The sequence below is a fragment of the Galleria mellonella genome, unplaced genomic scaffold (assembly GCF_026898425.1).
Source record: "Galleria mellonella isolate WM207_F2 unplaced genomic scaffold, CSIRO_AGI_GalMel_v1 utg159, whole genome shotgun sequence".
In the NCBI taxonomy this organism is placed as follows: domain Eukaryota; kingdom Metazoa; phylum Arthropoda; class Insecta; order Lepidoptera; family Pyralidae; genus Galleria; species Galleria mellonella.
In genome coordinates, this window is record NW_026442004.1 from 4,049,369 (window position 1) to 4,121,457 (window position 72,089).

The following is a 72,089-nucleotide window of genomic DNA, read 5'->3' on the forward strand; positions in this document are numbered from 1 at the left end:
GTTACGACAATAGAAGTGTCCGTTTTTTGTTGTTGTTGTTGTTTTAAAATTCGTGCAAAATTGGACAGGCAAAGAGCATGGCCCATATTAATATACGAGTATATCTTCATAGAAGATGAAAGTGCCAAACGTCAAAATTCATTATTAATACATTTCTGCTCAAGTGAAATAATCTATTTTTACTTGCTCTTTATCTAATATTTATTTCTTTGTTAGAGATATTTACACAATATACATAAGTCTTCGTATAAATAAATAATAATAAACAGTCTTATAGACATCTCATTATAATTTTATTATATAAATAAAGTAGTTAAATTATAAAATTGTTAGGTAGGCATGTAGATTTTTATAAAGTGTATTGCCAACGTCCATACCACTTTGAAAACACCGGTTCTCGTCCGATCACCGAAGTTAAGCAACGTCGGGCGCGGTCAGTACTTGGATGGGTGACCGCCTGGGAACACCGCGTGACGTTGGCTTTTTTTGGAGGTCAGGTTTTTTTCCTTATAAAGTAGTAACATCAAAAAGGGAATAATTTTCAATTTAATTATATTTTTGAATATATTCATTAAGCTATATTTTAACTTATTATGCATGGGGGGAAACGGATTGTTAGTAATGAAGACTGAGAATCTCATTGCTAGCAATATACCCAACCAGGTCGACCTCCTCGCGGTTTTCCCTGGAAACTACCATGGTTAATTCCTGATGAATTCATCATGATGGGCTAACTGGCCTGTTTTCATTTTCATCTATCACCCTTCACTGGTACTCCGCCAGCGTATCCCGTTAGCGCAGGCGGGGTTACCATACCATTTTCATTCATCAAAAAAGAAAAATACTTATTAGGCATCGACTTTGACGATTACTTTACAGTTAGTAAATATAATTAATAATATTATGTCACTAAGTCATAACACAACAGTAAATTATTTATTTATGTAAAAAACAATAACTGTACGTTAGTTTTTATAAATCTCAAAATCCTGAGCCCCCTGCATCCATTGACTCACTGCAATGTATTTGAGGTCGTCACTCCATCTAGTGGGGGGTCGTCCTACACTGCGTTTGCCCATACAAGGTCGCCACTCAAGAACCATTCTTCCCCACCGATTGTCGGTTCTTCAAGCTATGTGACCAGCCCATTGCCACTTCAGTTTGCTTATCCTTCGGGCTATGTCGGTTACTTTGGTTCTTTTGCGGATATCCTCGTTTCAGATTCTATCACCAAAAGAAACTTCGAGCATAAGATGAATTCATTATGATGCACTAATTGACCTGTTTCATTCTCAACTATCACCTTTCACTGGTGTCTCGCTAGCGTATACTATCATCACAGGTGGGGTTGCCATTAAATTTTCACCATAAAAAAATCATACCCTGGCGCCACACCAGCGTACACCGATATTTACCATCTACCATCCCATTTTCATCAATTACAAAATAAATAAAAAAAACCCTTATACACTTGAGTCTGAACTTAACTTACTAAAGTGTACTAACGGAACTAACTTAGTGCTATGGTTTGTCTTGTGAATGATAAATTACCACATATACCTACCACGAGACGTAGGCACTGTAAATATTCAATTATACTAAACTAGTTAATTCGAGCTACTAACTTTAACAAAGTTTGTTTATTGATTAAAAGCTATTTGAGCTTCTAGGTCAGGGATGGCGAACTTTTATTGCACGTGCTGTTAGAATATAAAATAATTTTAAATAGTAATTTAAGCTGTTAACTGTCCACTGCTGAACATAGGCCCACCAGGGGGCCTGTAGGGGTTTTTTATACAGAAAAAAAAACCCCTTACTAACCCTTTTTATATAGAAAAGAATTCTATGCTGGGACCACACAGAGAAATTTTAATACAAGTGAATAATTTTAATTCTACTAATCAGACTCGGATGTTATTCCTCTATACTTTATACTATAATTAATAGTTGAACACTGTTGGACAACTGCTTCAACCATGCTGTGTACACCTGTCTGGGTCTTAATCTAGTTCATACTAATGTTTTTATATAAATATTTTTAATGTTATAGATTGTAACTTGTTACTTTATATCTAGTAAAATAAAAAATAAAATATGCTAGCTATTATACTAACCTTGTGTGGTTAGAGGAGAATATTATATAGGTAGAAATATTAGATCTATTCATATTGTTAATAAAAAAAAAAAAAAAACAAGGGAAGGAAGAAACAAATGAAGGAAGTGCAATACTCAAACCAAATGCGAAATGGTCCATTACTTTAATTGTGTCAGTCGGCGGTCTCATTTCTTTGAATTAGCTTGCTTTATCACTGTACAAAGACAGTCACAATTGTTCATAATTTAAGATTGTGTGGAAAAAAATCGAATTCGATTTTGGCATAACCGGTTCTTTTGATCGAAAAGCAAATTACTGACTCGATTTTGACAAAATTTCTATGGGATCGATCTATAAGTATTTACTTTTAGATAAAAAAAAATATTTTTTCAAATTGGTTTATAATTGACGGAGTTATTAGGTAACAAAAATAAAAATAATCGACTTGTAAACTTTTTTCTTTTTGAATCGGCTGAAAATGGAAATATACATATTGCGGGCTTCAAAATATAGAGTAAAATAGTTTGTAAACAACTCTGTAGTAGTGTACATGGAGATTCTTTTAACTTTAGACTGTATAGATAGAGTGTCTCCATACAAATGCTTCGACATTCACTCACATTCACACTCTATCTATATAAAAGCGGATCAACTTTTTAATATAATTTTGCGTAAGAAATAGTTATGAGTGATTCCTTCACAACTTTTATATTTATTTTGTCTTATAAATTCTACGCCTTTTTAATGTGTAAAAACTCATTTTATTTATTATATAATTTAATAAGAATACATTATGTGCATAAATATATAAAATATTGATAAAGAAGCGAGCCAGCTAATTAGCCACCAAAAAGTCGACCTGTTTTTGAGACTCGATTCTCTATCTATATATTTTTTTTTAATTTAATTAGCATGCATTAAAAAAATTAAAAAAATCTGGATTTTTTAGTACCCCTTAAACCTCTTGGTTTAAAACTTAAACCTAAACTTAAACCTAATCTAAGCTTTTATTTTTAGCAATGAGCCAAATTTAAAGCCAATTTTGCTATGTACTACGTGTAATTTTAAGGTAAATCCTTACTATTATTATAAATATGAATGTGAGTTTATTTTTACTTGTTCTTACCTCTTACCAACTACATTTAGTGTTATATACATGTACTGATCACTTTGGGATAATTTGTTTGTAAATTAAAAATGGCAAATCAAAATTGTTATTTTCTTTTATTAATATAGGTATGGCAATGCAAAAAAGATGATGCCTACTCGATCAGAAACAAGAAAAATAAATAAAGTAATTGACAAGCAAAGAAACAATGACGCGAGAGCCTTGTAAACTGTCACTCCCGTGTATTTCATTCATGTAACATACGTGTACATAGATTACAAAGTATAGTTATGTACTATATGGGATAGAGGATGACATATGGTACTTTTGGTGCTGCTCAGTGAATATATTCCGGTAAAAGAGAGACCTTGTACAAAAGTCGATTGCTTGGGTACCTCTGTCCCATTCGTGTTAAAACCGTAAAGCAGTTGTGTTTGCATGGCTGTGTTTCGGTTTGAAGGGTGGGATATGGCGTGAATTTACAGGGTACAGATGAATAACACCTGAGTCCTCAGGAATGGTAACGCATAGGGGGTATCATGGGCGAAACAGTATACTCTGTTATGTCCATTGTACTGCTTATGACTATAGGCGATGGTTACCACTTTCAATCATGTGGATCATCAGCTTGTTTGCTATTCTAAGTAGTATAAAAAATAAGTAAAAAAAAGTCCAGTTATAGGACATACATAGATTACAAAGCGTAGATATGTACTATATGGGATAGAGAAGGACATATGGTATTTTTGGTGCTGCTCAGTGAATATATCCCGGTAAAAGCAAATATGTATTATATAAACTAGTAATTGTATATACATTTATGTGTAGAATAATTTTTGCTTGTACATACGCTCCTATGGTTTGAAACCCATATTAATCACGATAGCACTTTTCCATTAAAATTGTATCCGTAAAATTTTAATCCCACCCAATGTCGAGTTTCGCACGACACAACCCCAATCGGAATGGCAAATTTCAAAGCTAACTAACTTCACAGATATCAGAAAATAGTCAATTTTATTAGAAGAGACATTTTATTTATTGTTAGTTAAATTTTATGGATTCGCTGTACTTAACCTTGTGTTTTAAGCTTTCAACAAGTTGCATAAATATTTTTCTATTTAATTAACTTAGTCGTTATTAATTTTACATACATATATTTTTTTCTGACTAAAAATTACGTAGAAAAACAATTTTTTTAATTTCGCATTCTAAATTTAAAAATCTACTATCAATCAATAAGTACATCGACAAACGATGTACTGATTCTATTGTGGTTTGTCATTGTAAATGTAGTTCTTGGTAAAATGAAAATGTTAAAATAAAAACTCCACACAAAAATAAAACTTGGTATAATACAATCTTTACAATTTTTTTTTACATCACAGGGGCAAACGAGCATGCGGCGCACCTAATGGTAAGCGACTACCACCGCCCACGATCACCCACAATACCAAAAAGGCATTGCAGGTGTACTGCTGGCCTTTTAAAAAGAAATATACTCTTTTCTTGAAGGTTATGGCGTCGTATCGGTTCGAAAATACTGCTGCTGGAAATTGATTCCAAAGAGTGGTTGTGCATGAAAGATAGTGCCTTGCACTTACATAAAAAGCAAGGCGGAAGACCGCTACTCGTCCAGATGTTTGAAATAAAAATTTAGTTCATGGCGGGTTATAATATATGTTTCTTATAATTCCGGTATAATTCTTGTATTGTACAGAAACATTACCTAAATCATGTATAACGTATTACCTTTAGAGATGGATATGACTACCCATTGCGCCATCGCCCATACCAGTTAAATATCTAAATTCATTACGAGCGTGTTCTTCTTTTGGTTAATATATATTGGATAACTGATATCTAATATATCTGTTATTGGGCCTATATATGTATAGATATTTTAACTACAATATATAGATATTGCTAGATATTACCTACACTGAACCTTTTCATGTTTGTATGATATTATCGGCAAGCGTTGAACAGGTGAAATATAGCAGGGCGTATGTGACACTTTCAAGTACTCCAGCACTTCGTGACTCCCATTTGTACTGTAAGAAAGCCAGAGATGAAAGATGGTATCCGCCCGACTTGTATTTATTGTACCCTTTTGATAAATGACGGTAATTTTAGCAATTTCGAAATAAATACATTCTATATTTGTTATTTGTAGACGAAATTATAAGAGGACGCAGAAAATACAAAAGCATTTTCAACAAGCTTGTATTTTATTTGTGTATATAATACTTTAAATTTTTCACTTATTATATATATATTTATTTTTTATTGATCACACTACAAAAAAAAAATGTCTGGTACAAAAGGCGGACTTAATACTATATACAGCATTTTCTCCCAGTCATCCTTTGGCAAAACAGAAGTTTAATTATGTGGTAAAAAAAATTAAAATTGTTGTAAATAAACAATTACACGTATTATTATTATAATTTATTATGATTTTTCAAACATTTTCTTTTATTCAAACCTTGTCTTGACAATTATGTGAAATTACTGGGTACAGAGGAATAACACCTGAGTCCTCAGGAATGGCAATGCATGGGAGGTATCATAGGCGAAACAGTATACTCTGTTATGTCCATGGTACTGCACATGTCTATAGGCGACGGTTACCACTTTCCATCAGGTGGACCGTCAGCTTGTTTGCCATTTTAAGTTGGATAAAAAAAAATACAAACACAAAAAAAATGGATTAGCCAAACAGGTGGACCGTTAAGTGATGCGAGTACGTACATTGGACAATTGTTTTTTTTTTTTATTTATGTAGAAATAATCACTTCTAGCAACTTTACTTCTAATTCACTAACGGCAATACCTCCTGAATTTGATTGGAGCGGATATTTCTCATTCCCGAGTCTTCGATAATGTTTAGATATTGTTAATTAAGTCAGCTTGTTCACTGCTTTTGTTTATTATAATTTCTCGTTATAGATAGATTACAGTAGTAAATTTATTTATTACAGATACAATCAAAAGCGTTATATTGTTATTTACATACGATATTTTAAAACTATTATTATATTTTCTAAAATCAATAAGATATTTATACTTTGTTTCATTGGCTACCCCTTTTTTTTCTGTGGGTGTCGTAAGAAGCGACTTAGAAAATTGAATAGTCGAGCGATAGGCAGTAGTATTCCTCTTAAAACATAATCAAACCCTAACTGTAGTTTTTTTTTAATGAATGATAATGGAATGGTAACCCCGCCTGCGCTTACGGTATACGCTACCAGTGCGGGATGGTAGGTGAGGATGAAAAGGCAGGTCAGTTAGCCTATTGTAATGAATACACTTAGAATTCAGCACTATGCTTTCTAGGGGGGACCACGGGGAGGTTGACCTGTGAGGGTATATTGTTAGCAATGGGACTGATAATCCGCATTACTAACAATCCCTTTCTCCCGGCCTAATTGTAGTTGCCATCCCGCCTGCCAAGCGTGGCAACAACTGGCAAGACCTTCTTTATAGGGAAGGCATATGTTCAGCAGTGGGCAGTGAACAGCTGATATGATGGTAACAGTAAGTGTAGATTTTGTCTAAAGTATGGTCGTATACGCAGTTAATCCCACTTTAAATTTGCCTCTAAATTCCAAACAAGGGCTAACTCATTACGTCTTGAAATAAAGCAATAAGCTCGCTCAAGTAGCGTAGCTACTTCTACTAAAATAAACAGTCGAGCGTCACCTCGTTTGCATGAAATGTTTTCTGAAGGTAATCTCTATAATTTACAACAATTCGTACCTTTTCGTGTATATAGATACGAATTGTAATGAATAATTTATTAATTGTACTTGAATTTAATTGAAAGTACAGCGAGTAAATTTGTCGTGTGTTCCCCGTATAGAATAGGCCACCTTTCTTTCCTGTGAGTGTCGTAAGAGGTGACTAAGGAAGGACGAGGGATGGCCAGCAGCGTCCCTCTTAAAATATCTCTAAAAGTCTAACTGCGGTTGCCAACCCGCCTGCCATGCGTGGCAACTATTGGTTAAACTCCCCGTATGGGGAAGGCTTATGTTCAGTAATGGACAGTCAACGGTTGCAATGATATATAAAAACATCATAAAAAATTAAACCAAATTTTAAAAATAATATTTGGGTGTTTTTACTGATGGCTCAACAGATTGAAATGAAATCAATTTGCATTTGCAATTCATATTGTTTATTTTTTTTCCATACAAAAACACGTCTCTGTTGACAGGTTAATTTGAAAAATTTAAGAATTTGTTTGTTTCTATATAAATTCGCCCTTCATAATCTTTATAATCTGACCCAGTGCTCGGAACAATAAAGGGAAGGTAAAGTAAACAACCATATCGTGTCACCTTCAACAAAAACAGATTTTTTAAAGCTTCACTAAGTACATATTAAAATTAAATAAATTGAATGTTGGTCTTATTCAATCTATGTTAGCTGAACTTAAACCAGAAATTTTTGAACATCTCTGTAAATTATTGATGCCCATTAATTCTTCTCTTTCCGCGTCTAGGGAAAGTAGATAAAGTTTTGTTTGAGAAATCAGTTCAGGGTACAATAGGACTGATATACCTGAAAAAGCTAAAAGCCCTTAAAATAGTAAAAAAAAAGTACATATTTGATATAGAAATTGTTTTTTTTAATGTACTTTAAAAAGAGGTACGTTCTTAATTCGGTTTTTTTTTATGTTTGATACCTCATAACTCCATCAGTTGTAAACCGATTAAGAAGTTTTTTTTTATCTAAATATACTTAGAGATTGGTCCTTTAGAAATTTTACCAAAATCAGATGAGAAGTTAATTTTTAAATTATAACAATTGATTTTGTTACATTTAAAATCGGTTTTTTGTAAACCACTATCTTAATTTTTAAACAAAAATGAAACTGGAGAACGACTGGACTATTTTCACAATTTTCTTTTCCAAATATTCGAAAAATGTAATTTGTTAATACATTCCGTGTAGTATGTAGACACATTGTAGACACCTAGTTTAATAATTAAAGTAGCTATATTGGTCATAGAAAATACGTTACAGGAATTATGTTCTAGTCTATGGGATGTTATTTGCAACCTACAGTAAGAATTCTCATTAGAAACCTGGTAAATAAAGAATTAAAGATTACAATATACAAACTATGCATAGAAACCTCAATTAGTTATTAGTAGTAGTATTTAAATTTGACTATTCCTTTTTTAAATATTTTAATAAATAAAATCTAAATAGATTTATCACTAAGAACGAAGAAATAATCAAAGTGAAAATAACTTGCCATTTTCCATTTCAGTTCCAACAAAGGGTTCTATGTCACACGAGGGTACCACTAACAGATTTGTACCCAAGATTAGGGCGCCCCGAGGTGTTGTTATCGGCTGTTTGCGAAGATTCCAAGCAAAGTAGAACCGCAAGTAACTAATGTTGGTGAAACGGTGACGGTCCCGATGACTTTATAGAGGTATTCCTAAACTTATTTATTCATAAAGAAACTCTTATGTTTATATATTGACCAAACTCGATTCAAATAAAATAACAACTTTTGATTTTAATTTTTATGTTTATTGCCTTATTTCATAGTGATTAGTTAAGCTGTCATACATAACTACATATTTATAATTTTATTTGTTATACTAATGGAAACAAAATGAAACAAAATAATTCTAATCAAATAACCAATAAGTGATATAACACAATATTTTTTATAATAATTATTATAAAATAAATAGGTATCTATTTACGTAATAAGACTTATAATAGGTACCTTACATGTTTCTATCGAGCGTAGTGCTTTAATTGTGTGTTTGACAAGTAATTTAATTTTGTTATGACAAGTACTTCACAGTACTTCACCAGAGGGAGACTTTGTACAAAAGTCGATTGCTTGGGTACCTCTGTCCCATTCGTGTTTCAACCGTGAAGCAGTTGTGTTTGCATGGCTGTGTTTCGGTTTGAAGGGTGGAATATAGCGTGAATTTACTGGGTACAGAGGAATAACACCTGAGTCCTCGGGAATGGCAACGCATGGGGGGTATCATGGGCGCAACAGTATACTCTATTATGTCCATGGTACTGCTTATGTCTATAGGCGATGGTTACCACTTTCCATCAGGTGGGCCGTCAGCTTGTTTGCCATTCTAAGTTGCACAAAAAAAAAGTAATTTATCTACTATCTATTATAAGCTATCATTTTGTTTTTTTTATTTTTTGTATTATTTTTTAATTGACATTATTGTTTATTTCTTTAATTTTTAGTTTATAAAATACTGTAATTTATTTCAAACACAATTGTATGATTGTTATTGAATAAATAAATGAAATGAAGTGTATGGTTTAGAATTACGCGTATATTAATTTAAACAACTGCCTTTGTACATTGTAATCTTTAATTCTTTATTCACCAGGTATCTAATGAGAATTCTAATTGTATATTGCAAGTAACAACATAGATTAGAACATAGTTCCTTTCACGTATTGTCTATAGTCAATATGGCTAGTTTAATTATAAACCTCGTTTATATATGACACAGAATGCATTATTGTATTGATAAATTTAATTTATGTATTATTGTATTTACAAATTTAATCATACTTGTTAATTTATAAGATGCTAGTTATTTTAGGTCGACCGGTAACCAAAGAATAATGTGACCCAAGTCCTTCCCCGTGAATGCTTTACGTATGTCAATTTCCACTATGATTGATTAAGCTATTAAGACTCCAAGAGTTGATAATAATTATATCATCATATTAGCCTTTAACTCTCCACTTCTGAATATAAGCCTCCCCTTGGGGGGGTTGCCATGCTTGGCAGACAGATTGGCAACCGCAGTTAGGTTTAAGGGATGTTTTAAGAGGGACATTGCTGCCCGTCCTTCGCTCTCTCTTAGTCGCCTTTACGACAGTCATGAGAAAATAAGGGATGGACTATTCTATGCCGGGACCACACGGTAAATTATTATTATATTAATATAAAACTCTATTTCCTATTCTGTATATATTCCTATTCTGTTATTATAAGGAGTTGCAGAAATCATATATTTTTTACGAAAATAAATTTATGCATGAAAACTTTTTCGCCAGGAACTAGGGTTGGCGAGTTGCAACAGTTACGTCACTGTGGCGATGTAGTCGCAGCTCGAGTAAATGTGTTACGCGAGACGGTTCTTAGGGTTGTCGCACACGTACGTTATCATAACTCATTTTGCCAGATGGTGACTGTACAAAAGTCGTTTGCTTGAGTATTTACGTCACTAAGCTGTCGGTGCTTGCATGGCTGTGTTTCGGTTTGAAGGGTGGGATGTGATAACAGTGAAATTTCTCAGGAATACGAGTATAATGTATGAGTATCGTTACCGTGGGTATTACAAGGTATTCTGCGACGTCTATACTGCTAAGTGAAATAAATAATAAAATAGTCAGATAATAAAATAATTAAAATAATAAAGTATGTCACAAATTAAAACTTAAAAAATAACGTAACGTAAGAAATCAACAAACAGTGAAATAAAAAGAAGTTATAGTGCCTCAACTATACAGAATTTGGCGAAAGAAATGAAAATTATCGAAAATTTGCAGTTTTAATTTTAAAATTTTATATTAATACAAAGTTATAGAATAGAAAAGAGGCATGCTTCTATTGATTTTTTTCTGTCTACCATTGTTTCTGTGTACCCTAATGGGAGACAGGCGTGACAGATATGTATAAATGTGTGTATGTAATAAAATGGCTTGTTATTTATTTTAATTTTCACAGAAGTCAATTTACAAAGAAACTATAGCTATAGGCTGGAAACTCTAGTTCGAAAGATTTTAAAACTGGCAAATTATAAATTTGAGAAAAAAAATAACGTTGAAAGAATTTTTTTGGTGATTACAAAAAATAAAGGTTACTTTCATTGAATTATAAAAAAAGTTATTTATTTATTAATTAAATTATTCTTAGATCATTTTATTATATAAAATTATTATAAATTTATAAAGTCTATTATGTACTCGGTAATATGTTGCTACAGACTGTTGCTACAGGATAAATCTCTAGGGAATTTACCCGGGATATAATTCTATTATACGTCTCAAGAAAAATGCTATTAAAATTCTAATATTACAAAGTGGTTGTATACGTTTTCTATTTTGAAATATTATACTGAATTATCTTTACTAATATTATAAATATTATACTATATCAGCCGTAAACTGTCCACTGGGTGAACAATTATCGTTCCCCTCTCACTGTACTGGTTACGCTTCAAACTCTTTTCTCCTACATTCTTCACGACTCTGGAACGCGCTTCCTGATGCCATTAAGAGACTATCGACTAAACCGTCTTTCAAGAAAAGCGTTCACGCTCACTTTTTATCTTTATCCGAGCAGTAAGTGCTTTATATTATTCCCAAATTCGTGTATAATATAGTATATATCATATATGTGTAAGTATATTTGTTATTCATATATATTTATTCGTTTATATATGTAATTTTAGTATGTATATATGGTATATCAATAATTAGTAGTACCGCATTCGAGTATTCTGACACTTCCCTATGGTTGATTGAGAGAGAATGCTTTTAGCATTGAATCCGCCATGTACACATTTTTGTACTAATGAATAAATAAATAAAAAAATAAAAAATAAGCCTCCTCTAAAACTAATTACATATATATTGTTTAATAATTACTAGTTCAATTGTTTAATCTTAATAAATATAAACAAAATAATTGTCTACTTTTCAACCGACTTCAAAAAGAAAGTTTTTTTTATACAACTTAGAATGGCAAACAAGCTGACGATCCACCTGATGGAAAGTGGTAACCGTCGCCTATAGACATGAGCAGTTCCATGGAGATAACACAGTATACTGTTTCGTCCATTATACCCCCCATGCGCTGTCATTCCTGAGGACTCAGGTGTTATTCTCCTCCTCTGTACTCTGTAAATTCACGCCATATCCCACCCTTCACACCGATTCAACACAGCCATGCAAACACAACTGCTTCACGGTAGAAACACGAATGGGACAGAGGTACCCAAGCAATCGACTTTTGTACAAAGTCTCCCTCTAGTAAAAGATGTTCTCAATTAGGTTGTATTTTTCTTTTTTTTATGTTTATCACCTCATAACTCCGTCAGTTCTAAACCGATTTGAAAAATTATTTTTTTATTTGTAAAGATATACTTACAGATTTGATAATAGAAATTTTATCAAAATCGGCTTAAGTAGTTTAATTTTTAAATAAAAATAATTAGTTTTGTCACAATTGATATCGGTTTTTTTCTTGTAAGACACTATCAGTCAGAGTTAGTGGATACAGGTGGGCCAGGAATGTTGTTTATTTTTATTAGTACTTATGTACTAGTAGTTATGTAAGTCTGTGAGGGAGACATGTTCAGCAGTGAATGGATAATGACTGAAATGATGATGACGATGACACAGAAAAAAAAATACAACCGAATTGAGAACTTCCGTTATGAAATCGTTTGAAAATATATTACGATGTATACATACTGGGTTGCCATCTATTTTATCTTTATTTGTGACCGACATAAAGGGTTTATTGGATTTTCATCAATCACACTTTACACTATTTTTGTTTATCGAGTTACATGCAATGTATTTTCAATCAACTTCAAAATTAAGAAGGTTTTGAATTCATTAGTACTTTTTGTATTTTTGTTACGTCATAACTCTGTCCGTTGTAAACCGATTTGGATTTTTTTTTTATCTGAAAGAGTATACTTACAGATTGGTTTACGTAAAAATTTTAGTAAAACCTGTTGAGTAATTTACTTTTTAAATGCAAATAACTGGTATTGCCACAATTGAAGTTTGTTTTTTTTTTAATATATCGTCACAGTCGTAGAATACTGACGGATATATATATTTAATATTTGTTAGATATACCTAATTATATAGTTCGACATATAAGGTACAAGGTACACTCAGTCATAAATTTATGAAACTGGTCGGACGCTTTCACAATGTATGACAAAAAGATTTTTGTATGTATGTTAGATGATATCTTTATCACTTTTAAACCGATTTTGATTTTGATTTTCACAATTAAATAGAGAGTTTATCTTGTATCTCTTTTTATTTGAAGTCGCCTTATAGGATCGCTTCGTTGTTCGTCCGTCCGTCCGTCTGCAAGACTCTTTTTTAGGAACGCGTGGAGGTATCGATACCAGAGGGAGACTTTGTACAAAAGTCGTTTGCTTGGGTACCTTTGTCCTATTTGTATTTCAACCGTAAAGCAGTTGTGTTTGCATGGCTGTGTTTCGGTTTGAAGGGTAGGATATAGCTCAAGAATGGCAACGCATGGGGGTTATCATGGGCGAAACAGTATATTTTGTTATGTCCATGGTACTGCTCATGTCTATAGGTGATGGTTGCCACTTTCCATCAGGTGGGCCGTCAGCTTGTTTGTCATGGCTAAGTTGTATAAAAAAATAATTCGAGTTGAAATTAATATCATATACTCAGGTCTGCAACCTCTTGAAGCAGCGAAAAAATCAAGCTTCTAAATCGATGCAATCAAAAGATACGGCTCTTTATGTTGCATTTATATCGCATGTTTGACATTTGCAAAGGAAATCAAAACCTATAAGGACGTTTCCGTTGATCTAGGATCATGAAATTTAGCAAGAAGTAATGTTATGTTGTATAAATAAAAAAAAAATCCGAAAAACGTAAATTTGTAGTTACTTTACAAAAAAATAACTTGATGTTTTTGTACGGAATCCTCGTTGCGCGAGTCCGACTCGCACTTGACCAGCTTTTTTTTCATAACCCCTAGATTTACGCATAGATTACTGTTCTGATATTTATATATTGGGTTTCTCTGGATATTTACGACGGAAAAAAGGTCATTGCCTATTTCAATATTAAAATGTGAGATATTTACATTCATATTACTGTTCGTATCCGGTATGGTAGGTCTAGAAACGCACGAGGTAAGGCGAAAGTGTAATTTGATGATGCACTATTATCGGTTGCTCAACGGCGGAATAGATAATCCTGCAACTCTCAGCCGTTGTTCTTTGTACGCACCCCGCCGCTGCATGCGATGGCGTGCTTGTCGACTACTATCGGCACCGCCGGTTCGCACCTGTACTGCTCAGTTTGCTCCCACTTATCAGGCTATTTCTCTGCTCAATTCTCTGATTGCTCAGCAGCCAGATATTGATATATTTAATGACTAATTAAATATATTTTTAAATGTTTAAAATTTTTAAGTTTGTAAAATAAACCTATGACTCACTACACGTTTTGGGACACTGTAAGTGTGATGAGTAATTTATAAATAAATAAATAAATTCGATCGGATGCTTCATTTCGATATTATATATTCACCATCATCATATCAGCCTTTGAATGCCCACTGTTGAACATAAGCCTCCCCCTTGGGGGGTTTTTACTAGAAGTTGCGACGCTTAGCAAGCGGGTTGGCAACCGCAGTTAGGCTTTAGAGATGTTTTAAGAGGGACGCTGCTGCCCATCCCTCGCCCTCCCTTAGTCGATTATTATTTATTTATTTCTTACGACACCCACGGGAAAGGAAGGGGTGACCTATTCTATGCCGAGACTACATGGCAATTTACTCCACTTAACATTTAGTGCTTGTTTTATTTCAATCGGTTCATAAATAAAAAAGTTATATCAATCTAAAGAATCACATATGCTATAAAATAACAGATCAGTTGAATTGACTGTAACTTTATGAATGTATTAGATACGTTATAATCATTTAAGTGTATAATACAATATAAGATAGGAGTGAAGAGTTCCGTTGGGAATGATATACGGAAACTACATAGTTTGAAGCGAGCAACGCCACGGGAAACGGCTAGGAATAAATAAATAAGATAAAAATAATAAAAAAAAAACAAATATATTTCACGAATTTAACATATGTAAGTAAATAACAGGATAATAATTATTGGCTTTCACTAGCGTCAGACGACGTAGTGGTAATGGTTAAACATATTGGCGGCATCGTTGATCCGTATCCACCGTCGTAACTGTACCCATATCCACCTCCGTTACAGCAATTACCACCGCACCTGCTTCCACATCCACATCCGCCGCCGCATCCACCTTTATTACCTCCAAATAAACCACCTCCTTTAGAAGCTATTAAGAGCAGATAAAGCATATCCATATTGTTATCGCCAGAGCCTTCGTCTATTATAATTACTTGTGGAGGTTGGTTTTGATAGGTAGGAAAACTAGGTGGAGGTGGTAAGGGGTAGCAAGAGGGAGGTGGATATGTACAAGGGGGAGGTGGACACGGACAAGGCGGAGATGGATACGGGAAAGGTGGTTGGAATGTTTGTACTGTGGGTTCGATCATGGCCGGCAGGATCAGCTGGCCGATTTGTGGAACCGGAGGATTAGGAAGTGGTGTTGTGGGGACTGTAGGAGGTACATATTGACAGCACGCTTTGTTGACCTGTAAAATGAAAGTTATTGAATTAAATAATGTGAAAGGTCGATTTTTAGCTGATGCAAACAGAATGGTAACCTCGCCTGTGTTATTGGTATGTATAAATTGGTGGGCTATCAAAGAATGATTAAAGTTGAATCATAGACGTAGCATAACGTATTCAAGAAAGAAGAAAAAATTTCATAAAGAAGTCAAGAATTAATTTATTACTGGTTTCTTGGGTGGACTTTACGGGGTATACTGCTAGTGCTCTAACATTTCACGTGGGGGGGGGGGGGGGGGGGGGGGGGAGGAGCAGTTGAATTGAATGTAAAAAATACTACCGGTAAATAATAATAGTCGAGAAATGAGCAGCAGCATCTTTCTTAATAATACATCACCAAAACTTAACTGTGGTTGCCATTCGGACTGCAAAGCGCGGCAACTACTGGCAAAACTACCGAGTAGGAATAAGTCTATTTAACAGTGAACAGATGATGGCTCATATGATGATGATGATGATAAATTATGACAATATAGATCTCTCTTTTCATTTAAGAGTTTACTCTTGTCGGTGCAACTAATTCATGCATCTTCTTCCAGCCAGTTCTATCCCTGGCCATATCCTTGACCTTCCTATACGACATGACACCTAGTGTTTCTTTTATCTGTCCCATGTAGTTATTCCTCGGTCTTCCTCTTACTCTTTTGCCCTCTAATTTTCCTTCTACTATGCCCTTAAAAAATCGTCATGTCGTATAAGGTGGCCCAGCATTTTGCCTCTTCTATTCTCTATTATTTTATTTAATGTTCTTTTCTCGTTCACTCTTTTCAGGACTTCCTCATTCGTTAGTTTTTCTGTCCAGCTTATCCTTTCCATTCTCTTCCATGTCCACATTTCGAATGCCTCAAGCATCTTTCTTTCCTTCTGCGTCATTGTCCATGTTTGACATGACAATATAGATACGGAAAGAATAATTATACCATATTATACCTTCAGGTCGAATACCTTTAGCGTGGTATAAAGGTTGACTTGCACCCTATTTTAATAGTTAAAAAACCAGAACCACAAGGTAAGGTTAAAGTTTTTAGCTAGTAACATATTCTGGCCTACTTTTGCAGTTAAAAGTACCTACTCTTAACCAGCGGGGACTTTTAAGAATACAGAAAGAAACTGACTGTTTGACAAATAAAGGCACAGCCGGAACATAAAAGTTTGCAAAGGGTTTTCTTTTATACGTGAGTTAACACCAAAAAAGGGTTTTGCAAATTCTTATAGGAAAACACATTTGTATCAAACGAATACGTAACGAATCAGTGAACAACTAGTGTTGAAACTTCTGTTACAATGTACGACTAGCTGTCTATCAATAAGAATAGATTTTGCAAATCATTTATATACATATATATATAAACATATATTAAAAACAGCGATTAGTTTAACAACTTGTTAGCAAAACTAAATATACACATATCAAAGGAGTACTATATTTCATATAAATACTAGCTGACTCGGTAAACCTTGTTTTACCATAAACATTATTTCTAGAACTATACATGAAAATGTATCGTACTTCGATTATTTTATTCGATTGTCATCTTGCAACCCTATTGCGGAATATAAAAATAGCGATTAAACAACAGGGGTTGATCGTAAAAACGTGAAAATTTGAATCTATATGTATTTTTCAATGCTAAATCATAATAAAATAAAATAAAAAAAAATGTCAAAAAATAAAAAATAATATTTAGGGGTGGGTCACCCTTATCATTGAGGGTTACGAAAAATAGATGTTGGCCGATTCTCAGACCTACCCGATATGCAGACAAAATTTCATAAAAATCGGTTAAGCCGTTTCGGAGGAGTTTGATAACAAACACCGCGACACGAGAATTTTATATATTAGATATAAATTATAGTATATAAATATGTAGTAAATTATATGTAATCATCATATTAGCTGTTAACCGTCAATTGCTGAATATAACCCCCCCCCCCCCCCCTAATACTCTGGCAGTTAGGGAATTGCGACACTTGGCAGACGGGTTGGCAACATTAGTTACGATTTGGTGAAACTTTAAGAGGGACGCTGCTGTCCATCCATCGACCATTAAGTTCTTAGTTCTTAGTACAACACGCACAAAAAAGGGAAGGGTGGCCCATTCTATGCCGGGACCATACGACATAAAATATATATGTATGTATATATAAAACAAAATAATTTACCTGCAAAACGACCAGTAAAGCGGCGAGTATCCTCGATTCCCGATTAACCATTGTGCTCAATCAGCAATGTTTGATATTTTAAATGACATGTTGGCTTATATATCATATGTTGCAAAATATAATTCGGTTACTGGGGAATTTGTAATGTAATATAATTTGTAATTTAAATAAAATCACGTCCTCTACTGATAAGGATTACGTATTATCAGTTATAATTATGTAGTGAAATAAAATGATTATTTATTGCAATGTTAGCCCTGATATTTAGGAAGTACGACTAGTGTGGCAATGAGAAAGATTTGCAGTACGTAATACGAAAGAGTCGTGTGGTTTCGGCATAGAAGAGACCAACTCTTCCTTTCCCGTGGATGTTGTATGTCAGTTTTTTTTTTGATGGGTAAAAATGGTATGGTAACCCCGCCTGCACTAACGGGATACGCTGGCGGAGCACCAGTGAAGAGTGATAGATGAGAATGAAATCAGGCCAGTTAGCCCATCATGATGTATTCATCAGGAATTAACCATGATAGTTTCCAGGGAGAACGGCGAGGAGGTCGACCTGGTTGGGTATATTGCTAGCAATGGGATTCTCAGTCTCCATCACTAATAATCCCTTTCCCCCCTGAATGTCAGGTTGTTTGTAAGAGATTGCCTCCAGCGATAAGGCCAACTTTTGTATATGCACCTTCTCTATAAATACTCATTGTGTACATCTTTTTTTTTGTGTATAATATTATTTTTTTTTTATTATTTTTATTTTTATTATTATTATTGCTGACGAGGTTACCATTTCATTATTATTAGTTTAAAAAATATAGTTCATAGTACTTAATTATTTCCAATGTAAAAAAAAAAAACGCATCGCGCTGGGTATATATACCAGTATACACACACACATACACATATACACATACTCATATTGTATAAATGTAGTAGATAGATCACGCTACCTTCAAATTACCAGAAATTTATTAAAACTTACTTTAAAAAAGTCCTGACACAAGCAATCATATAAAAGGAGCTGACGATCTAGAAACGCCTGAACACTAAATAAATACTTCATAAATTGTAGCTAAAAATCATCTCGATCACGTCAGCTCTTAAACTAAAAACCGCATTATAATCTATCCATTCGTTTAGAAGCTATGATACTACAGATAGATACCCAGACACACAAACACACAGACACATCAAACTTATAACATTCCTGTTTTTTCGTTAGGGGTTAAAAAGAGAGTTTTCAATTAGCAATTTTTTTTTTATTGGCCACATCGATCTCAATTCTAACGCCTGCAATACCAGAGAAATAGCAGGTGTGGTGATTGCCTTTTAGGAAGGAATACTTTTTTGCTATAGTTTTTAATGCCGTATCGTTAGTTCTATATTTTGCCAGTAGTTGCCACGCTTAGCAAGCGGCTTAGCAACCGCAGTTAGGCTTTGGTAAAGTTTAAAAAGGGACATTGCCGCCCATCACTCGACTATTAGATAGATAGATACTCTTTATTGTTTCCTCCAAAAGATTACAATAGTCAACTTATTATAAATATAAATAATTACAAGAAATAATCACAATGAGAAAACAATGGGCGGTCTTATCGCTATCCTTTAGTCGCCTCCTACGACACCCACGCTAGTATAATATTATCTGTGCTGTGTGCTATGAAGGGGTGGTTTATTCTATGCCGACACCACAGGGCATTTCATTTTACACTTCACAGTATTATTGCAACTTTTATGATAAAATGTCTATGAAATAAATTGCCTCTGTCAATCTTTTCACTATCTTATTAAGTAATTAAAAAAAAAATGTAATGTTAGAAATTGATAATCGTACAGGAGGTTGCATCAGCACTGCAACTGCTGAGTTGCGCCCGTCACTACTTTACGCTAGTGATGCGTAGTTACAGACTTCATTAAATAATTTATTATCGATGATTTTGCTCTGATTGGGCTAAGTGACAGCTGATAGGGGTCAGTGGAGTGTGCCCACAGTGTGTCAATCGTAAATAGATGGGAAATTTATCCCCCACCTCAGGGAAATGTCCGAAAATCCATTTTGTTCTAAACGAATTCTTTTTAGGAAAGAATTTCGATATAATCCCCATGTATATGAGTATCTATCTATTTATGTACCCATTTGTCAATTTATTATTGTTTAAAAATATTATTTAAAACGATGCGTTGTGTTTGTGTCGATATTATAAAATTATCGATAAATTTGTAAGCAGACTATTTGCATTGCATTACTTTTAACATAAACGTGATTATTTAATAGAATGCACGTATAGAAATCTCTAATTTGTAATTGGAATTCATGAGCATCGATGGTTCAGTGGTAGAATGCTCGCCTGCCACGCGGGCGGCCCGGGTTCGATTCCCGGTCGATGCAGTCTTTTTGAGTAAATATTGTTTTTTTTTATTTCAGTTTTCATGAAACTGAAAGAGAAAGCTTGTTATTATTGTTATAGTTTTGAAAACCGATCTCAATTAGTAGAAATATAAAGTGAGTTGAGTATAATTATTTAAATTTTTTTTTATGAGAGTTGGAATGGTAACCGTCGTCTATAAACATGACAGTATCATGGATATGATGGAGTACTCTGCCATGCTCATGATACTTCTTATACGTTGCCATTCCTGAAGATTAAGATATTATGCCTCCTGTAATTTCTACAACTTCTTCTTCTTCTTTAAACTGGATATCCTATCAGGTCAATCTCCACGCGGTACTCCTGGAAACCATCATGGTTAATTCTTGTGGAATTCATCACGACAGGCTAGCTGACCTGCTTTCATCCTCACCTATCATCCCTCACTGGTGCCCCGCTAGCGTATACCGTGAGCGCAGGCGGGGTTACCTTTCCATTATCATCAATCAAAAAACCTTTAATCTGGAGGAGGAGGTATTGCTGATAATGGGAATTAACGATCTCACTGCTAGCAATATACGGTGTCTTAGGTAGACCTCCACGCGGTCTCCTTGACAATCATCGTGGTTAATTCCTGGTGAATTAAATACTAAAGCACCATGTGGTCTTGGCATAGAATGAGTCACCACTTCCTTTTCCGTGGGTGTTGTAAGTGACGATTAAGGAAACTTAATAGTCAACATATCCCAACCCGTCTGCCAAGAGTGGCAACTACTGGTAAAATTATTATATGTAATATTATGGGGAAGGTCCATGTTGTTCAGCAATGGACAGTTGATAGCTGATATGACGATAATGATGATAATAACCACTATGGGTGTAGGGGGAGAAAGGGATTGTTAGTAATGGAGACTGAGAATCCCATTGCTAGCAATATAGCCAACCAGGTCGACCTCCTCGCGGTTCTCCCTGGAAACTATCATGGTTAATTCCTGATGAATTCATCATGATGAGCTAACTGGCCTGTTTTCATTCTCATCTATCATCCTTCACTGGTGCTCCACCAGTGTATCCCGTTAGCGCAGGCTATAACTACTATGGGTGACCTACCTTCATCTGCATCCGTCATTCGACACTGGTGCTCCGCCAAAGTATACGGATACCTCAGGCAGTCGTACCATTTCATTTTCACCCCATTACAAAAAAAAAAACTTCAAAATCCACAGCAGAAATATAAGTAAGACGGAGGTTCATATGCAGAGGACATATGTACAAAAACTCTAATTTTTTTTGTGTTTAAGAACTTTGGATGGCTGTGTGGTCCTGGCATAGAATAGGCCACCCCTTCCTTTCCTGTAGGTGTTGTAAAAGACGAATAAGGGACGGCGAGGGATGGGCACTAGCGTCCCTCTTAAATAATCTTTAAAGCCTGACTGCGGTTACTAATGCGCTTGCCAAGCGTGGCAAAACCCCCCAAGGGGGAGGCTTATGTTCAGTAGCGGGGGATTAAGGGTTGACATGATGAAGAACTTCAGAACAAAATTTCGCAGTATATTAAAACAGATACAACATTGAAACCTACAAGAAAAGAGCATATGTGTTCCTAAAAGACTGGCAACATACCTGCAATTTCTCTGATAGTGCCTACGGGCGGCGGTAATCACTGATCATCAGGTGAGCTGCAAGTCTGTTTGCCCACTGTGTTATGTTATAAAAAGAATATTTAAAGCCAAAAGAAACTAGAACGAAGATGAAGTTAAAATAACGAACGAAATGCTTTCAAAATGGTACAATTTCAATTGTTCGTTTGTTCCATCTTATTAAGAGACATCCCATACTGCGCTTCCACGTACGGGGACCCCAATCGAGAACTTTAAATTGCGTAGGATATCAACAAAAATAACGTCTGTAGCGTTTTGCTGAAATTAATTCTTGTGTCAAAATGGTCTATAAAGACAGAAATATGATAATGGGATCATTTAACCAAGGAGATTAATGCTCTTAGCAGTAATAGTGCTTCATCAAATGATATTGCTTTTGGCCGTTTATCGTTTTAATTTGTTCTGCATTTTGAGATAACTCAGTCACATTACACTTGACCTCTGTATTTTTTTTTATTTTTATTTCAGCCGTTAACTGTCCACTGTTAAACATTAGCCTTCCCCATAATACCCAAACATGAGTATTATGGACATAACAGAGTATACTGTTCCGCCCATGATACCCCCCCATGCGTTGCCATTCCTGAGGACTCAGATGTTATTCCTCTGTGCCCAGTAAATTCACGCCATATCCCACCCTTTAAACCGAAACACAGCCATGCAAACACAACTGCTTCACGGTTGAAACACGAATGGGACAGAGGTACCCAAGCAATCGACTTTTGTACAAAGTTTCACTCTGGTATGTAATTCATGTATTTGCTTCCACCCAGCTCTATTACAGGCCATATCTTTGACCTCCCTATACGAAATGACAACTAGTTTTATATATCAGTCTCATGTAGTTATTTCTCGGTCTTCCGCTTCCTCTTTAGGTTTCTATTTTTTCTTCTATTATGCTCTTTAAATAATCGTCATGTCATATAAGTTATTATGTACATATATAAACACATTAAATAAATAATTTATTAATGCAAATATAAATGTGAAAGGGAGTTTGTTGGTTACCTATTAGCGCCTTAATTAATCACTTTAACATTTGGTATACGAGTACAGGCAGTACCTGAAATGGAACAAAGGAGAATATAGGCTACTTTTTATTGCAATCAGAGAGAATCCCGATCACCCGGACGAAGTCGCGAGTAAAAGCTAGTGATATTATAAACGTGAAACTAACTTTGTTTGTTTAGAGCTTCTTGATATTTTAAAGGATCAATCAATCGTAATAACATTTTGTGTATATGTACTATTTAGTTATTCTTATGCAATGTAGAATGGCAAACAACTGACGGCCTACCTGATGGAAAGTGGTAACCGTCGCCTATAGACATGAGCAGTACCATGGACATGGTACTGCTTATGTCTATAGGCGTCACCATGCGTTGCCGTTCCTGAGGACTCAGGTGTTATTCTTTTGTAGCCGGTAAATTCATTGCAATATCTCACCTTTCAAACCGAAACACAGCCATGCAGACACAATTGCTTCACTTTAGAAACACGAATGGGACAGAGGTGCCCAATCAAACAAAGGGTAGGCATATTCCATAGAGCATATTCCTTTTTAAAAGGCCGGCAGCACATCTACAATGTCGTAGGTGTTGTGGGCGATTATAGGCGGCGGTAATCACTTACCATCAGGTAAGCCGTATGCTCGTTTTCCAACTGTTTATAAGAGAAAAGGTAGGAAAAAGAAGGGTATTCAATATCCTACTAACTACTTTTTATCCCGTTCAGTTAATAATTACTCGTATCCTGATGAATGTAAATTTATCTCTTATTTTGTTATCTCTTAAAAGTCATTAAATTTAATATACACATGGTTTTATGAATGGAAAAGGACATAATGAACCTTTTATCCCAACTAGTCATTATAAATATATCGAGTTAAAAAAGTCGATGCATCGACCGGGAATCGAACCCGGGCCGCCCGCGTGGCAGGCGAGCATTCTACCACTGAACCATCGATGCTGATGGCATAGTAAAAAATAATTCTATTCACTTAGAACGTGACCTTTTAGAAAGGTGTTTACTGTTAATGTAACAGTAAAGATGCGCGCGCGCAATTATTTTTAAATTGCTCACTACGCAACAAGAGAAACGAATATTGCTTACCGTTTTTTTTAATTGAATGATAATGGAATGGTAATTTTGTCTATGCTAACGGTATACGCTAGCGGGGTACTAGCAAGGGATGACAGGTGAGAATGAAAGTAGTTCAGTTGGTTCAGCATGACGCATTGGTAAAGAAATAACCACGATGATTCTAAGGGAAACCAAGTAGAAAGCGACCCGAAATGGTACGTTGCTAGCAATAGGGTTGTTAGATCCCATTACTAACATTCCCCTCAAGTTTGGATGTTTGTAATTGTAAAAAATAAATCTTCTATTTTTTAATGCGTAAAAATTAAATAATAAGCCCATCTACGCTATTGGTAACACTGGCGGAGCACCAGTGATGGATGATAGTTGATGAAACAAGACAATTAGTCCCTCGTGACGAATTTTATAGGAATTAAAAAAACAATTCCAGGGGGAACCGCGTGAAGTTTTACCTGGTACATTGCTAGCGATGGACTTGTTAGACCACTACCCATATTTACCCATTACTAGCAATCTTTTTCCCCATTCGTTCTTTATTTTCTGAGATATATTTTGTTCTGCAAAGTGAAGCAACTATGTTAGCACAGCTGGTTGGAAGCATAAACTCGAGTCAAAATTGACTGTCGCAATCAGAATCGAATAGAAGTATAGGTAATCTTCAAAATTATTATATTTTACAACAATAATAATTTTAAATGAGACTTGTACTTAGTTTACTGGCTGTGTTTTTTTTTATACAACTTAGTATGGCAAACAAGCTGACAGCCTACCTGATGGAAAGTAGTAACATGACATGAGCCGTACCATGGACATAACAGAGTAACTGTTTCGCCCATGATAACCCCCCTTGCGTTGTCATTCCTGAGGATTCAGATGTTATTCCTCTGTACCCAGTAAATTACGCCCTTCAAACCGAAAAACAGCTGCTTCACGGTCGAAACACGAATGGGTCAGAGGTACCCAAGCAATAGACTTTTGTATTACATATATGGATTACTTTACTAATTAACGCAGGTAAAGATCTGATCGTAAAGCAGCTGTGTTTGCATGGCTGTGTTTTGGTTTGAAGGGTGGGATATGGCGTGCATTTACTGGGTACAGAGGAATAACGTCTGAGTCCTCAGGAATGGCAACACATGGGGGTATCATGGGTGAAACAATATACTCTGTTATATTCATTGTACTGCACATGTCCATAGGCGACGATTACTACTTTCCATCAGGTGGGCCGTCAGCTTGTTTGCCATTTTAAGTTGTATAAAAAAAAATGGGATCGGTAGTCCACATTACTAACAATCTCTTCTCTCCCCTTCCCGTTTAGTTATTTAAGCATAGTTAAATAATAAAAATCTTAAAATTACCTTACTTATGTAATTTTTGGTAAAGTAAAGTAAAAGCAGAAAAGCCAGGCTATACGCTCCAGGGGCACTGAATGTTATGTTCATCTCGGCATTGAATAGGCCAACCCTGCATTTTCTGTAAGTGTTGTAAGGGACGACTAAAGGAATTTAATGGTTGTGAAAAAGCAGCAGCAACCCTCTTAAAATATTACTAAAACCCTAATTGCAATTGCGAACCCGCCTGCCAGCTGCGGCAATTACAGCCACCCCCTCCTCGTTTTTTTTTATACAACTTAGAATGGCAAACAAGCTGACGGCCCACCTGATGGAAAGTGGTAACCGTCGCCTATAGATATCAGCAGTACAATGAATATAACAGAGTATATTGTTTCGCCCATGATACCCCCATGCGTTGCCATTCCTGAGGACTCAGACGTTAATCCTCTGTACCCAGTAAATGCACGCCATATCCCACCCTTCAAACCGAAACACAGCCATGCAAACACAACTGCTTCACGGTTGAAACACGAATGGGAAAGAGGTACCCAAGCAATCGACTTTTGTTAAAAGTCTCCCTCTGGTATCGTTATAAGGAAAGCCTAGGTTCAGCAGTGAACAGTAACGGCTGATTTGCTGATGATGATTATTGGTATTAAGAGTTTATAGACCTTTCGTTACAGATAAAGGCCTTTGATGTGATTTAGTGGACAATGATTTATATGTCCAATGAAGCATAAAACAGATGATACATACTTCTAAATGGACCAAAAATGAATGTAATAAATTTAGAGGTTGAAATTGACATTCGGTTTTGGGATCTTAAGATTGTTTTTGAATTTTCTTTTTGATAATTAACAAAAAATCAATGCCAGTCAAAAATATCGATTTATTTTTATTGTAATGTATATGAATAATGTGAATACATAAATGTAGTTATTTCAAATTTTTCACAGTGAAGCTACGGAGAAATTCGAATATAATAGTCGTATGTTTTTCGACATTTTTGAACAAAAATTAAGTAAAAAGTAATTAAAAACGATTTCATAATGTATAAATAAAACTCTTTCGTATGATACCCCACTTGGAATAGTACAATGTATCTGAAAATTTATGTACCCTTTTTCGACCAAGTAGCAAAAATGAAAGTAGATATTTTTCCAATTTTTTCTTTTGCAATATGTGTGTTTGGCCCACATATATTACAAAAGAAATAATTACAAAACTATTCCAAATTAATAAGGTTTGTTGTTACAGAGATAAAACGCTGTAATAAACGGACGGTAAAAGACGCACTATGAACATTCTTGTAACCAAATTGGTATAAACCTACAAGATTAAAGATTATGTGCATTTTTACTTGCTTAAGTTATGGATTGCGCAAATACACCTTCACTTCCTTTGAATTGGTCAAGTTCAAGTGAATGTTCTACACAAGTAGATTGCGCGTGCGCATCTTCACTAATGCGATGGTAACATTTAGATGAAGGCTCTTTTTATAAATTTCAATGTGAGCATCGATGGTTCAGTGGTAGAATGCTCGCCTGCCACGCGGGCGGCCCGGGTTCGATTCCCGGTCGATGCAGTTCTTTTACTACTATTTAATAATAAATTTTTGGATCATGTAAAATTTTGTTCTAAGAGCGATCTGAATTATTGGTAATTACTTAGTATGGGACCAAAACGGACAAATCCTGTCGGTTATAAAAATAATTATCAATGTATACATCTATAAAAGCGGACGATCACACATGTTTTTTTTTGATGGGTGAAAATGGTATGGTACCCCCGCCTGCGCTAACGGGATACGCTGGCGGAGCACCAGTGAAGGGTGATAGATGAGAATGAAAACAGGCCAGTTAGCCCATCATGATGAATTCATCAGGAATTAACCATGATAGTTTCCAGGGAGAACCGCGAGGAGGTCGACCTGGTTGGATATATTGTTAACAATGGTATTCTCAGTCTCCATTACTAACAATCTCTTTCACCCCCGATCACACATGTTGGAAGGTCATTGTCATGATCTGCTTACTGCTAGATAGATATAGGACCAAATGATGATGATTAATGTAGCATTTTATTTCTATAGGTGAAGGAATTTTTAAAATTTGTTCTGTAGTTTTTTAATTTATCCATTATAAACAAACAAAATTTTTATAATAGTAGTATAGCTTATCCTATGCCGTGTGAGGACCCGGCATCGAATCAGTCACCCCTTCCTTTCCCGTGGATGTCGAAAGAGGCGACTAAGGAAGGGTGAGGGATGGGCAGCAGCGTCCCTCTTAAAACATTTCTAAAGCCTAACTGCGGTTGCCAATTCGACTGCCAAGCGTGACAACTACTGGCAAATTCCCCTCTAGGGCGAGGCTTATGTTCAGCAGTGGACAGTTAAAGGCTGATATTATTTCTATTTTTTACACAATACACTTTAAGCACACCACTGTGTAGGTCAAGTTGTTCAAACATTATTGTTATTATTAGGACCCCGCGGGTTGGCGAGGCTCGTGCTGAAAATCAGCGCTGTAGTGTCCCTGATACTACAGCATAATGCTGAGCACGGACCTCATTTTGCAGGTATTGCGACACACGCACACACACACTCATTTTTGATGAAATTGTTATAATACGAATTGTTTTATTTTTCTTTTTTCTTTTTTAATTTTATATTTCATATATATATATATATATATATATATATATATATATATATATATATATATATATATATATATATATATATATATATATATATATATATATATTGTGTTGTTTCTTTATTATAATTCTTAATATATGGATTTTTTTTTAACCCCTGTGTGGGTGTCGTCGCATATTTCTTGTAAAATAAAGTTTGGTTCTTTCTTTCTTTCTATATGAGGATGATCATGATGGCATTTAAATTGGCATGAATTTACAGGGTACAGAGGAATAACATCTGAGTCCTCAGGAATGGCAACGCATGGGGGGTATCATGGGCGAAACAGTATACTCTGTTATGTCCATGGTGCTGCTCATGTCTATAGGCGACGGTTACCATTTTCCATCAAGTGGGCCGTCAGCTTGATTGCCATTCTAAGTTGTATAAAAAAAAATATCACGTATGAAAACGCTTTACAGTTGTTTACGCTGTCAGTTAGCCCATCGTGACGAATTCCACGAGAATTAATCACGATGGTTTCCAAGGGGAATCGCGTGGAGGTCGACCTGATAAAGTATACTGCTAGCAATTGGGATATTTTTTTAATGGATGATAACGGGATGGTAACTCCACCCGCGCTATCGGTAGATATACACTGGCGGGGCACCAGTGAAGGATGATAGATGAGGATGAAGTAGGTCAGTTAGCCCATCGTGACGAATTCAACAAAAATTGTTCACGATGGGGGAACCACGTGGACGTAGATCTGACGGGATATATTGCTAATAATGGGGCTATTTGACCCCATTACTAACAATCCAAGTCCTCTCAAGTGTGGTGGAGTGTACGATGGTGGAATCCAGTAGCAGGTATCAATTGGAACAATTCCTTCCTAATGGTAGAATCATGGATTGCGCAAACATACTTTTACTGTTTTTCGATATGGTTCAAGTGAAGGTTATTCTTACAACCCATTTGAATAGGGGGAAAGGGATTGTTAGTAATGGAGGCTAAAAATCCCATTGCTAGCAATATACCCAAACAGGTCGACCTCCTCGCGGTTTCCCCTAGAAACTATCATGGTTAATTCCTGATGAATTTATCATGATGGGCTAACTGGCATGTTTTCATTCTCATCTATCACCTTTCACTGGTGCACTGCCAGCGTATCCCGTTAGCGCAGGCGGGGTTACTATACCATTTTTATCCATAAAAAAACCCAATTGATTAAATAATGTGTGTGTATATTCATTATTAATTGATATACTGATATTTAAATGAATGCTCTTTTTATATTGTATGATATGAGCATCGATGGTTCAGTGGTAGAATGCTCGCCTGCCACGCGGGCGGCCCGGGTTCGATTCCCGGTCGATGCATGTCTTTTTTAAATATAAATATCCATTAAATATATGTTCAAGTGTCCTTTCTAAAGATTTATATTATTATAAATGTAACAAATGTTTATTGAGAACTAATGTGTTTAATAAACTTAATTTCATTTGAAAGCAATACAAATAAGTTTTTTATCTCACATGCATTTGAATACATTATCCTTCGTGTTTCCCAGTCGTGTTTCTACCGTGAAGCAGTTGTGTTTACATGGCTGTGTTTCGGTTTGAAGGGTGAGATATGGCGTGAATTTACAGGGTACAGAGGAATAACATCTGAGTCCTCAGGAATGGCAACGCATGGGGGGTATCATGGGCGAAACAGTATACTCTGTTATGTCCATGGTACTGCTCATGTGTATAGGTGAATGTGAATGTGAATGTGAGAAAGACTCTGTTTTCCGCGCTTAGCCTCTCATTTGGGCCATTGTGCGTATGAGTCGTGGCTAGTACTGCCAACCTAGCTCCGCCCAGAAGCGCAGAAGCTTCCTGGGTTCTTCACAGACCTCACGGAGTGACCTCATCGTTCCGAGGATTTCTAAACGTTGATGGGCCACAGCCTCACATTCCAGGATTACGTGAGCAGCCGTTTCTTCAGCGTCGAAACAGCCTCGACATAAAGGGCTGTCTGTGGCTCCTATTGTGTATAAATGTTTGTTTAATGGACAATGGCCCGTTATTGTCCCTATCATTATTTTGAGGTTTTTTCTATCTAGATGTAATAAACGTTTTGATAGTCGTTGATTCAAGGTAGATACGGCCAATTTTGATTGTCTGTAATCAGTAGCCTGTATCCATCTTTGGTTTTGTATGTCAGCGGATCTTTGACGAATACAAATTCGAAGTTGCGAGAACGGAAGAGGAAGAAGTGGATACGGGCCTACCACCCTCGTTCCTGAGCCTCTTCTAGCCAATTTGTCAGCGGCATCGTTACCATAAGATCCACTGTGCCCTCTTATCCATTGGAGGATAACTCGGTTATTGGAAGATATCCTATCCAGTGAATGGTGGCATTCAATTATCAATTTGTTGTTTGTCTTGTTGTTTCGTAATGCTTTTAGTACTGCTGCGCTGTCAGATAAGAATCTAATGCTATAACCATTTATTCCTAGCTTTTGTACAGCTGCAGCAGCCTCGGTTATTGCAACACATTCGCATTGGAATATTGAGCTGTGTGTGCACCAAGCGGTATGTGCACGTTTATATTCAGGTCTAAGGAAAAGACTCCGGCTCCTGAACCGTTCTCAGTTTTGGAGCCATCGGTGTATATGCGTAATTCATGTACACCGGATTGGTCCTTTTCCTCTTCTTGAATTTGTATTTGGTATTTTTTGTTAAATATATAATGATTATGAGTCCTGTCACACGGAGCCGCAATCAGTCCGCATGTCTATAGGTGACGGTTACTACTTTCCATCAGGTGGGCCGTCAGCTCGCTTCCCATTCTAAGTTGTATAAAAAAAAAAGATGAAAGCTATGATATGCACATAAAAATGTTTTTTTTTTTTTACTGTAAATACGTTTATTTTATTTTTTTATTTTATTATTATTATTTTTTTGTTTTTGTCTTGTCATTTGACATTTGTTTTGTCATTTATTTATATACAAATATACATAGTGATTAAGGATAATGTATGAAAGGTGATAATTGATGTGTATGTGTGCAGGATGAAATATTATAAATGTGAAAGTGAGTAATTTGTATGTTTATTTGTTACTTTATAGTGTCGTACATTTGGTATACATATAATATCGTATATATTACGTTATTACCACCACCAATCCGTCCTAAAGGCTCCTGTCAAGTTCAGTTTTCTGGAAGTTCAGGATTCTCGACCTACCTTTGTGTAGAACACATTTTATGGGCAACTCTTTCTCGTATCGAGCTGCCCAATTATGGAACAAACTCCCTTCCCACATACAAGAGAGCCCTTCAATTATCTTTTTCAAGAAAAGGTTGAAGTTACATTTTCTTTTGTTTGAGTCATAATCTTAATTTTACATTTTTATAATTGAACTGTCAAACCTTAAAATCATTCAACTACATTTCTATTGTAAGTAGTATATTCATTTATTTTAACAATTATTGTATAAGTAGGTAGGTATTATATTTATTTATAGTAAGTATATGTATTTATGTAATATTTTATTATGTATCATAATATTTTATTTAACTGTATATTTGTTTATGTACTTTAAATATTAATAGTCGTAGCACTTCAACTACCCGCTAACAACATGCTTTCTAACTGCATTAGGTTGACTGGAAAAGATCTCTGTCAGAGATAAATCCACCCTTGCTCACAACATTTATAAATGCATTAACAATGTAATTTACAAGTGCAATATATATATATATATTGTGTTCTATAGTATACAAGATAATAGGAAAATCTAAGACAAACGCAGGCACCTAGGCGTGTGTGTACCGACAGTTTATCTTAGAACCCCGTCCGCGTTTGTATTTTATTGCTACTACCCTTGTATTTATTGAGCAAGAAACATACGGTTTTACAAATGTCCTACAGTATGTTTTTTTGTCGTAGTATTTTTATAAATAAATTATATTATTTATTTATCATTATAATGCATTCATGTACATAATATAGAGTTGTTACAATGCTCTTATGAAAAGTAAGTACATGAAACCTTGTTTGTGTGTAGCAAAATTACATTGATAGGTAGCTAATATTTAATTAATTATTATAGTAGAACGTGTTACTTCACTTTATCATGCCTTGGACACGAGGTTGCCTTTGACGTACGCGGCGCTGGATAACTCGAAAATTGAATTTGATGTATTCATTTATTAATTTTATAGCACCTTTCAGCGCCAATTTTGGTTCTTGGCATCTCTTGGCGCCGCCCCATTGTTCCCCTTACTATAGGTACAAAATTGATAGATTTTTTTTTATACAACTTAAAATGGCAAGCATGCTGACGGCCCACCTGATGGAAAGTGGTAACCGTCACCTATAGACATGAGCAGTACCATGGACATAACAGACTATACTGTTTCGCCCATGATACCCCCCATGCGTTGCCATTCCTGAGGACTCAGATGTTATTCCTCTGTACCCAGTAAATTCACGTCATATCCCACCCTTCAAACCGAAACACAGCTATGCAAACACAACTGCTTCACGGCAGAAACACGAATGGGACAGAGGTACCCAAGCAATCGACTTTTGTACAAATTTCATAAAAATATAGAAAAAATAAAAGAAAACACAATACAAAAATTTATAGAACATAAAATAACAGAAACTGCTTCCTATGCCACTGCGCTAGGTTGACTGAAAGAGATCTCTTTTAGAGATAAGTTCGCCTTTGCTAACATTGTTATTAACTTATTGTTGTTACTGTATGTTTTAGTGCAATAAAGAATATAATAAGTGACATAGATTATTTCTTATTTTTCATGTATGTGGCACAGTAATCCATCCTCTCTTAAGGTCTGTACTGCTTGGATCTTATAACGTGATCATGGAATAGATATATTCTGTAGAAAAGAGTATGGAAACAAAGAAAAACATACTGGTAGATGAGAAGAAAAATTCCCACAATAAGATTGAATTACATCAAGGCTGGCCAGAATGGTAATTGTAAGATGTTATGGGGAGTCCATGCCCAATAGTGGGATCTAAATACGTTTTTTTAATACAATTTTGTTGCTATTTTTTGTTTGGTGAAACTGTATTAATAATCCCATGGATTTCGTTGGCGTTATCTAAAAGAAGGATAGGTGAGATTATTCTCAGTTAATTGGCCCACCGTCTCGAATTTTCAAGAATTAACATTATGTTTTTTTTTTAATTAATGAATATGGAATGGTAGCCCCACCTGCGCAAACTGCGCTGTGAAGGATGATAGGTGAGTTAGCTCGTCGTGATGAATTAATTAAGTAATAAGCACGATAGTTTTTTAGGAGGACCGCTGGGAGGTCGACTCGGTAAATGAAACTTACTTAAATCCGTAATAAAATACTTTATACTATGTTATCCGGATAAAGCCACGAGATATATTTAGTGATACATTGCATCATACATCTACATACATTCTATAATACTTTAATTTGTTACATTATTGAGAAAGTTGAATCAAACACGTAAATGCGCGTGCGCATCTTCATTTACTATCACTATTTTTAATCGTAGTGATTTAAGTAAAAAATATTTTTATAACTTTCGACATGAGCATCGGTGGTTCAGTGGTAGAATGCTCGCCTGCCACGCGGGCGGCCCGGGTTCGATTCCCGGTCGATGCAGATGCTTTTTTTTTGTAATTTTTAATTTATCACCTTCACCCCTATTACCAATACAGAGTGAAGTAAAAATCCTTAAAATTGTGTTTCACATAACAAAACCGATATTTATTGCGGAAGAACCAGTTATTTTTATTTATAAACTAAACTACTATATCGATTTTGATAAAATTTCTATGTGACAATACTGAAAGTATACACATATATAGTATTAGATAAAAAAAAATCCAAATCATTTAGAACTGACGAAATTATAGGGAAACATTTAAAATCAATTTTGATTGAAATATCGACACTTACCTTGTTTTAAAAATTTCGTAAAATTCCTAAATATCCTTGTTTTCCTGCGAAGTAATGTCATTATCGTCTGATGATGATTCATATCAGCCGTTATCTGTCTGCTGCTAAAAATAGGCCTTCACCTATTTTAGGGTTTTGCCAGTAGTTGCGATGCTTGGCAGGCAGGTTGGCAACTGCAGTTAGACTTTGGTCTTGTTTTAAAAGGGATGTTGTTTTTTAATGGGTGATAATGGAATGGTAACCCTACCTGCGCTATCGGTATACGCTGGTGGGGCACCAGTGAGTGATGATAGATGATGAAAGCAGGTCAGTTAGCCCATCGTGATGAATTCCACAAGTATTAACCGCGATGATTTCCAGGGGAACCGCGTGGATTTCGACCTAATAGGGTATATTACTAGCAATGGGTTCATTAGACCCCATTACTAACAATCCTTCCCCCCTGTCTGCGAAGGGATGCTGTTGCCCATTCCTGACCCATTGACATATTCCTATGACGAAAAGCGTATTCGATACTGGTACTCTAGCGTATGTTGATATCTTAGGCGATCGTTATTATTTTATTAGGGGAATGGAATTGTTAGTAATAGGGGTTTAACAGCTCTATTGCTAGCAGTATACCCTATCAGGTCGACCTCCACGCGGTTCCCCTTGGAAACCATCGTGGCTAATTTATCTAATATATCGACGTGGGGTGAAAGGGAGCGTTACTAATGGAGACTAATGCTTCTATTTCTAGCAAGTCTGTCAGGTCCACCTGCACGCGGTTCCCCTGGAAACCATTGTGATTAAAACTTCTTGCATTTGTAACAATGAGCTAACTTGGGGGGAGAAGGGATTGTTAGTAGTGGGGATTAGTAGCCTCACTGCTAGCAATATACCCTGTCAGGTCGACCTCCTCGTGGTTCCCTCATGGAAACTATCGTGATTGATTTATTGTTAGAATCGTCACGGTGGGCTAACTGACCTGCTTCATTCTTACCTATCACCCTTCACGGGTTTCCCTCCGGTATTACCGATAATGCGGTGGGGTTACCATTCCATTATCACCCATTAAAAAAAAGTCCTGCTTTCATGCTCATCTATCATTCGTCATTGGTGCTTCGCAAGTGTATACCCAAAGCGCAGGCTGTGTTTTTTTTTTATACTTACAACTTTGAATGGCAAACAAGCTGACGGCCCACCTGATGGAAAGTGGTAACCGTTACCTATAGACATGAGCAGTACCATGGATATAACAGAGTATACTGTTTCGCCCATGATACACCCCATGCGTTGCCATTCCTGAGGACTCTGGTGTTATTCCTCTGTACCCAGTAAACTCACGCCATATCCCACCCTTCAAACCGAAACACAGCCATGCAAACACAACTGCTTCACGGTTGAAACACGAATTAGGTGTATTACCATTCCTTTATCATCCATTAAAAAAAATATACCAACGTATAAAATATTCCTATCTAACGGCATACTATATCTTCGGTCACGTATGATGTCAATTGCCCCTTAATAACATCGCGGTCGGCGCGACATTAGTATTTCTCTATTTTGGTGAATAATTGAGTTACGCCGCTTTGCTCTTGGGAGGTAATAATGCATACTTATTATTTATAAATGTGAAAGTGAGTTTGTTTATTACCTCTTAACTCCTTAAATGATTAACCAATTACTTTGATGTGCATGTCCTATATGGGATGGAGTTTATATCGTTTAGTGAACAAGTTCTAGTCACGCAAAGCCACGGGGGACAATTAGTAGTAAAATAATACGTCACTATAGTATATTTACTGGCAACAACTGTTCATTTCTATACAAAGAATAACTTCAATTATCTATAACAATACGCATTTGTTAACGCTCAATGTGTTGATTATGAGAATTCGTGTTGATATATGTAAACACATACGTTTTATTGTGTCACAGTGAATTGTTAGTTTTTCTAGGCATATTTTAATATATACTTATATATACATGCTTTGATAATCATTTAATATAAATAGGTTGGTATATATATATATATATATATATATATATATATATATATATATATATATATATATATAAGATAGATAATTTATTTTATATTAATATATACATACGTACACAAAAAGAAAAACAAGGCAACAAAACAGTAATTATTAAAATTAAAGTCTTCAACATAAATGACAAAAAATACACAAAACCAAATACAACTTTTGTTTGTGAGTGTGCCATAGCAATACAAAATGACCACAACTCAGTTTATTGCTTCGTACATATACGTGTACAGACGAACAGACAAAATTCTAAAAATCATTGTTTTTGGTTCTACTGTCTTTCTTATAGTTTTTCTTATACAGCAACCGAGTTTATTATACATATGTATTGATGATATATAGACTATCAATTCAGTTGAGTTTTTTTTATGCTAGTTACCTCATAACTCCGTCAATTATAAACCGGGTTGTAAAATTCTTTGAAATTACACACACACAGTGTAGACACGCAGCAAATCTCCTAGGTAGCCTACCAGTTGGCAGTGTCCTTAAAAAAATTTTTTATCTTTAATTAATGTTCCAATGTGTTGTTATATAATACTTAGTTAAAATTAAACTCGATTATTTGATTTCAAATGAGGATTAGAATTCAAATTCTGTCAATTTCATTCAGTTTCAAACTGAGAATTGTTAGCAAACACAGGTACAGCCCGTATCAAATTGTAAAGTCTTTTCTTTGAAACGAAATTCCTTCTGACTACGCTCGCGTAAAATTTTGGCACGAGAATTGCCATTCTATCACGTTTCATTGCAGTTGTAGGTTTTATTTGTACCTTTCTTGACGGTACGATTTAACGATTCACCCAAGATTAGATAAAGGTTTTTATTTTTATGGATGATAATGGAATCGTATCCTCGCCTGCGCTATCGGTATACGCTGGTGGGGTGGGAATGATAGGTGAAGATGAAAGCAAGTCAAGTCACGATGGGGTAACTGAGCCCATAAGGGGGAAGGGATTGTTAGTAGTGCGGATTACCAGGCCTATTGCTAGCAATACACTCTGTCAGGTCGACCTCCACGTGATTCTCCCTGGAAACCAACGTGCTGAATTCCAGATTTTTTCATCACGATGGGCTGCTTTTTAATTCTCACCACATCATCCTTCACTGATGTCCCCGCCAGCGTATACCGTTAGCGCAGACGAGGTTACCATTCCAGTAGCATTCATTAAAAAAAATCTGAGCACATAGTGACGAATTCCACAACAAAAAAACCTGTGTATGTGTAGTGGTCGACCTGATAGGATAATGAGGTTATTAGAACCTCATTACTAATACCCCCCCATTAGATAAAGTTTGTAAATGTATAACGATTACATCAAAGAATACGTAATGTATTTGTTATTATAGAGCAATACATATATTAGTGCGTGCGGTGCAATAAGAAAAGAGTTTGTCAAGTAAGATATTAATATGCTAATCTAGCATTACACGTACGGGGTAGTGATATGCCGCGTCATCTTGATTCGAATACTACCTATTCGTAAACCTAATACCAGAATCACTGAACGTATTATACAGCGCCATCTATTGTTAAATACATACCTACATATTGTTGAATTGAAATTTAAAAAAATGTAACTGGCCGCTTTACTGTAGTTTTTTAATTAGGTACTTTAGGTACACCAGTTGCTAGGTAACGTTATTGTTACATTAACATAGAAAATCTTAACATATATACTTTATATATATAATGTTATATATATATATATATATATATATATATATATATATATATATATATATATATATATATATATATATATATATATATATATATATATATATATATACACGTTCTTCTTAATTACCAAAAGAAAAATTATTAAATGATGGGCCGCTTATTATGTTCATTAAAAATGAATTCCAGAAGGTTGCAAAATTATTCGAACCTGACGAAGTACACAAATACTTGTACAAATATTCGAATACTTGCTTCAATCGTTAGACTCGAGTCAGGATTCAATACTTTTTACCTAACTACGTCGAAGCAGTGGTGGATTACGATTTGGTTTTATCGATTACTAAAATATTCGAATACCAAATAAAGACCGATGCGTCACATCCCTAACTTGTACTGGGTTAATTTGTCGCCTCACCACTTCTATTATATTTCTTTTTGTTTGTTCATATTTATTTCTTATTTATTGCCCCTATCAAGATCGTCGTATTAATATCTTTATCATCACATCAGGTATTAACTGTTTACTGTTAAACATAGCCTCCCCCAAAAAGGGGGGTTTTGTCAGTAGTTGCCACGTTTGGCAGGCAGGTAGGAAATCGCAGTTAGACTTTGGTAATGTTTTAAAAGGGACGCTGCTGCCCATCCCTCGACTATTAAGTTTCCATAGTCGCCTCTTACGTTACCCACGGGAAAGGAAGGGAATAATAGGATGCTCAGTTATAAAACTAGTTTTTTTTATACCACTGAGGTGGCAAACAAGCATACGGCCCACCTGATGGTAAGTGGTTACCGTAGCCTATGAACACCTGCAATACCAGAGGCATTACGCGTGCGTTGCCGACCCTGAAGAAACCTCTTTACCCCCTTTTGAAGAACCCTATACTGTAGTCTCTTAGGAAAACCTCGGCTAATTTTTTTAATGGATGATAACGAAATGGTAACCCCACATGCTCCATCGGTATACGCTAGCGAGGCACCAGTGAGGGATGATTAGTGACGACGAAAGCACATCAGTTAACCGTTCGTGACAAATTCCACTAGAATTAACCACGATGGCTTTCAGGGGGAACCGTGTGGAGGGCGATCTGATAGGGTACATTGCTAGCAATGGCGCATTTAGATCGCATTTTTAACAATCCCTTTCCCCCTAGTTATTAGATTAGAGTTGTACAATCCATGGCCAATTTTTTCAACAAAATAAAACATGTGTAATATCGACAAATTTGAAGGGTGGAATATGGCGTGAATTTACAGGGTACACCCCATTGGAATAACACCTGAGTCCTCAGGAAAGGCAACGCATAGCGGTTAATTCTTGTTTAATTGATCATGGACGAAACAGCCTTTTTTATCATACATTTTCAGTTACCTGTGTATCGATATGGTACAAAAGTCGCTCATTCGTGTTTCAATGAAGGCGAGTTGTGTTTGCATGACTGTGTTTCCATCAGGTGATATGCTGACGATAAGCTGACGGCCCAGCTTGTTTGCCATTCTAAGTTGTATAAAAAAAATCTATAATAAAAAGTACCTACATGCGGCCATATTTAAGTCTAAATTACATATCGACTTTTAAGAAGTATCAATAAATATTTATATATTATAATTTATAATATAAATAACGTTAGAAATTAATTCCGCCATTATCATTGCATTCCATCACTATTAAACAGATGCGACGCAGAACAAAATTTCAATGTTTATTTTAACCCGTTCGTGCACAATTTGGCTGACTGGTTGGCTGAGTCTCTTTTATTATCTGCTAGCACGTGCATCCATTGAGCGAGGTAATAATGTCGCTCATAATTTTGCAAGAATCCAATTTCATCCTATACTATCATCCTATATTATCACTAAATCTGATATATTGGTAAAATAATGCATTCACTGCTAACTTCAATGCAATATAAAAGTAAATAAATTTAGCTACATCTTATATAATATAATAATATAATTCATGAATGTATAATATAATAATAAAAAATAATACGTTATCTGGCAACTGACATGCAGTGCAATATAAGAATAAATAAATAAAAATAAACAAAATAAATATTGTTTTTGAGAACGTTTGCGTTGTTTCCCGTACTATGTACAGACTCTATGGTGCGTAAGTGTACAATGTACTTTGTAGTTTGATATAAATTGCTTTTTATGGGGAAATTTGCCGTGTGGTCCCGGCATAGAATGTGCGATCTCTTCCTTTCCCGTGAGTGTAGTAATTTGCGACTAAGGGAACTTAATGGTCGAGGAATGGGCAGCAGTGTCTTTTTTAAAATAACGCCAAAACTACGTTGCTAATCCGCCTACCAAACGTGACAACTACTGACAAATCACCTCCAGGTCTATAGGTCTATATCCAGCAGTGGACAGATAATGGCGTGCATGAAACAGATAGTCGTCTCTTACGACGCTCACGGGACAAGAAAGGATGCCCATTCTACGCCCAGAACTCATGGAGTAAATGAAATTAAATAATCATGTTTTCGAAAAATCCTCTAAATGTTGTATGTACCAAATTAACACATTTTATACATACGCACACACACACACACGCACGCAGGCACGCACGCACGCACGCACGCAAGCACGCACGCACGCACGCACGCACGCACGCACACACGCACGCACGCACGCACACACGCACGCACGCACACACGCACGCACGCATGCACGCACGCATGTACGCACGCACACACACACAAAAAGCAAAACTATTTTATTACTACACAGTAATAACTAAATCACTGTTAAAAAAATCTAAAGATACAAAATCATTTCCTGATTAAATAAAATTTTAAAGTTCCTCTAAGTCCATCGACAATCAGTATCGAAATTTATTTAATTTAAATAAATCCGGATTACCTTTGTAGATATTTTGTCGAAAAGGCGTAAATCGCTCATGAATAAGGGTCTGAATGGTACAAAAACTAGACGAGCGCTCTAAAACTCCAGACAAAACGTATATTGTGTATATAAGGGGTTCTATACGCGGAACGGATATAGTAACGATACATTAATTAAATCCAAGTACAGAGGTAATATATATACAATACATAGGTACATATCAAGTATAATGTGTTTTTCTTAATTCTTGTCTATGTATATATCAAATTTCATTCAAATCTGTTAAGTAAATTTTACATGAAAGGGTAACAAATATAGTTTTATGCAGCTTAGAATGGCAAACAAGCTGACGGCCCATCTGATGGAAAGTGGTAACCGTCGCCTACAGACATCAACAATATCATTGACATAGCAACAGACAGAGCGTACTATTTCATCCATGATACCCCATGCGTTACCATGTATGCGAACCCTGTAAATTCACTGCCAAATCGCATCCTTCAAACCGATACAGATCCATGCAAACACAACTGCAAATCCATCCAACTTCATAAACTTTTATTTTTATAATATAAAGAGGATTGCATGGACTAAAATATTATTATTAAAGTTAAGACAAAAATACCCATTACTTAAGATAAGACCTAACATTTTATGGAAGTAGCTTAGTAAATAAGACAGTTTTTGAAGAATTCCGAGTAAAAGTTTAATAAAAAAAAAATATCTATTTGGAACTGTAGTAATAGAAAAACCGAAGGCTGCTGCTACATGGTCTAATATACGAATATTTCGAAGAAAAAACCTAACGTTACAACGCGTTATGTGAAACTGAACCGGACACATAAACTTTTATGAGCATTAAGAAAGTCGGTACGGCTAAAGAGGCGATAAATTTGGTAATGTATTTGTTACATAGAATATATTTTTTAGATATTTCCGTAAGAAGCAGTTTCTCAGTACGTCTGGATTTTTGTTTGTGTTTATCTTGAAATGTGATATTTTCTCTAATTCAAAACGACATTGATAATTATTTTTTAAATTCATCTTCTCAGCCATTATCTGTCCACTGTTGTAGAGAAGCTGAATATAGGTCCTCCCCTATAGATTGCTATAAGGAAAATTCTGAGCTATTTTTTAGATGGCTTTTTGGAAGTATTAGGACGTACTTTGCTGTTAACTTTGTTAAAAAAACTATTTAGTTTTAATATTAAGGATCTTCTTTAGATATATCAGATCTGTCGTACCCTGATTTTACAATTTAAATTAAAATATTCTAAATTTAAATATTTAAAAATCTTATGTCTACAAGATTCTATTCAACATTTTTTGTCGTATTCTATTTTTAAAATTAAACAGGCGTCATTAGATACCAGTCAATATTAATTTTGATGCCATCAAAGTCGCTGTTTAAAAACTAAAATAAATTTTCTCTTTTTTATATGTGACATTCAAGCGGCATTTTTAATTATCTAATTGGAATATATTCACAGTCCGTGACAAAAAAAAAAACAAATATCCTTCGCCATCTCATTTTATATCATCACCATTATATTTTTATAGCTTTTAACTGTCCATTGTTGAACCTTTGGAGGGGGGGGGGGGGTTATGCCAGTAGTTACCACGCTTGGCAGGTGGATTGGCAACCGCAGTTAGGCTTTAGAGATGTTTTAAGAGGGACGCTGCTGCCCATCCCCCGCCATTCCCAGGAAAGAAAGGATTGGCCTATTCTATGCCGAGACGAAGCAAAAATAGATTTATGATATATGACGATTCAACCTTCTTCGTCTTTTCAAAGTCAAAATAATAAAATAAATAATAATGTATATGATTCAGACATAATACAATGATGATACAAAGTTTTAACATGTACCGCAAACAATTTTACTTAAACAAGACAAATTATACATTATAACATACCAGGAATTAATTTGCTAACCCAAACACATTAAAGAAGTTAATAATGACGATGACATTACAAAATAAAATTAATACACACATACGAGCCGCTGAAAACAACGCGGGCGTGGATTAATTAGCGTAAAGAAACCCGACGGCAGTGACTAGTATTAATTTTCGTATGCAATTTCCAGTTAAGAGGGTTTAAAGCGGAAATTCGGCAGCGTGCGTATTACTTGTCAAAATTTAAACATAATTAAACCATCTTAGTAATCTGAGGATATATTTTATGTAACTAACAATGGCTAACAAGCCGATGGCTCGCCTGATGGAAAGTGGTAACCATCACCTATAGAAGTGAACAGTACCATGGACGTAACAGAGTATACTTTCACCCATGATACTCCCCATGCGTTGTCGTTCTTAAGGACTAATGTGTTATACTTCTGTACCCTGTAAATACACATTCAGGGAGGAAAGGGATTGTTAGTAATGGAGACTGAGAATCCCATTGCTAGCAATATATCCAACCAGATCGACCTCTTCGCGGTTCTCCCTGGAAACTATTATTGTTAATTCCTGATAAATTCATCATGATGGGCGCTAACGGCGCTGTCGGGGCATCCGTGGGAGATGATAGGTGAGAATGAAAAAGCAGGTCAGTTAACTCATCGTGATGAATACACCAGGAATTCGGCATGATGGTTTTCAGGGGAACCGCGGGGAGGTTGACCTGATAGGGTATATTGCTAGCAATGGGACTGGTAGTCCGCATTACTTTGTTAATTCCCTTTCCCCCCTAGTCAGGGTATATTACAAGCACATAGAATTTGAATGAAGTTAAGTACATGATAAAAAATAAAGTAAACGAAGTCACTGGCCGTAGCTAGTATCGGGATAAAATCTCATATCAGTTTTGTTAGCATAGTAACAGGTCCATTTGATATAGAACAGTGCTGAATGATGACCTACTTTGCTAGTCTTACGTTCGATAATCTATAACCGTCTTCACTTAGAACCGAATCCCACATTTCCAATGCGAAACTCAATTTCAAACCTATTACAATTGGTACGACGTTTTAAAATTCAATTTGTAAGTAAGAATAAAATGTTAGAGATTACGTGACAATTTCTTGAGATTTTTCAGATACATATGACTTGTGTAAAATATAAGTTTGCATGTGTGCGTGTGTGCGCGCGTGAGTATTTGCATGTATGCGTGAGTGCGTGCATGCGTGCGCGCGTGCATGGGTACGTGGGTGCCTGCGTGTGTATTTGTATAATACGTATAAAATTGCCTGTCTGTGGCATGAAAGTTCTTATATGGATCTATAATCCTAGATTAACATTTAAGACATCACAATAAGACGCGATAAAATATTTTAATTATATTTTATCACATTTTTAGAAGAAACCAGGAGTTTCTTGCTGGCTCTTCTTAGCAGATAACAACTTGTCGAAACCTGCAATAGATTTAAAAAAAAAAAAACATAACGATTTAAAAGTGCTTGTAACTACATCTATTTGAATAAATATGATTTAAATTTGAATTTGAACAGTAGAATATTTATGTAACAATAGGCAAATAATTCCTATTGACAAATCGCCTCGATCACACCAATCAATAGAGTTTAAAAGCTCTCATAAAACACGCCAAACAATTTTCGATTGTAGTACCATTAAATTTATCGCTGTGTTTAGCAATATAAATCGGCCTCGTTCCACCTTCCGCAGACTGCTTTGCAAATGGCTGACAGTTACAGCCGATTGCTCGTATTAATTATTTGATAGTGATCAGAATGATGCGTTAAAAAAACCCCATTTTATGTAAGAAAGTTTGATTATAGTAAGATTTTTTAATAGATAAAAATGGTATGTAAACCGAAATACGTTGGCGTATACCGTGTGGTCCCGGTATAGAATAGACCAGCCCTTCCTTTCCCGTGGGTGTCGTAAGAGGCGACTAAGGGAGGGCGAGGGATGAGTAGCAGCGTCCCTCTTAAAACATTTCTAAAGCCTAACTGCGGTTGCCAATCTGCCTGCCAAACATGGCAATTAGTGGCACAATCCCCCCAAGGGAGAAGGTTTATGTTCAGTAGAGATAGTTAAATGATGACATGATCATGATGATACTTTGGCAGGGTGCCAGTGATTGATGATAGGTGAGGATGAAGTCAGGTTAGGGTCAGCGGTCGGTCGGTGAAGTCGGTCAGGCTCACAGTGACGAATTCACTGGGCAATAACCAAAATAGTATCAAGAGAGACCATGTCGTGGTCGACCTGGTATTGTAAGGTGTCATTCTATTATAATTTATTAAATATTATATATAAAAAAAGTATTCATAGACAAGAAAGAAAGAAATGTTTCTGTTTAGGTAAATTTAAATTAAGACATTTTGAATAGTTATTTTTTTTATTTTACCGCCCATTCAGAACGTAACTTTAGCAAGGAAGAACCGGCAAACAAACTCTATTTAGTTCAGGACTAGACATCAATATGTAAGGGTTATTTATATGTAAAAAGCTTATTTATTTAGTTAGTTGCAAAAACTGGCAGACCGCAAGTCGCGTGGCGAGATAGTACGTCGTACTTCACTGTATTATTTACGATCTAAACTAATGACGTCACAAAATTTATGCCCCATTTTAACTTCCGAAGTTCGGTGAGCGAATTACAAACTCTGTGATAGTTCAGGCTTAACAAGTTCGAACAACTTTAGGTTTTCAACTATATAGTGAAGTTGGTAATTATTTTGGTAGACCTATACGGGGACTTAAAACTTTAATACTGTGGAAGAAGAAATTCTACTATTTGTAATAGTTGTAAATTTCTTGCTTCCCGCGGATATGCCCGATTTTTTTATACCACTGACGTGGTAAAGCAATTTACGGCCCACCTGATGGTAAGCGGTTACTGTAGTCTATGAACGCCTGCAATACCAGGGGTATTACGCGCGTTTCCGACCTTGAAGAAACCTTTTTACTCCTTTTTTGAGGAACCCCACGTTGTATTCTCTTGGAAAAACTTCGACAGGGCCTCCATTCAAAACTTGAGTGTATGTGGGAGAAAACATCTCTGAAATCGCGCTGTAGGCGGTTATCTAGGCACAAAATTATGGGAGTGAACTACCTGTCGATGGCGAGCTGTACGATGATAGAGAGTGGCTGTGAGAATCCTAATGAACAATTAATTCCTCTGAGCACAGTTGTACAACCGATAGAACATGCAGACTGAGACAAAATCTCTCTTAAGAAGACTTAAGGGTTTAGTACCGCTTGTAAGCCTAGGATCATCGACCTAATATATTATAAATGTAAATGTGAATTGATTTGTTACTTCATAGTGCCTTAATAACTTAAATCAGAGCTCTCCAAACTATGGCCCGCGGGCCACATGCGGCCCGCGGCTTGAATTGATGCAGCCCGCCAAATTTTTTTAGCTAGTACCAATATAGATGTTGATGTTGACAGAATTGTAAAAGATAATGAAATAGTAATACAAATAACAAAATTATATTATAACTGCATTTTATCTTACAAATATTTTGCGGCTCCCCAACGAATTTGGTCATTTTTATTGGCCCCAGATTCTTTTTAGTTTGGAAAGTCCTGACTGGAATAATGATTATGAAATTTCGTATACATGTATTAAGGATGGAGTGGGACATAGGATACCTTTTAACATGGTCAGTAAATATATACCGGTCACGCGAACGAAATAGTCGTAAAAGCTAGTCAGTATATAAAATATCCTACGTGTTAGCATATATACCTACATTACATTTATATTTATACTACTTTTTTTTTAATTACAACTATTATAGACGATATAGTAAAATTATCTGCAATACAAACTTTATGACAAAACTGATGGATTGGATGACACCGAGCTTTGTGCATTGGAGCTCCGCACTAAACCGGTTCTCAGTCACCATGACAGGGCGACTGCGTGAGCGCATCCCTTTTACCAAGAAAATCCATTTGCAGGATGTCTGTGGCGCTCGACTTTTCATACGTCTTATAAAATTAAATATCGTGTTTGCTAAATGTTCATCTCTGCTTTCATTCTATTATTCTTTTTTCACTTCTTCTAATTATGTTTTTAACTTTTTTTTTATACAACTTAGAATGGCAAACAAGCTGACGGTCTACCTGATGGAAAGTGGTGACCGTCGCCTATAGACATGAGCAGTATCATGGACATAACAGAGCATACTGTTTCGCCTAGGATACCCCCATGCGTTGCCATTTCTGAGGACTGAGGTGTTATTCCTCTGTACCCAGTAAATTCACGCCATATCCCACCCTTCAAACCGAAACACAGTCATGCAAACACAACTGCTTAACGGTTGAAACACGAATGGGACAGAGGTACCCAAGCAATCGGCTTTTGTACAAAGTCTCCCTCTGGTATGACTGTATTGTGTGTGCTGTCTCCCTATACCTATTCTGTATATACGCAGCCATATCATCCACAAGTACTTCAAAATCCATATATTAATAATTTCCACACATAAATCAAAAAAGCAAAACACACATCCCATGTACCTGTCAGTCATCCCAATTTCCCCTTTATTAACTACGTAAAATATGAAAAGGTTTCGGTAAAAACGACCGCCATTTTGAACATACATGTGTAACACGATGATTTTAGAAAATTGAAATAATACGTTGACGGTTGCCATAAAAATACGATTTTTTCTCTTTCGTTTCATGTGTATTAAATTACCTGCTAACACCGAATAAACATTCAGTCTTATCAATATAGGGTTGTCAATGGAAATATTTAAAATTTCTCATTATTACAAATCTCTAATTTTTAATTTGTAATTTAGTTACTATTTTAATTTTAAATTAGTATTTTAAATACTTAAATTATACATAAGTTTTTATGGAGAAATTATTATATATTATATTAATATATTATCATTAATAAATAGATAAATAAAAATAATAATCAAGAATAAATAAATAAATAAAAATAAATAAATAAATAACAGGTTTTGCTATCATTAAGTGTATTATTGAGACTTGCATTTGAATTAAGTATAAGTAATATAGGACTTGTTCATATTTCTTCTGGTTCACATTAGAACCCGTAGTTACTGATTGATTTTATTTATGACTTTTTTATTTATTTTATTAACCGTTAATTATTAATTTATTTTATTATTAAAAAATAAAGAAGTTTATACTTTGAAAACACATATTATATTTCATTTCACACCGATTTTTATTTAGATTTTTTTCCAGTCTAATTGAAAGTTTTTAGAATTGTTTCATGCTAATGTTATTAAAGTCAGTGTGAGTGTAAGAGACAAAAAACTGATGACCAACTTATAAAAACAATGAAAACTAATGAAAACAATGCCTAATTGTTAAAATAAATATGAACAGTACATAAAGAATACCATTAGCATTTTATGTACATGAATGAATGTAGATAATTACTGATATAAAAAAATCATTAAAAAAAACCATTATCTGGCCACTGAATGTAAATTTGTGTACTTATAAGAAAATTAAGTAAACTTTTTTATCTTCTGTTTGTGGTTGACAACCCTATTGAAATACTTTCTATTTGCCATTTTCTAATTTAATGAAACGTAAACACGATCCACTGAATGATGGGAGGCATTTGAAATGTTTCTTACATTTCTTCTACTAGTATTTCACTTAACAATACGTACCTTGTTTTTCTTTTTCACTTCAGAATCGGTCTCAATATTTGCTTGTTTAAGCTTTGTATGTGTTTATATTCAACTATACTCAGAAATTTCCACATTTGTAATATAAGTCCTTCGTACAGTAGACATTTTTACATTTTAAAAAGTGGCCATTAAGGCTGTACACGCGACGGAAGCTTAAAAATTGAGTAACTTCTCCCGTTTTCCCAATATTTCCCTTTACTACTCTGCTCCTATTGATTGTAGCGTGATGAAAAGCATACTATAACCTGCCCAGAAAGCCATCGGGGGGAAAGGGATTGTTAGTAATGGAGACTGAGAATCCTATTGCTAGCAATATACCCAACCAGGTCGACCTCCTCGCGGTTCCCCCTGGAAACTATCATGGTTAATTCCTGATGAATTTATCATGATGGGCTAACTGGCCTGTTTTCATTCTCATCGATCACCCTTCACTGGTGCTCTGTCAGCGTATTCCGTTAGCGCAAGCGGAGTTGCCATTCCATTTTCACCCATCAAAAAAAAACCTGCCCAGAAGTATGAAGAATAATTATACCAAGTTTCGTTGAAATCCGTCGAGTAGTTTTTGTTTCTATAACGAACATACAGACAGACAGACAAAGATTTTACTGATTACATTTTTGGCATCAGTATCGATCACTAATCATCCCCTGATAGTTATTTTGGAAGTATATTTCATGTACAGAATTGACCTCTCTACAGATTTATTATAAGTATAGATAAGGATTCATTATAAAAGAAATAATTAAATCATTTAAAGCACGTTAATTCAATTATAAAGATGAGAAATTAAGCTGAGGGAGCAGTGTCACAGAGTATAAACATAGAAAATTGAATCTTGTTCACTTGTCTAGCTGCTAAATTATACTAGAACAAACGACTGACGCTAATGCGCGCTGGTACATTATTCAACTAGTTATTTTAACTGGAGTTTATAAATTTACGTAGTTACGTTTATTTCTCTAGGGTTTGTTTATGTTTATTTTTAGGTACAACGTGTTGATACTTGATAAATATACTTGAAAGACTGTTTAAAAAACTTTATATCTCGTCTGGACATTGTCAAACATGGTAAACGCCATCAGGCAGTAATGTTAATTAATAAATTACCTGTTCAGTTGAAAATTATACAAAATCTCAATTCTTTTAAAAATGAAATTAAGATCCCTTTTATTGGAAAAATGATATTACTCAGTAAAATGACTTTTGTACTGGTGATTAACGTAAATACTAGAATTAAAAACAAATTTGACATATATATAATATTATGGATGAAGTTGACATTGTAAAATTGTAAAATATATTTATTATTGTTATTCAATAGTTGTAATATTAAATTTAATTTAATGCGTTTTTGTATGATTATCCCTTATTTCAGCCATAATGTATATTGTTTTTTGAATTACTGTCTAAAGACAATATACTGAAGGAAGGTATTTGCTTGAATACGTAATTATCTATTATTGAATCATAATGAAATCACTAGATATTAATAGCACCAGAACATCTCTCTAAGTGTTGCTATTTCTGCAGAATAAAGTGTCTTTAAACTAAAGCACAGCCATACAACTATAGCTTTTTAACGGCTGAGTAGGACTGCAACACAGGTCATGCCATTTACATGAATACCTATGTTGTACCAACATTTTTGCTGTGTTTACATAATTCGAAGTGTACCTAAGATATGGCAGTGAAATTACACCTAGTAATTTAATTGCCATTTTATATTAAAAATAATGTTATTTAATTCATTATAATTGTTACTTCATTTTCTCGCACTGTATAATTATGTTAAAGTAAACGCTGTGAATACCTTTAATAGGCATGTAGGTACATTAATATTGTATTATATTTAATGTTTGATACATGTGTTATAACGCACAACGGCCCAAATGAGAGGCTAAGTGCGGAAAACAGAGTCTTTCTTACATTACATGTGTTATAATGCAATATACTGTTGGTGTTCCTTTAAAAAAAAAAAAAAAAAAAAAAAATATATATATATATATATATATATATATATATATATATACATATATATATACATATATATATATATATATATATATATACATATAAACCTTCCTCTTGAATCACTCTATCTATTAAAAAAAACCGCTTCAAAATCCATTGCGTAGTTTTATAGATTTAAGCATACATAGGGACGGACAGTCAGCGACAGCGACTTTGTATACTATGTAGTGATGAACATTGAGTAACACTATTATTTCGCAGTGTGGTCCCGGCATAGAGAAAGGGAAGATCCTTTCTATACCGTGACATTTCGGTATCTATATCCACCGTGCTTTTTTCAAGGCACTTTCTTCCACGCATACCCATTCTTTGGAATCAACTTCCAGCAGCAGTATTTCCGAACCGATACGACAACATAATCTTCAAGAAAAAAGTATATTCATTTTTAAAAGGCCGGCAGCACACCTGCAATGCCGCTGCTGTTGTGGGTGATCATGGGCGGCGGTAGTCACTTACCATCAGGTGAACCGCATGCTCGTTTGCCCCCTGTGTTGTAAAAAAAAAAATCTCCCGTACCGGTTGAATATCTATATTGGATAGCAGATATTTAACGTATTCATTATTGAGTCAATATATACGAGTAGATATCGTAACTAAAATATATAGATACTGCTATATATTAACCATCCTTATTCGTCGTGTCGGTTCCGGCATAGAATGTTCCACCCTTTCCTTACCCGTGGGTGTCGTAAGAGGCGACGAAAGGCGAGGGATAGGCAGCAGCTGCCCTCTTAAAACATCTCTAAAGCCTAACTGCGATTGCCAGGGGGGATAGGGATTGTTAGTAATGGAGACTGAGAACCCCATTGCTAGCAATATACCCAACTAGGTCGACCTCCTCGCGGTTCCCCCTGGAAACTATCATGGTTAATTCCTGATGAATTCATCATGATGGGCTAACTGGCCTGTTTTCATTCTCATCTATCATCCTTAACTGGTGCTCCGCCAGCGTATCCCGTTAGCGCAGGCGGGGTTACCATTTTCACACATTTTCACCCATCAAAAAATTAAAAAACTGAGATTGGCAATCTACCTGCCAAGTGTGGCAACTATTAGCAATATCTCCCAAGGGGGAGACCTATGGTCAGCAGTGGACAGTTCAAGGCTGATATGATAATAATGATGATTAAATCCTTTTGGTAAAATAAATAAACGGACAAAATCAAACTCCATTTGCTGAACCTCTATAATAATAATAACTTAATAATAACTTTATTGCATAACCATGATTGTAACAAACTCAGCACTGGAAATTACAGTAAAAGTAGGTACGAATTCATTTGTACATTTGGATCAGTTTTTTTTTAATGGATGATAATGGAATGGTAACCCCACCTGCGCTATCGGTGTACACCGACGGGGCACCAGTGAAGAATGATAGGTGAGGATGAAGTAGGTCAGTTAGCCCATCGTGACAAATTCAACAAGACTTGTTCACGATGGCTTCCAGGAGGAACCTAATTGTCAAACTCCATTGCTAACAATCCTTTTCCTCCCTAATTTTTGGATCAGTTTAAACATCTGTGTCTGAACTAGGTAATAAAACCTGTATCTCAGACAACAGCGCTTAACCCGCATTACATAGTATAATATTAGTTCAGCTAAATTTTTAGTGCTACATATAGAATGTTGATTTCATATAAAGTTAATTCATTAACGCAATCACTAAAACGTTTCTGAACGACTTGTAAGGAATTTGTCCGTAGTGTAAGTTTGCCCATTCAATTTGTCGACTAGACGACAAATTTTTGGTGTAGTGTACTTTAGCAATTTAGTGAGCGAACAATTTGTGTACAATGGGAGAGTAAAATAGCGAGTTAAAATGCTATTATATAAGAATGACTTGCCATTAGTGTATCAAATGTTTATAGTCATTTATATATGTATTTTGTATGATTTATGTAAGTACATTTTTTGTAAGTATATATAGTTTGTTAGTAAAACATTAAAAACCGAGTCAGGGGATGTTAGAAGTGAAATAGAACACACCTGTATATACATTTTACAGTGCAACGTTTTGAAACATTAGAATGCAAATAATTTTTGACAGAAGACTACTGTAAAAGATCATGCTAACATTTTAGTTTTAAAATGCTGTTTTTTATTGAATGCGTTTAATTAATTATTATTATATTACAAGTAACTAGTTAAGAAAATCATTTACTTTAATATTATATCTGGCAAACTAACGAAAGTGCCACTTTCGTAAATATACCAAGGTATAAATCACGTGTTTTGGAGAAAACTTCAGTTTAAATAACAACGTTATAGCAATCATTCATGTAAAATAACTAAATTAGGATTGAACAATTGATAAAATAATTATTGAAATTTTCAAATTAAAGTGTTTATTATTGAAAATACTATAAAAATATGCTAAGTAAGTTTACTTTGGGTATATCATAAAAATATGGAGATTCGAGCTACTCTATTTCTTTAACCGTTAGAGATAGAAATTTGAAAATAAGCCACAATAAGTAGTATGACGCAAAATGTAGATTTTTAAAGAAATGTCGAGATTGAAAAATTTGTAAATTCGTAAATTTGCCATAGAGGTGACGACATACATATTTATACATAGTAGACATATTACAACTTAAATAAGTTGTAATATGTCTACTATCCAATATAGATATTCGACCGGTACGAGAGACAACGAAATGGGCGATTACCTATTTACCGTTAACTCCAAAAAGCACTGAACATAAAAATATTTGTCGTATGTATTGAATAATCTTGATCGGATGGCAGCATGTAATATATTATGACTAAATTACTATAGCGTGTACAGTGCTCGGCTTTTTCAGGGTTCCGTATTACAATGTTATAATGGAACCTTTATGGTGTGACTTTGTTCGTTTGTTCGTCCGTCTGTCACGACGTCAATGAAAATACAATTATTTTCTTTGCAATATGTAATGAATATTTTATTTTTTTTTGCTAGTGATTCCAAAAGGGGTAGCCAAAATTTCAAATGAGCCTATTTGTAAGGTACACGACACAAAATACGGTATCACGTGATAGGGCTTCGTTTGCACATCACTTACCATCAGGTGAGCTGCACGCTCGTTTGCCCCCTGTGTTGTAAAACAAAAAGTATAGGATATACATATTTATTCAGATAAAAAAAATCCAAATTGGTTTACAACTGATGGAGTTATGAGATAAACAACATATAATCAAATTGAGAAGCTCCTTATTTCTTGAAGTTGGTTGAAAAGTAACAACACAACACGACAACACGTAATTAAATTAGGTTTTTTATATTTTTCATGTATATAAAATTTAACTTTAAATTTGCTTCATGAATGTTAAACCTATATACAGTTATTTCACCTACAGAACTCTCGGCGTATGAGGTCAACTCGCACTTGTCCGATTTTATTGTTTATCTACTCTTGAAATGTAAAGATGAATAATATACATACACTTGTCGTATGTACTGAATGAATTATCATGAATTATACATGGCAATAACTTGAGGTAGACTACGGTACATTTATGAGGTAAATGTACTCTAAAAATAGATGGTATATTGAATTTTCTTCAGTTTTATTAAAACTGTACTTTATGTATTGTTATAAATGTAAAAGTATGTAAAAACCAGAGGGAATAATATTTTTTTTTATACAACTTAGAATGGCAAACAAGCTGACGGCCCACCTGATGGAAAGTGGTAACCGTCGCCTATAGACATGAGCAGTACCATGGACATAACAGAGTATACTGTTTCGCCCACGATACCCCCCATGCGTTGTCATTCCTGAGGACTCAGATGTTATTCCTCTGTACCCAGTAAATTCACGCCATATCCCACCCTTGAAACCGAAACACAGCCATGCAAACACAACTGCTTCACGGTTGAAACACGAATGGGACAATTACGATAAAAAAATTTTGACGAATATAAAATTTCTTCCTTGTATAAAAAAAAAGAACTCGTCAAAATCGGACCAGAATACGCGAAGATATCGCCCAACAATAATATACTAAAAAATATGTCGTGACAGGTTATCACCGATTGCTTTCCGAAATCTTTAATATATGCATTTAACGACGGATGTTTTGGATCTAAATGTTTATAAATGGATTTTCTGTTAACGTCCGTACTCTCGGTGGTTTTCAAATTGCTTTTTAAATTGGTTGGACGACTCAGCCGTCGTGTACGGTCGCCGAGTTCCGTAACGTAGCTCGTGCGCTGGATCGTAATAAATTTAGAGGTTCTCAAAAGCAAATTATCTTATCTTAACAGGTCAGGAAACATGCTAGGTATTCGCGTATGTTGGATAAATCCTTACTGACATTACATATAAACTAGTTCAGTCCTGGAGATTTGCACGTGTAGTTTTTTTATGGGTGAAAATGGAATGGTAAATGGCTTGCGCTATTGGTATACATTGGCGGGGCACCAGTGAGTGATGATATCATCATAATCATGTGAATCGTTAACTATCCACTGCGGAATATAGGCCTCTGCCATAAATGGGAGTTTTGCCAGTAGTTGCCACAGACCTCGATCAGTAGGTTCTCCTAGTCATCTCTTACCACACCCACATTAAGGAAGGGGTAGCCCATTCTATGCCGGGACCACACGGCCCATATATGATAGATGAGAATGATAGCAGTTCAGTTGGCCTACAGTGAATTCATTCACTCACATTTTATATGGAGAATTTTTATTTGAAATTTTTCATTTATGTGTGCATTTTTTTAATAATTTTCTTTTGTATAAATAAACCTGCCTAAAAAAGGCAGTACAGCTTTTTTTTTTAAAACATAATAAAAAAAAAACAAATATAGGTATAAATAGGTGTTCCTAAAGTTATAAGCTTACATACATTCGGCAATAGATTTTTATTTTATATTGATTAGGAAATAACACAATTTATCTAATTTAGAATGTATTGAATAGTAGAAATTTTAGTGTGCACCCTTGTGTCTTCGGGTCGAAACTTATGGATACAAAGAGATAGGAGTTTTGAGATAAAGAAACGTGATTCAACTACTTTTATCAGAGTTTTTGCTTTGGTAGCAAAATTTGATGCGAGTACTAACGTGTAGATAGAAAATTGAGTACTGTATAGGGAAAAGTTTAGGTTATACCATATAGATAGAGCATCGAGCCTTAAAATCGGGTCAACTTTTTGTCAGCTAATTCTCAAATTAGCTGGTCCGTTTTTTTTATTATTATTCTATATATTTACGCATAAAAAAGTATTATTTGATAAATAAAATTACTTTGAAGCATTAAAAATATGCAGAATTTATATAAGACAAAATAAATATAGAAGTTATAAAGGAATCACTCGTAACCCGTTGATCCGTATTTCTTGAAGCGGTTCTATGAAGATACCTTATCTATATAATCTAAGATATAGACATATATATAATATTTAGTTTGTATAATATGTAAGTAATATCGAGTTTTAAATTTTTTTTACAACACAGTGGGCAAACGAGCATGCAGCTCATTTGATGGTAAGTGACTACCGACGCCCATGGTCACCCATAACACCAACGCCATTGCAGGTGTGCTGCAGGCAAATATTTGACTGTAATAATAATAGCGTCAGGGGTGCCTTTCTCTAGAAATCTGTCTGATTCTAGAACAAGGGGACTTCGGCCTCCCGAGCCGCTGCAGTGTCCCAGTCCTTTCCGCAACTGCAGTGTTCCCCTTTCCTTTCCCACATAAGCCCCTTATTCGTCTTATTTACCAATGTCCTTTATACATTTCCAACGTTTTAATCCTTTTTCCATACTGTAATCCTTTCCTCCATACCGTAGGTGGCAGAAACTACCAACAAATGCATTTCCAAAGAGGGTTAACGTCAGACAGGTGGCCGGTCGTAAAACTATAAGCCAAATGTTTTTGTAATATGGATAAAAACATATTACGCCGACCTCAAATAAAATATTTGAATTGAGAACGCGGATTTGTGTCTGCCTATATTTCGCCGAGCAATTAAAATGTAACATGACATGAATCTATTGATGTCACTTTGATAAAGATAGTTTGTTATCAATCTTTTCCATTATCGGAGAATTAATTAAATTTTTATTAAAATTGACAAGTTTGACATTGATTTAAACGCGGGGTTTTATCATAGGGTCATGACGCTGTCTAAAGTTTTTTTTTTACAATGTTTAATATTGTATATTTAGGCTTTCGATAAATAATAGAATTAGTATGGTATTTAGTAGACCAATTGAAATTGCGAGATGTTGTATCTCTGTGCATTTTTTACCAAAGTTATCATGGGAAGTGCTCTAAGGAATTGTTCGGATTGACACCTGCTGCTGATTTTTACTACCGTACAACCCGCCACAATATACAGTTCCATCCCAACCATCTGGATGAGTGGCGGTCCTCCATTGTGCGTTTTTTAAGGCACTTTCTTCCACGCACAACCACACTTTGGAAACAACTTCCAGCAGCAGTATTTCCGAATCGATACGACATTATAACCTTCAAGAAAACAGCATATTCCTTTTTAAAAGGCCGGCAGCACACCTGCGATGCCCCTGGTGGTATGTATAATCGTGGGCGGCGGTAGTCATTTACTATCAGGTGAGTCACATGTTCGTTTGCACCCTGTGTTATAAAAAAAAATATTGCACATGATTAAAATATCACGAATTGAAAACATAGGTATGCAGATTTTTGATGATTACCAAATATTAAATTTTATCTTAAAATACATAATTACTTCATACCACGGTAACTGTAGTGTGTACGACAGGTCGAGTCTAGGGTCGTAAATAGAGAAACTTGGGGCAATATAATCAAACCACACACCTACGTTTCAAACCACATCTGGGATCTGTTTCACAGCCAGGATATAATAACAATCTTGTTCGTAGCCAAATTGGCAATTAGTGTATTTTCACCAACATTATCAAGTATTTTATATGGCTTTGAATTTAATCAACGTATAAAGAAATCTTATAATGTTTAATTTGTAATCCTATCTGTGTACAATTTATATGGTTAACAATGTTACCATATTTTAATGATTGTAAAATATCTTTTATACAGTGCACATTAATAATAATTGATTAAAATTTCTTTTCTAACACAGCAAAGCAGTCGAAGATTGACCACTATCATTCCTACCAGAAGTAATAGCTTCGAATGTTGGCAGTCACGTACATATTAATGATAGCGGAATTAAAGAAAATTAAATAATAATTTATATATATTTATTTATTTAACTATTTACTTATTTATTTAGTTACACATACCCTGAACAAACTTTTTACTTAATATCATTCATTAGATACACTCTCTTTTTTAGGAAAAAAAAAAAATTATAAAACATTTTTTTTTATTTTTTTTTTATACAACTTAGAATTATACCTGATGGAAAGTGGTAACCGTCGCCTATAGACATGAGCAGTACCATGGACATAACAGAGTACACTGTTTCGCCCATGATACCCCCCATGCGTTGGCAGTCCTGAGGACTCAGGTGTTATTCCTCTGTACCCAGTAAATTCACGCCAACATATTCATAACATCTAGTTCAGTTAAATTAACGTTCATATGACAAATGAACTATAAATATAAACTGATAATTATAAATTTGAATTGATATGCATTTTTTACTAGTTGCCAGTGACCTCAAAGTGACCTCTTTGTTTATATTTGTTTATATATAGTAGTGCGCGACCTACCCTTTGTTTTTTTTTCTTTTCTCAATGTCCTCTACACAAAGGTTGTCTGGAAGAGATTGCTTAGCGATAAGGCTGCCTTTTGTATCATTTCTCATTACAGTTAAATGTATTTAATATTCTATAAATGGTGCAATAAAGTGTAAATAAATAAATAAATTTTTATTACTTAAAATAATAAAACTAAATTATATTAGATTTAGTTACTGTTTATTATAAGTGGAACTATTTCTTATTAAATTGATAATTATTATTAATTTAAATGTAATTCTAAATTCGTTATAATCCTAAATGTAATATAGAATACATAAAGTCTTTAGAATACCACTCAATATCAAAAATGCCAGTAATAAACGTTCAAAATGTTGTAAATTAATTTTAGAAATTTAATAGCAATTTTGTTGTTGTACTGACACGTTATTAAATTGGTTTTGGTCAATTCGTGTCACTAGATAATAACATTGGCCATAGAAAACCATTAATTGAAAGCTCTGTAAGGGTTTAATTAAATTCGGGTCAAAGTTTAAGGGATATTGTAACAATGTGGAAATTTTGTGTAAATCGATTACCTATTTTGTGAATGAATGGCACTGGGGAATGGGCTAAAGATATTTATATTATAATTAAATTTAAGATTGCCACTTCAAGTTTCCTTGGAGTGACGGATTTAAATTTAATTACATAGTGACAGTTCCTTCTTGGATGGACGATTCTGCTAACTCTAAGAAATGGTATAGCGTATTTTGCGTGTTAGACTGTTCTGAATTGCTCTAAAGAAGAAGATAGCAACAGCGAAAACGAGTATGTTTCTTTATGTTTTTTTATACAAGTTAGAATGGCAAACAAGCTGACGGTCTGCCTTATGAAAAGTGGTAACTGTCGCCTATAGATATGAACAGTACCATGGACATAATAATATAACATAGTGTACCTAACTGCTGAGAGTAGAACATTCACTTTTTGCATTCATCGGTCATATGGTCCCTGTATTCGTTCAAGATGGTGTGGTCACATGTAGGCTTTAGTGACAAAAAAAAATGGATGAAATTAATAATGTAATAAGTGTATTAAATTTCCTTTTTTTAAATATAATAGAAGGAGTGACCATGTATGGGGCTGCCTAAGTATAATGAATCAGCAATCTTATTCCAAAAATACTAACGAACGACGACGAATCCAATATTGGGAAACAGAATTAAAATTGGTACGTCAAACAAAAGTGTAATTTCTTAATAAATTTTTAATTAGTTTAATGACAATTTCCATAAATTCTATTTATTAGTTCGTCTGTAATAGAAAAAAATTGTATTTGGAACGGATGGTAGCATTTATTAACTTCCTACAAAAAAAAATGGGTCTTAACTCAATTGTACTTTCATTATGTTCTTTGTATTGTATAACGAAGTATCTTCGTTAATTTTTTTTATAAATTAATTTTAATTTTCCTGTTAAATAATGGGCATTGTCAACTTTCGTTGATCTTATACTTTTTAATAAATATGTTTTTGGATAAATTTGTTACTTGAAACAATTTTTAAAGGGCTGTGCTTTAGTTTAAAAGGCGGAATATAGCAGTAAAATTACAGGATACAAAGGCATAACATAATAGTCCTTAGTCATGGTAAAATGTATAATGTGGATTTTATAATGCAGTTCATGTCTACAGAAAGGATACCATTGAAAGTTACCACTTTCCATTAGGTGGAATGTGAGCTTGTTTGCTATTTTTAATTGTATCTCAAGTCGAATTTTTTTTCACGTTTGTTACCTCATAACTTCATTGTTTAAAAATCAATTTGGATTTTTTTTGGTAAGCACACTTTTTTCAGATTAATTAATTAGAAATTTTGTCGAAATCGTTTCAGTAGGTAGTTAATATGATTTGTAAACTGTTTGAAGTCAAATTAATTGGTTTGTCCATAACTGAAGATGAATACTTTTTTGGTATAAAATTGTAAATTTATTTATTTATTTACACTATTTATTTATTTATTGCACCAAGTAAAAAGAGAAATAACAAATACAGTAAATATTAATGAGAATAAATTATGTAAACACTTATTTTTTAGTTTAGTTACTTTTACTATTTATATTCATTCTTAGTTTTATCATCATCATCGTATCAGCCATTACCTGTTCACTGTTGAACATAGGCCTCCCCCATAAACTGTCATAAGGACCGGTCCCGATGTACCAGCATCCACTAACTCCCTGTAATATATTTGAGGTCATTGCTCCATCTAGTGATGGAGTCGTCTTGCATTTGTCTGTATATACAGATAGAGAAATAACCGAAAATGGAATATTACAATGTATATTTTATGAATCGCCATCCAACTGTATACATAATAAAATTTACTGTTACGTTGTTCTAAAGTTTAATAATGCGAAACGAAACGTGTGAATTGCTCTGGTTTAGAATATACTACGAGTATTAGGAGCAGACAGAGAATCGTGCTCGGAAATATCATTTTGATATACTATTGAAATATATTTAGGTATAGTTAGTGGGTGGTTTCCGCCGAGTGTGAATTCTGAATAATTTATTAATTTAAAGTATAAAAACAAAAGGTTAATATATAAAATACTGGAGTTTATTTATTCATTTACTTTTTATTGCACTATTTAAAGAATAGTGTATATATATATATATATATATATATATATATATATATATATATATATATATATATAACGTGTCGTGATATATAAATATATCTATATTTTATCGCTTAGGTATATATATATGTATATATATAGATACGCATAATAATAATCATCATTATTATATCATCCTTTAAATGTCCACTGCTGAACATAAGCCTCCCCCTAGGAGGGTTTTGCCAGTATTTCCTACGCTTGGTAGGCGAATTGGCAACCGCAGTTCGGCTTTGGAAATGTTTTAAGAGGGACGCCGCTGCCTATCCTTGGATATAATACAAAATAGAACAGTAAATATTGTGTTATCTGTACTACATACCTCTCGAGGAATTCAACTATAATATTTCGACTATAACGTTCAACGATCCGATAAACATTGCAAATTCTATCTTTAGCAGGAACAAAAGCTTTCCAAGAATACAAAAATTAATGAGAACAAAAATTTACGTTCGATACAGATCCCAAATAATCAGATACTTTGTTCTTTATGAATAAAAAAATAACTATTCTTTGACATTTGTAATAAACTACAAAAGAGAAAGCGCTTGTTAATTTGTATATTTTTTTTTTTTGTATCTTGTAAGGTAAGGGAACGTAAGGTATAAAATACAAAAGAATTATATGAAGTATTGGAAATTTGTCTTTGTCTTATATTATATTATGAACTTAGATTATATAGATAGAGTGTCTACATAGAAATGCTTCGAGAAAAACGGGGTAACTTTTTCATACATTACATAATTTATTTACTGATTTACGCAGGTGAAGCTATGGGAGAGAGCTAATCTATAAATATAAAAGAAAATATTAAAGCCGTTTTTTTACTTTTATCTTCTACTGCATATTTTTTTTTATGAAATACTAAACTGTCATAAACTAAAATTTCATCCCAACCATCTGGACGAGTGGCGGTCCTCCACCGAGCGTTTTTTAAGGCACTTTCTTCCACGCACAACCATTCTTTGGAATCAACTTTCAGCAGCAGTATTTCCGAACCGATACGACAACATAACCTTTAAGAAAAGAGCATATTCCTTTTTTAAAGGCCGGCAACACACCTGCAATGCCGTTGGTATTGTATGCGATCATGGGCGGCGGTAGTCACTTACTATCAGGTGAGCCGCATGCTCGTTTGCCTTTTGTGTTGTAAAAAAAAACTTTAATATATATTTTATTAACTAGGTGTTATTTTGCGGAAGTCCATATCACTGGTTATTTTATTAGAATTATTTTGTATGTGTGTGACTGTCAACACTAGAAAATTGACCACCACTCTTTTACCAGAAGTTCCACAACCTTCCATAGTAGCTAACAATCTCCGACTAGCATTTTGTTCACGCATGTTTTGCGACACGTGTTTCACCTCTGAACGATGTATCTTCAGGCCAATTATTAGCTTAATAGGCACACTATTACTAAAATTATTTACTGAATAACTACATTCAATAGCGAATTTATTAATCGTTTCGAGCAACTGATTTGTGTTTGATCTAATAGTTTTTTTTATACAACTTAGAATGGTAAACAAGCTGACGGCCCACCTGATGGAAAGTGGTAACCGTCGCCTATAGACATGAGCAGTACCACGGACATAACAGAGTATACTGTTTCGCCCATGATACCCCCCTATGCGTTGTTATTCCTCCGTAGCCAGTCAATTCACGCCATAATCCACCCTTCAAACCGAAACATAGCCTTGCAAACACAACTGCTTTACGGTTGAAACTCATATAAAACGAATATTTGCTTTTAATAGAGCATTGAAAAGGATACGATATTGAATCTCGTAAGTATCAAATTGTAGCATCGTAATGCGCTGTTGGTAGATATTTTTTCCCAGTTTTCAATAAGAAATTGACTATAGAGAGCTGTATGAGTTTGCGAGAAATTCAGTCCAACTCAAATAAAATTCCAGCAATAAGCATAAAAATAGATAGTTTGCTTATTGGGTTTTCAAGTATTTCATTATTTGACTTTAGAACTGCAGAATAAAACTCACCTGTGACGATCTGTTCTGAATGAGATTTCAAACATTCTGATGTTCTATCACTTATTGAGTTTCTTTAAGCAGATGGAGACTCAAAAAACTATAAAATATAATAATATATAAAATGTATGTATAGTATATATATAAAAATTGTATTTTTATTTATATATAAATAATAATATTAAATTATATATAAATAATTAATATATAAATAAAAACAATCGTTGTAAATAGGTTTATTAAATCAGTATATTTTGTTCCACAAAGAAAACGCAGACTTTAGTCGTAGCAAAACCGGTTATTTCAATTTAATGAACTTTTTTATGGGTGGTCCTGTAAAAATTTAAAAGTATTTCTTTTCAGATAAAAACAAGAGTTTCCGAAATCAGTTTATATATGACGATGGCGATAAGGACGGAGTTCTGAGCATAAAAAAACAATTTAATTAAAAATCTCCCTTAGGTAAAAAATGTAATATATACGAAACTTTTAACAATAAATGTTTATGTTTATTTATATTATTTATTTGTATTGAGGGAAACTTACAAGTATAATAATATAATAATTAAATATTTACAATCAAAGACAATATATCATACAGTTAAGTAGTTAGCTTAGCTTAGTTCTGCAGTTTACGACCTATGTTCTAGACATAGAAATCTTTAAATGGTATCACTGTTTTTGATATACTCATACATACAATACATATCCGTCACATCTGTCGCCCATTAGGGTAGGCAGAAACAATGGAAACTCAAATGTTTCGATTCAAACAAATCTCTTTCGCTTCTTCCACATACATTAATCTTTTCATACACGCTCGTCAGTTACGAGTACTTTTGACTCTTCTTCAGCACGTCGCTTATTTGGTATTATATATTATTTATATTATATATATATATAATATAATATATATATATATATATATATATATATATATATATATATAATATTAATATTAATATTAATATATATAATATTATATATATAATACCAAATACGCGACACACACACACACACGCATGCACGCACGCACGCACGCACGCACGCACGCACGCACGCACGCACGCCCGCACGCACGCACGCACGCACGCACGCATGTACGCACGCACGCACGAACGCGCGCACGCACGCACGCGCGCGCGCACGCACGCGCGCACGCACGCTCGCACGCACGCAAGCTCGCACGCACACACGCACACACACACACACACACACACACACACACACACACACACACACACACACACACACACACACACACACACACACACATATATATATATATGTATATAATATAATATTTTGTAACTCTTTTCCAATAATAACTGACGATACGACGACGTGAGCTACGCTACGCTAAGCTAAGCTAATCTAGATTACTTTAGCTCTCAGTGTTGTCTACACTCAATTTGTGGTTTGACATTGGCTATTGTATGTTTTATTCAGACTTTTTATTCCACGTACATTACTACTTTAGGTATTCATAGGAACGTTTTCTAATAAACGTAAAATATGTACAAATGTATCCAACGATATGAAACTTATAGAATATATTATTCAGGCAATACGCACATTTGAATTCATATCTAGTCTAGGAATGGAAATACTACAAAATGTGACACAGGTTATTTCGTGGTATATTTATTTAAATTTATTTTTACGTTAACATGTACGTACGGTAATTACATGATTCCGGTATAGAATGGGCCACCCGTTCCTTTAGATAGGTGTCGTAAGAGGCGACGAAGGGAACTTAACGTCGAGGGATGGACAACAGTATTCCTTTTAAAATGTCACCAACTAGCGACCCGCCCCGGCTTCGCACGGGTGCACTTTACATCACATTACATTAGAAATCTCCAAAATTATCAGTGTTTCTCTACAATATTACGCATGTATTATACATATAAACCTTCCTCTTGAATCACTCTATCTATTAAAAAAACCGCTTCAAAATCCGTTGCGTAGCTTTAAAGATTTAAGCATACATAGGAACGGATAGATAGCGACAGCGACTTTGTTTTATACTATGTAGTGAAACTTAACTGCGGTTGCTAACTCGAATACCAAGCATGGCACTTATTGGCAAAACCCCCCTTCTGGGTGCAGCCTATGTTCACCTGTGGACAGATAACTGATGATACGAATGTAAATAAATTTTCCTTAAAAATAAAAGAAAGAAACATTAATCGTGACTAAATTAATATTGGTTAAAACTATTAATTACCCACACTATTTTTGTTTAACAAATAAAACGCGTCTTTGATTGATATTTTATAGACACCTTTATTCCTTTTTAAAAGGCCGGCAGCACACCTGCAGTGCCGTTGGTGTTGTGGGTGATCATGGGCGGCGGTAGTCACTTACCATCAGGTGAGCCGCATGCTCGTTTGCTCCCTGTGTTGTAAGACACGTTAAATTAAAAATTATCACTTTTACCATCACATTACTATCATCATATCAGCCATCTAGTGTCCACTGCTGAACATATGCCTCCCCCAGGGGTTTTGCCAGTAGTTGCCAAGCTTGGCAGGCATGTTGGCGATGACCATATTTCAGATGGGCCGTCAGCTTGTTTATTTTAAGTTATATAAAAAAAATCCCAGATCAAATTAATAGAAATAAACAAATATTTATTTATTTATTTATTTAAGGAACACCAACAGCATACTGTATCATAACACATAGGTATAACAAACATTAAATACAACACAATACCAATGCACATGCCTATTACAGGTATTCACAGCATTCACTCCAACATAATTATACAGTAACAAATAAATATAAATAGCTTTACTGTGGCTTTTATTGTTGGATCATGTTTTGCTGTATTTGAAAATATTATTTCATTATAGATGTGGAATGAAATAGTTATGTTCATTTCTATAAAGGATATAAAACTATATAGTGATGTTATTGTGAAAGGTGATCGTTTCATAATGAGAAAACTTTCCAATTGACGAATTGCGAGGAAACTCGGTAGAACAGCGATTGTCTGCTCCGAGCGACCAGTTTGAGTTTAATCAGGTTTGGCATTTTAACGGTGTTACCACAGTGTAGGAACAACCAGTGGTTCAACGTCTTTGGCATGTCTCGAACGATTACATGACCCATCGCTTTGTGTAGAATGGGTGATCCATTTCTACACTATAAGCCAGTGTGTTGTGGAGCTGGTTTAACTCTAAATCGCCTGATGTTTCTCCCAACAAATCAGCATGTGAACGAAAAGAAAATAAATAAGCTTTATATAAAAGTTTGAGGATCCGAAACTATCTGTTAGAGGCGGAGTTAAGTTTCAAAAGATATTTTTTTATATAACTTAGAATAGCAAACAAGCTGATGGCTCACTTAATGAAACCTCACCTATAGACATGAGCAGCACCATGGCATCTCGTAACAGGTACAATATGACAACAATGTCATACATTTTGCGTAACTATTCCTGAAGACTAAGGGGTTTTAAATCCACAATAAGTTAACAACAATATCCCACTCTTTAAACTAAAACATAGGACTGCATACAAGATCGGTAGTAGAAACATAAATGGAACTGGGATTCCATTTTGTTTATATTACCATGCAGACTCTCTTGTAGGAAATACATGATAGCTCGGTCATAAGTGACAATGGGCTGGTCATATAGCTCGAAGAACCGACAACTGATGAAAACGAAAGGTTTTTTTTTTTTTACAACACAGGGGGCAAACGAGCATGCGGCTCACCTGATGGTAAGTGACTACCGCCGCCCATGATCACCCACAACACCAGCGGCATTGCAGGTGTGCTGCCGGCCTTTTAAGTGGTGACCCCGTACAGGCGAATGCAGTGTAGCATATTGCCCACTAGATGGAGCGACGACCTTGAGTTAATGGATGCAGGTGACTCAGGATCCTTCGAAACGGCAGTCTATGGGAGGTCTATACTCAGCAGTGGACAGTTAATGACCGATATAATGGTCATGACCTTATGATTCTAGAATTGATAATGTTATGTCCCCGTACCTCATAATTTTAGCCATATTTGCAAACCGAAACACACTTATCACTCTGAGCTCTTAAATATCTCTGTAGGCATTCAATAGACTCTATGCAGAGGATTTGGTGCAGTAATAAATTATAATGACATCGACCCTAAAGAAATGGCCGCTACGCCCATATATTTCCAGCCGAACTCAAAAAGAGGGACTTTGTAATTCGATAGTGTTGTTTATGTGTGTATGTTACACTGTATCTTAGCTATGTCTAAACTGATTTCATTGATTATTTTTAGCTAGTTTTTAATTTTTTTTTAACGCCTGGAAAATGCTTTATGCAGACCCATACATATATGGGAGGTGAATGGGTACTGTGGGAATCCCCCCGTAAGGTGGGGGTGTACCCACCAAAAACCAGAGGTGGAAAGGGATTGTTAGTTAGGATCTAACAGCCTTGTTGCTAGCAATGTACCTTATCAGGTTGACTTCACGCCGTTACCCCTGACAACCATCGTGATTAATTCTCATGGAATTCTTAACGATGGGCTACCTGATCTGATTTCATCCTCACCTATCCTCCATCACTGGCGTCCCGCCAGCGTATACCGATAGCGCAGGCGGGTTTAGCATTTCATTTCCACCGATTAAAAAAAACATACCACTTAGTACGTTAACGGCTTAACCAATCACTTTGAAATCTGGTGTACTCATAAAATATAGGATGGTGTAGGATATTTGCTACATTCTATCCTGGTAAGTGAACATATCCCGGTCACGCGGACGAAGTCGCGGGTAAGAGCTAGTTTATAATTTTAATAGGTATTCTTTCAGGGTATCTATTGATCTCATAGTACTTTTGTTGAGATCGAACAATGACTTAACATTCCATTGTACCCTGTGAATAATGGAATAGTAACCCAGCTGCGCTATAAGATTTACGCTGGCTGTGTACCAGTGAGGGATGACAGGTGAGGACGAAGTTAGGTTAAGTGTTGTAATGTGAGAAAATTATCAGGAATTAACTAAAGGGCGGCCGGGGGGAAAGGGATTGTTAGTAATGGAGACTGAGAATCCCATTGCTAGCAATATACCCAACCAGGTCGACCTCCTCGCGTCTCTAAAAACTATCATGGTTAATTCCTGATGAATTCATCATGATGGGCTAACTGAGCTGTTCTCATTCTCATTTATCGCACTTCACTGGTGCTCCGCCAGCGTATCCCGTTAGTGCAGGCGGGATTACCATATCATTTTCACCCATCAAAAAAATAAAAAAAGAAAAAAAAAAAAACTATAGGGCGACCACACAGAGGTTGAACTGATAAAGCATACAGTTGCGATACCTCTAGTATTGTAGGTGATCACGGGCGGCGGTGGTCACTTACCATCAGGTGAGTCGCATGCTCGTTTGCTCCCCTGTGTTATAAAAAAAAGCCAGTGATTGTACCGTTAAACCATAGCATATTAATTATACGAAGATATTTATTAATATCATCATCATTTCAGCCATTATCTGTGTACTGTTGAACGTAGGCCTCCCCTATAGACTGCCATAACGAACGGTTGGGGGTCGTCTTACACTGCATTTGCCTTTACGATACATTTATTAATTTATTAAACTTTAATACACCTAGATAGTGTAAATGGCGGACTTAACAACATATGGCGTTACCTACCCGTCGGGGGGGAAAGGGATTGTTGGCAATGTAGTCTGATAACCCCCTTACTAACTTAATTATTGTGAGCATATTGTTGGTGTATCTTTTATAAATAAATAAATTACTAGCAATATGCCCTATTAGGTCGACCTCCACGTGGTTTCCCCTGGAAACCATCGTAAACAATTCTTGTTGTATTCGTCACGATGGGCTAACTGACCTGCTTCGTCCTCACCTATCATCCTTCACTGGTGCCCCGCCAGTGTATGCCTATAACACGGGTGGGGTTGCCATTCCATTATCACCCATTTAAAAAAATACCTACCAGTCGACCGTAGACAGGAATAACAGAAAATATAATTGATATGAATATGAACGTGATGAGCAAACAAATAGAAAAACAAAAACAATATTAAAACAAAACATATTTACATTATACATATGTCGTATCATCCGTTACTTTCTACTGTTGAACATAACCACCCCCATAAGGAGGATTTTGCCCGTATTTGCCACGCTTGACAGGCGGGTTGGAAACAAACACTAAATGTTAAGTGGAGCAAACCACAACGCATTAATTAAAACCGCATTCAAATCGTTTAAGCCGTTTCTGAGATTAACGTGCACAAACAGACAAACAGATAAAAATTCTTAATAAGCCCCCTTTAACATAGTTTTCTTTATATATCTTCCATGTACAGACAGCGAACAGTTACGATTTTATTACGTATTGATTGATAAAGTCAGACTAAAAACTATATAATACAAGGTACTAACTATCAAATACAAGGGAAATACCAACATCAGACAAAGCAAAAGCTCTAAGACGTATTACAATTCTTTTGATTCTAAATAAAAATAACGCTAAATAAATATAAACAAATTGGCATAAACTGTGCTTGAATACCAATTTGTTTATATTCGTACTCATATTATAAATGTGAAAATGGATTTGTTTGTTTATCACCTCTTAGCGCTTTAACTGTCCAACCGATTATCATTAGATTTGGTATAAACGTAGCACTTGGATTGGAGAAAGAATGAATGAAAACTCTTTAGTTCCCTTTAAAGAATAATACAGTTTATGAAGATTTTAAATAAATTTAATACTAAAATTACATAAACTTCATCATATAAAACCAATTACCAGAGGGAGACTTTGTACAAAAGTCGATTGTTTGGGTACCTCTGTCCCATTCGTGTTTCTACCGTGAAGTAGTTGTGTTTGCATGGCTGTGTTTCGGTTTGAAGGGTGGGATATGGCGTGAATTTACAGGGTACAGAGGAGTAACATCTTAGTCCTCAAGAATGGTAACACATGGGGGGTATCATTGGCAAAACAGTATACTCTGTTATGTCCATGGTACTTCTCATGTCTATAGGCGACGGTTACCACTTTCCATCAGGTGGGCCGTCAGCTTGTTTGCCATTCTAAGTTGTATAAGAAAACAAATATAAAAGCAAGATAAAGAAGTAACAATGTGTGGCATATTGCTAAATAGCGATTTCTTCCAAGCAACTTTAAGGACAATTTCAGCTTTTTAATCTCGGTCAATCAAAATGCTTTGATTACGTGGAAGAAGTCCTATGTTAAAACTAGTATAATGTATACAGACGAATTGGGAATCTCCTCTTTTCAGACGTCATTTAGAAGCAAATATAAAACTCTAGTTCTATCATAAACAAAACCATTTGAAATGTTACTACTGTGTCTAGCTTTTAGGATTATCTCGAATATTCTCGAAAATAAACTGAGACAGAGTGGCTTCGAGGCGAAACGAGAAGAATAACAAAGTCAAAGGGCATTGCGACTCACAAATTCTCAGTGTACGTAAAATAAGAGTTCGAATTTTATTTTCTCGTGTACTAGTTTTGAGTCGTGACTTCGTCCATATGGTCGGAATACATTGACGATTAGCGACTCGCCTTGTTATACAGGTAGATAGACAGAAAGATAAATTAATATTTTATAGTAGCTTCATAATTAAAGATTTTGTCTCACAAAGTACTAATTTCAATTCTGACAAAACCACTTGTTTTGGTTTTACACTTAAAATCTTGAACCGATTTTTATAATATTATATTTCTATGCGACCAATCTGTAATTATAAACTTTCAGGAAAAAATAAGAAATTTTATCTGTATTATAAATTTAATTTTAATTTTTAAAAATAAAATAAAATATTAATTAAAAATAAATTTTATATGTAAATATTAAAATTAAATCTGTATTGAACTGACGGAGTTATAAGGTGACAAACAGAAAAAAAAATACGGAATCAAGAAACTCCTTTTGGAAAGAAGTCGATTGAAAATAAAAACTGCTGGAACCTTGGATTACAGTGTTGTAATTTTCATAGGGATCTCTATTTTTTTTTTAATTAATATATAGCCTATTTATATAGATTAATACAGATAAAAAAATTATTTGAGTAGCTTTTGAATTTATCCTTTACATTATAAACAAATAAAAATACAGAATTTTTTTTTTTTAAATAATATTGGTATAGATATGCAAAAGAATTTAATGCTATAATTCCTTTTAGGGATTTATTAATATATGCAGATTACAGATCAAAACACCTTAATGATGGCGTTATTATTTTTATATACTACCTACTATAGTGTAAACAATCATACGGCCCGTCTGATGGAAATCAAAGTACCGAAGCTTGTAGACGACTATAATATCTTATTACACCCTATATATAATTAATATATAGAGAACGAAGGAAAGAAAGAAATAATTTTATTTAAGTAAATTTATCTATTTTGACTCATCTTAGATTTAAAAAGCATTTTTTAATAGTAATTTATTTTATTGCTGGCCCTTTCGGAACGCAATTTCAATTTACAATTCTATATGTTATTTGCCTATGTTTGCTTATGTTTATTATATCGATTGAATGATAGTTATTGTGTTTCAAACAAACAAACAAACAAAACTCCCTTTATAATGGTAATATAAATTTAATGTGAAAATAAAAATATAAATAAAAAATATAGAAAAGATTTCGCTACAATGCGGACCTATAATGGAATAAATAATGGAATGGATATAATGGAAGCCTATGTTCTTCTCAGTCACAATACTAGGCACGTGTTTACCAAGTTTATTTTTATGATGATTACACCTTAATAGCTCATATTAAGGTGCCAAGAGATAACAAACAAACAAATAAATAAACTTGCTTTCACATTTATAGTATTCTGTATTAGTAAGAATATAATACTATATATTTAGTACTCTGAAAAGGGGGGAAAGGGATTGTTAGTAATGGGGTCTAATAGCCCCATTGCTGGTAATAAACCCTCTCAGGTTGACCTCCACGCGGTTCCCCCTGGAAACTATCATGTTTAATTCTTGTCAAATTCATCATGGCGGGCCAACTAACCTGCATTAATTCTCACCTATCATCTTCCACTGGTGCCTCGTCAGTGTATACCAATAGCGCGGGCGGGGTTACCAATCCATTTTCACCCATTAAAAAACCTGTTTCTCGCAGCTAGTACATATAGTGTATATATATATATATATATATATATATATATATATATATATATATATATATATATATATATATATATATATATATATATATATATATATATATATATATATATATATATATATATATATATATACAGGTGGTAATAAAAAAAATATTTTATAATATAGTTATACTAAACGTTTCTCGTAGTTTTGCTTGCAAATAAATGTGTTAAATATTCTGTGTGTTAAGTTAGGATGTTATCTATTTGTCTATCAAAATTCATACAAATTCGATCAGCAGTTTTCGAGTTATTAAATAATAAACATATAAATATTTAAATATTCAAACTTTTTTACAAACTTTCATATTTATAATATTAATAGGGGTTTTTAGATGAGTGAAATTGGAATGACAACCCTGCCTGCGCTAACGGTATACGCTGGCGGGGCACCAGTGAAGGGTGATCGATGAGAATGAAAACAGGCCAGTTAGTCCATCATGATGAATTCATCAGGAATTATCCATGATA

General features: G+C 34.8%; 1 protein-coding gene and 6 non-coding genes across 7 annotated transcripts; 5 read left to right on the forward strand and 2 right to left on the reverse strand.

The window, feature by feature from the left end:
• The first annotated feature begins 363 nt into the window (after positions 1-363).
• Positions 364-482, forward strand: LOC113519106 (5S ribosomal RNA). The gene has a single exon (XR_003402303.1). It is a non-coding gene; the product is annotated as a 5S ribosomal RNA (ribosomal RNA).
• A 14,580-nt stretch (positions 483-15,062) lies between these two features.
• On the reverse strand, positions 15,063-17,986 carry LOC128200154 (acrosin-like). The gene is made up of 2 exons (XM_052892590.1): positions 17,843-17,986; positions 15,063-15,642 (listed from the first exon to the last, which is right to left on the reverse strand). Exons 1-2 carry the CDS (start codon positions 17,891-17,893, stop codon positions 15,127-15,129), a joined length of 567 nt encoding a protein of 188 aa, XP_052748550.1. The 5' UTR covers positions 17,894-17,986; the 3' UTR covers positions 15,063-15,126.
• A 2,174-nt stretch (positions 17,987-20,160) lies between these two features.
• On the forward strand, positions 20,161-20,231 carry Trnag-gcc (transfer RNA glycine (anticodon GCC)). The gene has a single exon. It is a non-coding gene; the product is annotated as a tRNA-Gly (tRNA).
• A 3,538-nt stretch (positions 20,232-23,769) lies between these two features.
• Positions 23,770-23,840, reverse strand: Trnag-gcc (transfer RNA glycine (anticodon GCC)). The gene has a single exon. It is a non-coding gene; the product is annotated as a tRNA-Gly (tRNA).
• A 2,983-nt stretch (positions 23,841-26,823) lies between these two features.
• Trnag-gcc (transfer RNA glycine (anticodon GCC)) lies at positions 26,824-26,894 on the forward strand. The gene has a single exon. It is a non-coding gene; the product is annotated as a tRNA-Gly (tRNA).
• Positions 26,895-29,258: 2,364 nt separating this feature from the next.
• Trnag-gcc (transfer RNA glycine (anticodon GCC)) lies at positions 29,259-29,329 on the forward strand. The gene has a single exon. It is a non-coding gene; the product is annotated as a tRNA-Gly (tRNA).
• A 4,208-nt stretch (positions 29,330-33,537) lies between these two features.
• On the forward strand, positions 33,538-33,608 carry Trnag-gcc (transfer RNA glycine (anticodon GCC)). Its single transcript has one exon. It is a non-coding gene; the product is annotated as a tRNA-Gly (tRNA).
• Positions 33,609-72,089: the final 38,481 nt, after the last annotated feature.

Bases quoted from the DNA above. Each gene is read 5' to 3' on its own strand.
- LOC128200154 (XM_052892590.1), bottom strand. From the start codon at position 17,893: ATGGTTAATCGGGAATCGAGGATACTCGCCGCTTTACTGGTCGTTTTG. The intron at 15,643-17,842 runs GTAAATTATTTT...TTCATTTTACAG, and splicing joins CTTTACTGGTCGTTTTGCAG to GTCAACAAAGCGTGCTGTCA.